The 72,089-nt window shown below is 32.7% G+C and overlaps 1 protein-coding gene across 1 annotated transcript; it reads left to right on the forward strand.

Annotated features, from left to right (window-relative positions):
• Nucleotides 1-10,068: 10,068 nt before the first annotated feature.
• LOC129233636 (solute carrier family 12 member 8-like) lies at nucleotides 10,069-50,315 on the forward strand. Its single transcript, XM_054867609.1, has 15 exons — nucleotides 10,069-10,248; nucleotides 19,935-20,075; nucleotides 22,461-22,652; nucleotides 25,332-25,449; nucleotides 26,855-26,968; nucleotides 31,761-31,962; nucleotides 32,714-32,801; nucleotides 35,086-35,232; nucleotides 41,727-41,999; nucleotides 42,754-42,955; nucleotides 43,568-43,650; nucleotides 43,728-43,845; nucleotides 44,611-44,668; nucleotides 46,179-46,382; nucleotides 50,279-50,315. The coding sequence occupies exons 1-14, from the start codon at nucleotides 10,069-10,071 to the stop codon at nucleotides 46,348-46,350; spliced, it is 2,088 nt and encodes a 695-aa protein (XP_054723584.1). The 3' UTR covers nucleotides 46,351-46,382; nucleotides 50,279-50,315.
• Nucleotides 50,316-72,089: the final 21,774 nt, after the last annotated feature.

The following is a 72,089-nucleotide window of genomic DNA, read 5'->3' on the forward strand; positions in this document are numbered from 1 at the left end:
TCGATAGTGTGAATTTTTTTCGATAACTTGAGCAATCCAGTACATAATACAGCTATTTTAAACTTATAGGCCTCTATGTAATTTGCATCAGTTTTATGTTGTTATCAAAAATATTTGTACATAGGTCGATCGAATGAATAATATTTAGTTGGAAATTACTGTTGCTTTTCAATAAGGATATCACCAATTCATTGAATGCACATTAAACTCACTGTTTTGAATCTAGTTATAGTTACTACTGTTAGTTTTAATACTTTGCTAAATATGATGGTTTATAATCATATGTTATGATTGAGTTGAAATTTAATGTGTTTCGCTTATTATCTTAATTTGTTTTCAAGTTTGAATGCAAGTGGTATATTTTGTTTAGTGAATATTTGTTATGCCTTATTCATTTAATTAGAGTTTTTTTCCCAAATTTCATTTAAAGGCGCGAGTGGAAATTCATGACAGCTAACGTTTATTCCAAACCATATGTTTTTGTGAAACGAATCAAATGAATGCTTTTATGTTTTAGGAGACTTTATTGCTTTTATTTTAAAAACAACGTTAAGGGTTATTCCTTCTTCATATAAAATGGAACTGAAAATGTTTCTATTAACTTATGTAACTTACACCTTTAATAGTTGACTGCGGAAAATTGCATAGATTAAACATTACAACATTTTTCTAATTTTATATTTATTCGACCTAGTATGGTTTTGCATTATAAAGTCAATAATTATTTACTTATCTCTATAACTCTGTTTTTTTTTTTTTTTTTTTTTTTTTGAAGTATAAATGTTGATTTAAATGTATTATTAAAATACTGATTTGTGTTTTTCCATCTGCATACTTTACTTTTCAAGTTTTATTTTATAGTTATGGTGTACTTATTTTTAAACACATGTGCTTTAAACTTGTACTTCTAGATTTTTTCTTGTTTAAACAATATAAAACGTTTTTACCAGAAACTTCAAAATGTCTTCCAGTTTCCTGGATTCGAGTATTGGCAGCTACTTAGTTTGTACAAAATCTTTTAATCTTCACTTATATGCATTGATCTGCTTCGTAATTGTTTTGACTGTGAATTTCAAACTTACTTCTGTAAACTCTTGGTTTAATTGCACATTCATTCTCGTTTTATGCTTTGTAAAATAAAAAGAAAAAAATTCTTACGATGAAGTAAATAAGTACGATTTGGTACTAAATTTTTTAATAAGATTTTTTTTTCAAATACTCAAAATCTAAGTGTATGCTCAGATCATTACGAAATTTATTATTAAGACTTGCTTTTACTGGTATGAAAATGATAATAAAAGTATTTCTATAATGCAACTTGTTTTTGGTTTCCATTTAAAAATTATGTTTTGTAGCACAGAAAAAAGTTATGATACACCTTACCATTTTAAGTTCCTTGTACAAAATTACTTTCTTTTTTTTTTTTAAACAACTGATGAAAATGAAGTAGCTCTACAGGTAATGTAGATTTTTCAGGGATATTGATACACAAAGTAAACAAAGAATGTTTTTATGCACGCGAATGAATTTTCATCTCAAAGTGGAGGTAAATGAAGGGCATAAAATCTACAAGGGTTATAAATCTTTTAGACATTTAATTTTTTTTTTAAGTTGCGCAAAAAAAAAAAAAAAAAGCTTCACCGCGATAATATTAGGACAATTATTTTTCATTTGTTCTGAATGAACTCTCTTTAGCGTAAAACAGTAGTGCTTAGCCTACGGCCGGCAAAGTTGATTCGTGTGGCCCGTCGATTTGTTCCATGTGCTACAAATCGAAAAGAGCGAATAGTGATAATACAAGGCTGAGTCAAATATTCAGAAATTGGTTTTTGAAAACCATGCATTTACTTTTAAAAGTATCAAGTAATTATAACAACAATTATTTGTTTGTAAGTCTCTTTCCTTTTCCATATTTTTCCATGTTATTCAGAAAAGAATAAACTATTTTGAAAGTTTATATATGTTCAGGCTCGCGAGAATTATTTCAAAATGAGTTGCGGCCCTCAGGCAGGAAAAGGGAAGGCGGCACTGACGCAAAAATATTTCGCTCTAAGAAAATTGTTTAAAAGGTAAAAAATAATTGTTTGGCATGCTGCCTAAATCCACAGAGATTTAGCTGACGTCCGAAAGAAAAATCGAAATTGGTAAACGGGAAAGTAGGCTCGTTTAGTTCTGGACGGAACTACTTGTTTTTTAATATTTAAGATACTTCTACTTTTTTCTACTAATGTTTTTCGAGTTCATATCCGAGGAAAAAAAATTGTTCATTTACAATAAACGCCAAAGCAAACAGATTCCCCGACGAAATACAAAATTTTCCCCGACGGGGGGGCAAGACGTTTCCGACAGGGGGGCAATTGCCCCCTCTGCCCCTCCCTTGGAGCCACGTCTGCAGTTTACACGACAGAACAAGTTGGGGTTTTCTGTGCTTTTCATCCCTCTGTATCTCAACCCCATGAAGACCCCCGGAGTTGATTTTTGGTATACTCAATCTGTAGTGGCTCCTGACCACGTAAACTGAAATCCGATCCCCTGCACCATCAGGGGGAGGAGGAATTTAAGTTACAAAATCGCTGTTCAAAAAAGTTTTCGCTTTCTTTGACAGGGCTACAGCATAGAGGAAAAAAGGAATCAAGCTGAAATTTCGCACACACATTCCTTGTGCTCTGCTGATGTGCCTTTTGTGCCATTTGAACCCCTCCCCTCCCCCTCGTTTTTACCCCCATATTGTACTTCCCGGGGTTCTGTCACAGTCCCCCGGGGGGCTATGGTAATAATTTTTAGTATACATATTCTTGAGGGACCATTGAGTACATATACGAAAATTCAACCTCCAGGGACATAATGGACCGGAGTAATAAAAGTTTGAAAACAAAGAAAGTTCCCCTCCATGCACTACTTGTTGTATTATAGAGGACATCGAACATCTAATGTGGACTTGCCCAGAAAACTCCTTAAACAGACAACATATCATCTCTTTCTTGAACGCCAAAAATTTCTCTCATGACGATGTTTTCCATCCAGACGTTCTAGGTATCCCTTCTTACGGGAGGGCCGTGTTGAAGATGTTCCGTAGATGGAGGAGGGCCGTTTGGTCCTCCTCTCTTTTCTCTCGCCAAAGCGGATTATTCGTAGTTTGTGCGAACTGTGTGAATTGGGGTGGAAGGAATCTGTTTCCATATCGCCTATCTATTTGCGTGGAAACGCCGGAAAGAAGAAGAAGAAGAAGAAGAAATAAAACGCTCAGATCGGTGTTTTTTTTTTTTTTTTTTTTGATGTTACTATTTTGCCATGTGTCCATGCCAAGTCTCCACATTCATTATAGAAATAAAGATGTCTAATGTGCTCTCCTTGTCCTATTATAACTCACTTTAGTTGGTATGGGCGTTTTCTTTCTTCTCGGAGCTTAATGCTCGTTTTTTTTTTTTTTTATTTATTTTTCAAATCTATACAGAAGCTAAGCAGTTTCACGTACATAGAGGACTGCATACAAAGCGCCTTGCCTCCAAACACATATAGGAAAGATTTACAGCACAAGATGGAATAACACCCATTGCACCGGCGGGAATCGAGCCCACGACCTCCAGCGTAGAAGACGAAGCCATTGAGCCACGGATTGAGGAAATTTTTATTTAGACCTGAGTGTTGAACCTGTTTCATGCAAAGCCTTTATATATACGAGTCGGAGCATTAAGATCAGCCATTTTGGATCGGAGCGAGTGTTTGAGTGGTTGTCTTTTCTTGAAAATTATCGCGTTTGGTGATTTTTCACTGCGAGCGATTCGCAACTCCAACGAACTATAGGGGGCACTGAAGTCACTGTCTAATGGCGGACTTAAAAACTAAAACAAACGCACATGGTAACGAAGAAAATGCTAAAAGTGTTGTGATTTTTGTTCGTACGTATGATTTTTTCGCTTTATTCTTTTTAAATTAATTTTCAAAGTCTTGTGGATATTCTGGCCCACGTAGAAAGAAATGAGAATTCAAGAAGCATTACTAAACGTCAAAGATTAATGCAAACTACGTAGTTCGTAGTTCTAGGCAGCTAATTCCACGATGCTGAATTCGATATTTATCAATTCTTGACAAAACTAAATAATAATTGTGGCCTGACAAGAATAACAAAATTAATGCTGGAAAATTCAATATGACATTACAAATTGTTATCGAAGGAAGATGATACTTTTTTGCCTTGCTTGGCTAGCGCTTATTGTTTTCCATTTGTAGCTGAGTTATTTCTCTCGAATTCCCGAATCGGTTAATTTAAAAATTTTCTGTTTCGATTTTTCTAATTTCTGAGTTACGATTTAATTGTGTCATGTTATGCAAATCATCAACAAAATTCTCACGGATATATGGTGGTAGTTTTCTTTTCAGTTGATTGACCATTATTTCTTTTTACTTATCGAATTCTGTAATCTTACTACCATTTTATTCCACTCATGATAAAAATTAAAAATGGTTTAACTAAAAACGCGAAATCTCGCCAAGGCTACTTTGCTCGCACTATACTAAAACTATAACCTCAAACAAGTTTGGCGAAACCTTTCAGCTGAGAATAAAAGGAATAATGTAAATTCTTTCTCGGTTATTCCTTTTGTTCTACGATAATATATTCAAGAAAATATTTTGCATATTGTCCATTCCAACTAAATGCTGCTGTAAAATATGGTAAGTTTAATTAATTTAAGATTTAAAAAAAAAACCATATTCTTACAAATCATACAAAACAATAAAATTTTTTTACCTTGTATAACGTTATCCAAGTTTGTTAATCCAGAATTTTCGCTTTCACCAATTATTAAGGAAATAATGAAAACTAACATTATTTTGAGAAGCTCGAGAATACTACTAAGGGACGAATTAATTTCTGTAGCTGAAAGCAAACTAAGACACATCGATTGCGTTAATAAATACTCAGAACAAACTGCCTGTGTTTACGTCAACAGACACACGTGGAACGCAATGTGGCAATGTTTTAGTTTCATTTGCAGTTTTGTAAATCACCGCAAGGTAGCGTATTCGAGCGCTGGAGTTCCGAATTATTAGCGGAACGTGAATTGTTTATTCAATAAAATATTATTTTTGGCCAATTTAGCAAAACCCAGAACTTTGCTGTGGTAACTCTAGCTGCGCAACAATGAAAAATCCGATTCAAAATGGCAAAACTTAAGCTGATGCGTCGGCCTGTTTATATAGCCTGTTTTTATAGCTCAAACTCAGTCGTTCAGTGACACTCCTCCCATTCCGACACTCCCCCTCCTTTCACATCAGTTGAAAATTGGCAGCACTTCAACATTTGTTGTTTTGAACTTTGCCCACTGGAGTTCAATGGCACACCTGTAAGCATGAATGACAGCTGATTGCTTCCATATGGTTCATTACTCTACATGAAACAGCAGGTGGTTTAATTAATACAAAACAAGGAAATGCTTTTTGTTTCTCTTTAGTTCAATACTTAATTTGAATCTTTCTTTACTCATCGTCATTAATATTGCCATTCTTTTAAAAAATGGTAATTTCGCATTTTAATTTTAATGAAAAATAAATACTTATCGTATTATCAGAAACTTAAGTAGCGCGATGAATGTGTGTTTTTAATACTCCTATTTTTTTCAATGATAACTGAACTCTGATCAAGATTCGAATAAATTATCTCTCTTTTTTTTCTGTCTCATTTTTTTTCTGTTTTCTCTGTACGAAATGTTATTTTCTTTTCATGTTACATCCTTTTGTTCTTTTTTTTTCATCATATCTTTTTATGGCTTTCTTTCAGTTTTCATATACTTCACATATTTTTAATTCAATGGGATTGTAAATTACTTGAAACATATGGTAGGCAGCTGACTAACATCACATTTATTTCTCGCCTTTTTGAGAGGTTCCTTTTTAGTTTTTTTTTCCCAGAGAATAACTTGGGATAAAAAATGCTGTTTTTAGTAAAGCAATATTATACATTATTCTGTAATTGCTACTGTAATAAAAACTTTTGACTCCTGCCCAAAGTTTAAGCAGCTGCATTATTGTTTTTTAGTGCAATCTTCCCAAAATCTATTTGAACCTATTACAGAAAAAAACAAAAGAAATATGTTAGTTGTTAAAGTAGTTAAAAGGTTTACAAATTCCTATTCCTGATTTTTTTTCATACATTTTTTTAAAAATTATAGGAATACATTTTCAATGGCTGACTCAAAAAAATTATTTTTTTCCCTTCTGAATCTTTTTCTTCAAATAAATTATAATATTTTTACTCTTTGCTTATTTATGCACAGTTTGTTCTAGTTAGTTCCATTGCCAATGTTAAATTAAAAGGAGTGAAATGCCAAAATTTAATAATCCATTTTTGTTTGAATTTTAGTGATTTTAATTTCTTGATTATTTCAAAGGGAGGGATTTTAATATTTCTACATCCTCACCTGGATGGGGGAGGGGAAAAGGTAGTCCAAGCCCTCACAAACTTTAGTTTTATGTCAAATTATCAATCCCAGTAAGGCATTTATGTACCTGTAAGGACTGATATTCCTCCCCCCCCCCCCAGAAGTATGATTCTGGTTGCACAAATGACCACTAAATTCTTTCATTTTACAGCTTCTTTTTAATCAAACCTTGTTAGTTTTTTGAAGATACCTTGTTTGTTTAGTCATAATTAAATCTGAACTATGCGGTATATTGCAATAAGTATTAAAAACTGTACACATTTTTACTTCCTTTACAAAAAAGAAGTATTGTATTCGCGAAAAATTTTTCTCTCAAAAATCGACCTTAATTTCCATTTTGCTCACCCCTGAATGAATGTTGAGTTTTTTTTCAACTCGACTGCACGTGCATATATACCTAAGATTGTATAGACGCCCGAAGTATCCATTTTGAAGATTCCCGAGTTAATTACAACGAGTTTTCTAGTGACATCTGTATGTACGTATGTATGTGCAGATGTGCGAATGTATGTCGCATAACTCAAGACCGGTATCTCCTAGAAAGTTGAAATTTGGTGCATAGACTACTAATGGGGTCTAGTTGTGCATCTCCCTTTTTGGTTGTGTTCAGGTGTTTCTAAAGGGGTCTTTCACACGTTTTTCGGGGGAAATCTGTTAATTTCGATGCAAATTCAAGTGGTGTTATAATTTGGTGGACACTTGGCGATATATCCCCAGTCTTTTGGTCTCCAAGTTTTGTCGTCAACTTGACGACAAATTTGGTGATTTTTTTTAACTTTTAAATCTGATTTTAATTTGGCCACTGTTGGTGATATTTAGAGAGTTAACTATTGAATCACATTAAAATTGCAATAATGGGGAAATAACATTAAATTGGTGTAAAAGGAAGTCATGTGATGCACAGATAAGCTCAATTTTATGATATAGCATGTATATCAGGTTTCATAGTCTTAAATAATGCATAATAATCTGAACAGGAAAGAGCTTAGGGGCCATTCATTAATTATGTATGGGTCCCGAGGGGAAGAGGAGGGGGGATTAGAAAAATCTCTACATACCCCTACTTTGGGGGGGGGGGGCAAACCCATTTTTATGTAAAATTTTCCAGATCCATATTTTACATTAGAAATTGTGCGCTCAAGTGGTTTGGCAGGGATCTATTTCATTTGCGTCTGGAAGATAAAAAACAGGTCAGGATGAGCTGCTTTTTTTTGTTGTACAAAGAATGAATATTGTAAAATATAATAAAAGAATCCTACTATGCATGGCATATTTTATTTTTAATTAGTATTGTATCATTGTACAAAAAGGTGTCAAAAAAACAATCAGTCTAGACTCCAAAATTTTAGTAAATATTTCTTTTCACAAAAAGGTTTACTTTAATAATAGTGAATTTAATAACGATTCCAGTGATGTAAGATTAGTTATTTTATTATTTTGAAAAACAAAATGGAATCTTATGTAAAAAAAGGGGGGAAGGGATTGAAAAATCTTAAGCACCCTTAATGGGGGTAGAATTGCCAAAATCATTCTTACATAATTAATGAATAGCCCTTTATTACAGATGCAAATTACATTACCGAATCCAATCACTAATGCATCTTCATGACTGCAACATATGCCAAATTCATCATAAGTTCCATACAATAAAAAAAATTTGTGCTGTCAATGCTTTGTATTGATAGATCATTCATTGGTTTTTCTGCCATAGTTTTTCCAAAATATTATTCTAGTTCGTAAGGCTTTCCGAATGTTTTAAATTGCAGCAAAACTTCAGAGAGAGAGAGAGAGAAAAACACTGCACACAAACTTTCACATTAAAGTTATTTTAAGTAAATTATATATTTTCTTTATTTTGCTTATCCCCCCTCCCAAAAAAGGGGCTTAATCCCTAAAACCCTCCACTTGGACATAGCTCTGCTTTAACCTAATTTCTAAAGTGCTAACTATTTTGTTTGAATTTCCTTTAAAAATATCTTAAGACATGCTAGGGTCTTATTTAAAAATTTTTGTACAATAGGCCAGATGCATCGGCACGGGCATCCTTGAATAATACTATCGATTGACAAAAATAGTGTTGAGTTGCAACCACACTCCATTTGTTATTGCATATGTTACAGGCTAGGGACTCTGAGAGTGTAAACTACCAAACTAAGCAGAGTTCTAGATAGCAAAAGATGGTTGTTTTGATGTTCAAATTCTCTTGTATATGCACAATTAAATGCAATAACAAACAAATTAAAGCCATATTCAGGCATAAATTTCTATATGGTTTTTTACTTTCTTCTATATCTAATACATAGAAAAAAGTATTGGATTCATGCAATTTTTCGAATTTTGAATTTTGACGGATTCAAACGTTTTGAGGTGTGTTGAGTCCATTTCGACAATTTTTGGAAAATGTCTGTCTGTCTGTGTGTCCGTCCGTGTGTGTGTGTGTGTGTTACGTATGTGTGTGACCAACTTTTTTGTGGCCTCTCTACAGTAAAAACTACCGCATGAAATCAAACGAAATTCGGTATACATATGTGCACCTATGTGAACTTGCGCCCATTGGTTTTTGGCGCGAATTCCTCGAAGGGGGGTGGAGCAATGAGACATTTTTTTGAGTTATGTGTGTCTGCTATTACCCAAGAAGTAACTGGTGGAACCAAAGAAAATTTGGCCCATATGTTGCTCTTAACAGGAGTAGGTGCTGATTCAATTTTGGTGTCAATAGCTCAAACGGTCTATTGTGAGTGCCATATCTCAAGAAGTAACGCAACCTTCTGGATGAAATTTGGAATAAATGTGAATCCACATGTAAACAGGCGTTGGTTCAAGTTTGGTGCCAATCGCTCCAAGAGGTGCTGTTTTTTTGTTTTGTTTTGTGAATAAAAATAGCTTTATTAATACAAAAATAAGAAAGATAAATTGTAATGAACTGTCGTCTGCGTATTTCTCGTGATTTTAATTGTATGGAAATAAACGGAAATATTATCTCAAAATGATTTAAAATTTTTAACTGTTGCCATCTTATGTGTGTTAACAAATAAAATATTTGTAATTAATTCAAGTAAATTTTCAAAAAACACTTTCAATTTTCGCTCTTTGCTTTGATTTTGAGATAGTTCAGACATTAGGATGGTTGTCAAGTTTTTGCATGTGTAATTTTGTTTTTGTTGGGAATATTGCTTCTTCGTCAAGCATGGGAAGGGATCAGAATTATGAGAAAGATATAGAAGAAAGTTTTGTGATGGCCATAACATAATAGTTAATTTTTGAGAGAGTGGACCTCATGAGCGTAGTCATAGATCAAGTCCTGATTTATCATTAAACTAGGTTTGATGCCTAAACAAAGTTAGAATACGTAAGTAGGTTACTAATTCATAATTTAAATCAGTACCTACTAATTAATCATTTACAAGGAAAGATTCTATGCAATTTTGTTAAATTTTGTAATAAAAGATGAGTCTGTTTATTTAAGAATGTGTTTTGCTCATTATCTGGATTGCCTTAGGTCTCAGTTAGTCAAAGCAAATAAGGTTGTATTGTATTTGTAAACAATTGCAATTTTTTAAAAATTTATTATGTTTTTTTGTCTTCTGAAACAATTTCTATTCAGTTTTAAGGACTTCTGCCTTGTACGATGACAACTGATAAAGATGCTTCTTCATATGGCAGTAAACCAATTGACTGGGAACGATATGGACTTAGCAGTGAACCTTCAGCTGTGGAAAAGGGTCCATTATTGGGTGGATGGTCAGAAGGAGAAGGAAGCTCTCAATTTCATAATAAAGAAGAACAAGAATTATTTCATGAAGATCAGGTACATTAATATCAATAGTTTTATATTAAAGTCTTCTGAATTGTTTTCTTTACCTTCTCTGCTTGGTTTCTAGATGGTTTCAAAAAATAATCTAATTTCTCTTTCAAGATTGTTGCACTAATGCTTTTTTTTTTAATATGTGATTTGACCTTTCCATTTGGGAAATTATTATACTAAAGTTATGTGATAAAGATTCTTACATAAGTGTGATTTTATTGTGTTAATTTTTCATTTTAAAATAGCAGGTATTAAATTACTTGACATCAATTCCATCTTTATGCATGGGCCCAGGGCTTTCACAAATAGTTCTGGCATCCGAGGCAGTACTTGCGAGTGCTGCTCCTCCACTTAAAAAAGTAACAATACGTCATTTAGCCTGAGCTATACATGGTCATTGAATAAATAAATAAATAAATAAACATTTTATCAAATTCCCAAAATTCAAGATCTTGATAGACAACAAGTTGCTATCTACAGAATTGGCAAATTTAAAAACTAGTATTGATTTCATTTAAAACTAAATATTTATTTTTAAGTAGATTTTACTACTCAAAATATAATATTCATAAAGTTCAGTTATTTGAGAATATCAATTGGCTTCTTTAGCAGCTTTGTATGCATACCAGGGAGCATAAGCTTACCAGGGAGAATTCGACTGTATTTGGAAAAAATCTTTGAGAAAAAAATATTCAACTTATGCCACAAAATTTAATTTTTTCCAATTTTTTGCTTGAGAAGTCAAGGTTGACTGATGCAGGACTAATTGACTGCACAAGTATATACAGTATTTTTGGAAAAATAAATTTTTAAATATACTTGATTCACAAGAAGGATAAACTAGATGTAATTGCAGAAATAACATCCCCGGATGGAACGTCCCGTGGGAAAAATTGTCCCATAGGAAAAACGTCCCTAATGAGAAAGCATCCCGTGTAAACAAAATTGAGATGCAAAGTGTTTTACCATTTCCACTGACGAATAGAATCTTGTACTGTATTTGTTTGAACGCTTTGCTTTTAGGCATTTAAATAGCATCACTGTTCCTGAAATACTGTCATGTAATCATTCACAGCATTGCATCAAAAAAATGAAATCGAAATATTCGTTTATTGTTCTGTAGGTAGAAGAAAATGCCGCATGCTTTCAAGCAAATAGCATAAATATAGAAAAGTCGCTTTCAGGAAACTGGTAGTAACTAATGTTTAGGACTGAAATTTTTAATATACTTTTAATATCTGGTTAAAATGAATGTTATTGGTGGCTACTTGACATTATATTAAAATTGGTATTTTTTTTATGAAAACTAAATAAAACCGCTAAAACATTCGTGGAATTAATTCTATCTCGGCCATGTGATAAAAAGTAAGAAACCACGTAACTCGGAGTTCGTTTGATTTGGGGTAATGTTTGTCGGTGTATTTCTTTATTACACAGTTAGAAAAATTTTACAGAAGAAAAAAAGCATCAATTTCATTTTTCTCTGTAGTGATGCTGTTTGCAGTTATTTTTATTTATTAAAATGTATTATTTCAATTTGTTTCTTAATGGTTGTATTTAAGTTTCTGTTTCATCAATAGCTAATTGTACTATGTTACTTTTTTGTAACTCAATAAGTTTGGTAATTGTATGACTTGTGTTTCACACAAATGCTTAGTAAATTGAAAAATTAATTAGTGGGTAAAATAATTTTGAAACCGTTGAAACATATGTTAAAAATAACCTTAGCTATCTTTCTCTGATTTCTACAAATTATTTGTTAAACATTATTATGTATAGATAGGTTTGCCACATGTTATGGTTTGACCTGGACGGTGCCGGCTGGTTTACTTTACGTCCCGATAAAATATGTCTGATTACAGATGGTAAAAGAAGTCTAAATATGATTAATCATTTCTGTACCTCACATCCAGACTGACGTAAATTGAAACATTGCAATATTCTGTTTATTATTGCACTGTATGTGGAACCCCAGTCAGGGGTCTGGCCAGAGGATATTTGGGTTCGTTAACGGACCCTTCACAAAAATCCGATCAACCAAAACGGAGCTTTCACAAAATCCCGATCAAACAAAACGGACCTTTCACAAAATCCGGATCAACCAAAACGGACCCTTCACAAAATTCTGATAAACAAGAACTGATCTTTCACAAATTGTTTATTGAAAGAGCAAATCTGAAAACAAAAAAAGGCATATTAAACCGATAATTTTTGAAACCTTTTTGAAGTCAAATTAGAGGGATCAGCTATACAAAATCTGCTAATTTTGCAAAAAAAAAAAAAAAAAAAAAAATCTGCACTCTTGCAAGCGATAAATTGCCAAATAAATATAATGCTTGTTGTTTGTTTCTTGGAAAGAAATTAACAGCTGAAAATAAGTTTGGTTTTAAATAATTTTGTTTGTTTTATCACAGCTAATTAGCAGCAGTGTTGTTGTAAACTTTTCTGAGGTGTTGTTGTAAACTTTTCTGAAAAGGGGTTGGTAAGCACTTTTCTCCCTGCTGATGATTTAATAAACTATAATGATATATATCAGCGAAATGAACTTAGAACTGCAAAGGGATAGTAAGGGTGGGGAAAAAATATCGTCGCTTCAGATAGGGTTACCAACTTCAAAATTAATCGCCATTTAGCATCTGGCGTTAATCCTTTGTAATGACTTGATTAGAAAATATTCTCATCATTTTACCAGCCAGTCAATATTTGCGTTTTTATGGTGCTGTACAACGTTTAACTGTTATTTTGGGAGAAAATTATATGAGTTTGATTTTTCAAAGCTAACAAGGATGATTAACTTTATAAACTTTTACTTGCCGTTTTTTTTCTTTAGATGTCTACATTTTGAAAAATACAATCTTTTAACATCTGATATAAGAATCAGATTTTGTTCTTTTTTCAAGCTAACTTCGCTTTATTAGGATGCAAATAAATGAAAAGTCTCTATTTTTGTTACAACATGCATTTTTAGTTTTTAAAGCAAAATTCCATTTTCTTTATGAGTCAAAAATTAAAATGCTGAATCGATGGTTTAATTTTATTTTTGCTTCAACTGTGTCCGCGGATATTAATGATATGTTTATCATAGGACTCTAAAATGCAATTTAAAAATAATTTAATCAAAAATATTTCTTTTGCAAGCCGTTTTTATACCTTTGATGCCTTCACTTTGAGAATTGCGATCTCTTTGCATCCGCTATGGGAATTCGATTTTTTGAATTTTTGATGCTTAATACACATTGTTAAGAAGTAAACAAATAAAATCTCTTTTTATTTTTGTTAAAATCACGGAATTTATAAGTTTTAAAGGAAATTCTGTGCTTTTTAAGAGTGTCTTGGGTCAAAAAGTCAAATGCTGAACCCTCGTCTGAATTTTATTTATTTATTTATTATTTTTTTGTTACAATTATTTTAAATGCTATACAGAAATATTTCTAGTATAATTTAACATAATGTAGAATGGAGATAAATATTGCTACTTGAGGGAGCGATGCCCCCCCCCCCGCCCCCCCCCCCCCCCGCCAAATACTAGAAAAACGCACCAGAATGATATTCTCAACATGGAAGAGGAAAACACTCTACTTTAAGTTTAAATGATGCAGTTTGTGCCCGCTCTAAATTCTAAAATTTCGATTTAACAAATTTTTTTTTGCGAAATTATTTGATTTTTCACAAAATTAATTCACTTTTCACAAAATTATTTTATTTTTCACAAAAAACGGACCCTGCGAAAAATCCTGGACAGACCCCTGCCCAGTCTACATGCAAACGTAATTCTAAAAAAAGGAATTACTTACCAGCGCTAAGCGTGCTTCCGATTCTTTGCATGCGTCAGAGAAGTGATTTTCCGATCTCCTGTAAAGTAGCAATTCTGTAACCTAATGTTAGTCTGGCTTTGAGGTACAGAATTTTAACATTGCCATGTAAAAATTAATATCGGATTAGCTTGTGATGATTTTAACAACTAGATCAAAAACAAAAAAAAACTCTTTCTAAAAAGTGTCCAAGCCGATGCAAGGAACTGCTCAAATTTTCATTCCTCGTTCAAAGTGTTTCTTCTTACTAAAGTTTCGTAAAAATATTGACATGTAGGAAATAAAATGTTTAAATTTATTTGCTTGCGTCCTGTGTTATTTATCACTCCTGCTTTAGGCTCATAATTAGTAATCATTCATTCATAGCATTCAAAATGAACTAACCTGTAAACACTCTAAAAACCAAACAGGGGTGTATACTTGTGGCGCCCATATGCAAAATTGTAAGGGGGCTCAGATATTTTCCCCATGGTTTAGTAGGATATTTTCCCCATGGAAACCAATTTCAGTACAGAAGAGTTATTGAAATTTGATATTTTTAATTTATTCATTAATGGCTGGAGAAGAAATGTTTTTACAGTTTTGTAAAGAAAAAAGAACTTAAAGCAAGGAAGTTGGAATTTCTGGGGGGGGGGAGGGCTTGAGCCCCATTCCCCCCCCCCCATATAGGTGCTGATGGGTGTGTACCTATATACTGCAGGGTGCAGGCCGAGGAGTCAGTCACCTTTCTCACCTTTAGTCACCTTTTGAAAATTTGGTTACTTTTAGTCACCTTTTGCAACTTTTGTCACCTTTCTCACCTTTTTTGAAATGCTTCTTAGGAATCTTTTTTTTAAATAATTAAATCTTTGAAAAGTATCTGAATGGTAGCTTTAACAGTGAAATTAATTTAAAAAATAGCCTTAAATATGCCTTCCCCCCCCACCTTGTTGTTGTTTAAGAAAAATAGCTACGCTATCGGTAAATCGGGGAATTTTTTTATCCCTTGCAGTTGCATCCTATGAGCAGAACCAGTATTTCTATCCCTTCTACAGATGGACTTGCTCCTTATTTTCGGGAATGTATGTTAAAAGAAGCATGTTTATCCTATTATACTTCGAGCTTTGATGAAACTACCAATGTCAAAGATAAAAAAGAACTGCAACGAACAACAAAATATTGATCTGAAAGCCAATGTTGCATCACAACAAGGCATCTCAAAACTTTCTTCTTGTGCAAGGCAGTTGGTGAAATTTCGATTGAGAAGCTATGTGAAGCACTTACCGAGATGAAGTATCCATGAATAAATGTCTCAGGTTTTCCTTTGGATGGTCCTTATGTTAATAAAAAGGTTTTTAGATTGTTTGACACTATTATCCTTGAGACACGAGAAAAAAACCTAATAAATATTGGTACTTGCAGTATTCATACAATGCATAATGCGTATGTCAAAGCATTGCAGTATTTAGGTGAAGAAGCATCTGAACTTCTTCTTAGTAATTATAGCTATTTTGATGGTTAGCCTTCCCGTTATGAGGACTTCAAAGAAGTGCAAGCTCAACTATATACACCTCATCACAAGTTCCTGAAACACACAACTACCCATTGGCTTACTCTTGGACCTGCAGCAAACAGACTACTGGAACAGTGGGATGCTCTTCAGTATTATTTTTTTAAACATGTGCCTTTGAAAAAGAATTCAGCTATGCAATGCAGGTCATATAAAGCTGTTGCAAATGTTTTAAAAAGACCTTCTATAAAAGCTGAGCTGCATTTTATCTTTTCATCTGCTGATTTGTTTATGCAGTTCACGAAGCGCTTTCAATGCCAAGCGCCTATGATACACAAATTATACCAAGAAATAGAGACCATTGTTCAAACTTTTATGGCTCGAGTTATAAAAGCCTCTGTCATAAAGAAAGTTGATTTTTCAAACGTAGTCTAGGATAAACTGTTTGCAGTTGGTAACAGATTACCTCTTGAAGATCTCGTTGTTAGTGGATAGGTGACAGATGAACTGTCAAAACTGAAAGAAAATGAAAAGGTTATGTTTTTAAGAGGTGTTAAAAAGCATTGTGTGACTGCATGCAAGTATATAACAGAAAAAAGTTGCATATCAAACGGGTTACTGAAAAGTTTCAAATTTTTGGATCCAAAAGAGAGAAGTAAATTTAGAAGCTGTAAGGATTTGATAAAGATTACCAAAATCATGCCTTTTAATGTTCCACTCGATAGGTTGCAAGATGAATGGAAACTTTTGCAGCTGGAAAAAGATGATGAAGCATCCAAAAACAAAACCATTGATATCTACTGGCAGCATCACATTTCAAAAAAGGACTCAACTTCCAATGTTCTAAAGTTCCCCAATGTTTCTAAGGTGATAAAAGCTTCACTTGCATTATCACATGGTAATGCTGACATTGAAAGACTATTTTCCATTTCAAAGCATCTTTTTGGTGAAAATAAGACAGCAAGGACTGAAAGATTTTTAAACAGCATACTTATAGTTAAAAACGCTGTAAAAAGAATATCCTCATTTGCTTTTGTTACCAATTGGTTCAGAAATGATTAAATGTGCACAACAAGCTCACGCAAATTACACAACATACATGGAGGATTGTAAAAGGAAAAAGGATTTGGAATTGAAACAGAAGCAAAAAGAAGAGCAAAAAAGAAAGGATTGTGAAGAAGAAACTAAGAAAATGGAAAAAAATTAAAACATCTATTGAAAGTGAAACTGTAGAAATCTTTACAAAAAGCATATAGGTTATTTTGGTAAAAGTCAGTAAAAAGAGATAATCCTTTTCTGTTTTTTGAGTTCTTAACAAATTGCTTTTGGTCACCTTTCAGTTACTTTTTTTGTCACCTTTTAGTCACCTTTGTTTTCAAATTTGTCACCTTTCTCACTTTTTTCAAAGATCATCAGCAGTCCTCGGCCTGTACTTGCTACATCATCATCACATCAAACCCGAGGGTCCCCTGTTCCTGTCACTGTAGTGACTTGCCCAGATTAGGGACCCTAAGGGAAGTTGCAACCTTTTTTATTTAATTCCAAAGTAACAGAATAGAGAATTTAGAAAACAGTAACAAAATACAGAATACAAATAACATAATACAGAATACAGAATTTTGAACATTTTAAAATTTTAACATAAAATATAAATACAATAAATACAACATAAATAACAAGTTGCATATACACTATGAAATGAATACTAGGAAAAAGATCCTCCGTGATACTTTGGAATAGAAATCCTTCTGAAAACAATAGTCTGAAAACTTCATTCATTCTCCGCGTGCTGTGTAGGTGAGTGATTGCTTGTCTAATTCTTTGCTGTCTTGAGATATTTGTGGGACATCGTAAATGCAGGCGATCTGTCAGTGTACAATCGAATAAAAAATGATATGCATCACCCATCCCACCACGCACGCAGAGTGGTGATTCTATGAGACCAAAACAATAGAGATATTGAGGGAATACTTGCTACACTGGCAGGAGCATTCCGGTGTCCCGGTTGAACATTTCAAAAATCTGGCAAGCCTACGTATAAATAAAATGCATTGAGTAAGGGAGAGTGGAGCAAATTGCGATGCAGGGCACAGTCAGACAAAGCTGTTTTTTTATTTTTTAAATACAATATGTAAATGACGCTAGGAACATATGAATCTACATCTACTTGACCTTGTGGATTCTGAGATATGAAGTTGTTGCTTGTGTTTGCAATCGTTATTTTTCTGAATTCAGTCAAAGTTTTTTTCTTGACTCTTGCATGCATCAATTTATGACATTTTCTTTTAGGGATAAAAATTAGCTGTTTGATCACTCTCATTGTTATACCTATGTAGCTAATTATCATTCAAAACATTTAGTATAGGCTTTGAACGAATTACTTAAAATGTAGAATTAAAAGAAAAAGGCAGAGTGGGGTAGACAGTTGTAGATGGCGCAGGGTGAAAGTTTTTTAAAATTTATTGTATGATTAAAGAGATTTCAACTTGCTGTTTAAGTACTTTACAGGTATTTTTACTTCACAAAAATATGAAAAAACCACGTAAAGGCAAAAACACGGACATTTTCTGACGATTCCATGAGAAATTCATTTGTAACTAACCTTCTGATACCAAGTGGCAATTCAAATAAAGTAGATCATAATAATCTGTAAATTATAGGTAAAACTGATGCAAAAGAGCCCTCTTTTGCTGTAGTGTAGCAGTGAGTATTTTCTTAGGTTTTCGTAATTAGTAATTATAGCATTGCTCGTACTATGATTTGTTCTTATTAGAATTAATTTAGTTAATTGTTAATACTTTTTGCTTGTTATAAAGAGTTTGGAGATTATATTTCAAGTGGAGCATTTAACCTGATGTAGTGGGGCGAGTTGTCTGACTGTCAAGGTAATATGCCTTAAAGCTTCAGTTCTGCTTAGATGGGACGTGAATGCCTGACTTACTCTATATTGATATTTTTGGGGGATGGATTGGTTCCATTGTTTATCACTTCTTGATATAGTGAAAAACAATGGGAGTGTTGCGTCTCCCGAAATATAAATATACATTATTGCTATATTGTAAACATTCTTAAGTTCATTTTAATCTGTTGTTGTTGTTTCCTACCCCCTGGTGTAGGAAAGCCTACACCAGGTTCAAAAGGTCCTGACGCACTAGATCCTCGTAAATAAGCTCCTGTTCATCGCACAGCTACCTCCATGAAGCGCTAATACAAAATCATTTTAATCTGAATTACATGTGTGAATGTACGTTGATAAATACGGGAAGGTTATTCATTAAAGATCTGCAACAGGACTCTGACTTTGCAAAACAAGGGGATGCTTCCAATATCTTTTTATTGCAATTCATATTTCTTCAGACATGGGGTTTATAGACGTGAGTCCTATACACTTTTTGAGCCAAAAATTAAGTGAAAAAACATTCCCCTAGTGAGCAAAAAGATTGATTTTGATGATTTAAAACAATATTTCGAGGGGGAATACCCCCATGAGTCTACAAACTTGCTCCAAATACTCATGTTTCAAACTTTGCACCTCTCTATACCTCATAAGAGCGTATATGGATGATGTAATGCTCTCTTCCTTTCCAAATAAAAATAACTATGAAACAGTCGAAAAATGGAAAAAAAAAGAAAAAATGGGAGCAGCCATTGCCAAAAGTTGGCATGAGATTGGATAAATTGGTGACTTGGTGGGGGGGGAGGGAGCGTTTTTTCGAGGGAACGTTTTTTCCTAGGGGATGTTTCTTCTGGGGACGTTTTTTCCTAGAACCATCAATCACATGTTTCACTTTGGCAAGAACAAATTGGTGCCAAACCAACAGCGGATATGAATATTATTGGTCAATTTTTTTTTGTTGCAGAGAAAATCCCCAAAAGTGGCCATAGTGGCAAACCCTCTGGTAAATTGTTTCCATAGTAAAATAAAAATATAAAGTATCTGCGCACGTAGCTCAAAACTATCTGCAGGAATGAAAATCAAAATGCGGTGGGTAGGTAAAACATTTAGTAAGAAAATGCCTTTTGCTTTCAATCATGCATTTGTGAAAGCAATAATGAACATTTTTCTTTAATTTATTTTCAAATTTGGAAGGTAATCAGTGTTTAACCACCTTGTAGTTGATGACGAGATATCTCGTCCATTTAACATGTAGTTCTGGGACTGTCCAACTGCAAGGGGGTTAATAAGGATGCTAGTAACAATTTTCAGCCAATGCACATATCTACAGCAAATGGGGTACAGCATCAAATGTATCCGCACATGACAAGCACGCGTACGTCTATTACCTAGCTATGCTTGTGTCTTTACTTTCAATCTATCTTTTCTGTGAAACAGAGTAGAGAATCGTATTAGTGTGCTTGTTTTTCTTACATAAATTTGTCTTTTTCAGTTAGCAAACAGTAAACCTTGGTGGAAAACCAACTTCTTTTTATCAGAGCCTGTTTTGTTTGGTGTTTGGGATGGAGTGTTTACATCATGTATGATCAATCTGTTCAGTGTCATAATATTTTTAAGAGTTGGTTGGATTGTTGTAAGTAAAATATTTTACTTCGTTGTATATGTTGTAATTTTTTAATTTACGAGTCAAGTTTGTATACCTTCAAATCAACTAACCTAAAATCCACACAAAATTTGAGATGTAAACTATAAAATCCATAGTTAAATTTTTGAGTAGGAATTTGGTTTGAAAGTTAACGTTATGAATCTAGTGATAAAAAGAAGGAATTACTGTCAACTCTCGATAACTCCAAGCTTTATAACTCAAATATTTTTTTATCTTGAAGTTCTCATTAGGTCCTAAGTGCCTAAGAAGGTTGTGGGAACTTCCGATGACAAGTGGGTTTTAGCCAGCCCCTTGTTACTTCTAGTTATTGAGAGTTGACTGATTCTAGTTTAGTTTTTTTTAAGGGAGGGTGGTTCATTTGTATGGACATAATTCAAACTGAAAATCTATCATAATTATATTCATGCTATACTTTACTGTAGCTATATGATTGGCTTCAGTCTTTATCCTTACTTTTTCATATGCGTACCATTTGTTGATCCATCATTGCAAAGACTTACTTTACCCTATAAATTTTAAAATATAATTAGTGCATCATGTTCCGAGATCTTTAACATTGTATCATGACGTTTAGAAATAAAAAACAGAAAACATTGGCAGAAACCAAAAGCAAAAAGAACTGCTAAAAAATTGATAATGGAAGCACAAGTATATATTTAAAAAAAAGCCTTATTGACTAATTTTATGAGTTATTACTTTCTCTTTTATGTTTAATTTTTTTTTTTTTTTTTTTTTGGAAGTATTAATGATAATTTTTTCAGTAACTTTGCAGAGATGTGAACAAATCATTGATCTGAAATCCAAAAAAAAAAAATTTAAAATCTCCTAGTTGCTTAGCCGTTAATTTTATGATTCTTACGTAGGCGACTGTACAAATGTATGTACCTGAATAAAACGTTTAAAGGGTGTATTTTATTATGTATTTGTACGTGATAAGCTAAATTTTTGACTAATAATAGGATGACAAATCTGTCCCCACTTTAAATTGTCTACCTTTTTGTATATAAAAACTATATATATATATATATATATATATATATATATATATATATATATATATATATATATATATATATATATATATATATGTAGGGATTAGAAAAAATATTTTCTTGAATGCAGAAGTAACTTCTGATGATAAAAGCAAGATAAGGCTTTTATAGCATAGTTTATTAGCATGAAAAATGTTAATGATCTGAAATGACAGAATGTGTTGTAATTATTGTAGTTATGCTTCAATAACATGATGAATGTCACTCATTAAAAGCAACAAAATTGATTACTTATATCTCGTTAAATAGTAAGACTATTTACAAGTAAATATGCCAAAAAAAAGCTACTCTACCTAAAAAATATTACTGTCAGGGGGAAAGCTGTCCCGAGACGCATCTTACAATATGTTTTTTGCTTGTCCCTTGCTAAGACTTATGGGATATGTCTTTCAGTGTGCTCCTAGTGTCATCTTCATTTGTTGTCTTGGAACAACCTAAACCTTGCATTATTTCCTGCTATTTAAGCCCTAGGCTCCGTCAGACACAACTCTAAAAAAAGCTTGTTATTTAGGGTTGTAAATATTCAGAATATATTCACAGAAGCTTTGGCTGTTTAAAGCAGAGAGAATTCTTTCAAGAGGACATTTCATGCATAACGCTATTGATGCATAAATTTTAGTTAAGGGCTGTTGCTGAATGTCTTTTGCATTTAGTATATTTATAATATATTGTTTTTTTTTTCGTATAATCCACGGATTATCTGTTAAAAAAGGCAAATTTTATTAGGTGCATGTTGTTTATTTTACAAAGCTTGCATGTTCTTTCTCGCTACCTGCCTGTATGTTAGTTATTTTACGTTGCTTGACAGTTCCTCTTACGCGATTCAGGTCATGTAAAATAACCAAGAATGCAGTGAAATAGGAAGCCATTTGCACAAGATAAGACTGTTTGCTCCATTGTTTTGACTCTGTTTTACAAGTAATTAGCGTACTATAGTCAAGATTTCAAGAAGAAATCATTACATTTCAGATTAATTTTTATTATGACTTTAAAGTAATTACCTTTTTATGTTTTTAGTTTAGTTGCTCAAATGGTACGTTAAATTCAACCTTTATTTTTTTACATTGTATTATCCGCGGATCATACGTCGCCGCTGATTGTACGAAGCTTTTTTTTCTTCAGGCGGATTTTAGGACCTGCGGATTATAGGCTGCCCGTGGATAATACTCAGGAAAATACGGTAGTTTTAAAGATTTTACTTTTTTCAGATTCTTTATGTGATTTTTTTTCAGATACTTTTACAATTATATGATTTTAGTATGTAATTTTTATTTTTAATATTAATCAGAATTATTTATAGGGAAATGCTGGAATTGCACAATCAGTTGGCATTGTGTGCATCACGGTTTTAATTGGCACAATGACTGTTTTGTCTGGCATTGGAATATGCGAAAGATGTCACTTGCAAAGTGGTGGAGTTCACTTTCTTTTGTCTCATATTTTTGGCACACGCATGGGTGGTGCAATAAGTTTAATTTACTGCTTTGGCCAGGTTTGTTATTTTGTCTTTACACATTTACTCTTTCCTTACATATTACCTATATTCCCCAAAGCAGAATACTACTAAATTTGTGACGTATGTCGCAGAACAATGCCTGAGCTACAGTACAATTCTGTTCAAATGTGAGAGGGAAAACAAATTTTCTGCAAATATCTCCCAACTCAAGACAGAACTTCAGACAAAAATTCTGCAGATTCCTTTAAATTAGAAGAACATCTAAAATTTTTGGAAATTGCGATAATTTGGTGGAAAGCTCGCAAGAAATGTTGAATTCAAGTAGTCATCTGCAGGAACTTTAGATTTACTTTAAACTTAAAGAAATCTGCGGAATTTTGCGTAAAATTCTTTCTTGAGTTGGAAGATTATTTGTAGAAAATCGGCAGTTTCTGCAGATTTTCTGCAGAAATTTCATATTCTAAATCTGAGAGGATTTGATTTTTCCAGCATTTTTGGTTCCCCTTTTAAAATTTTCACCCAATCGATCTTCATCCACTGCAATTTCCTCTATAAACGTATGTTTTAGAAATATGCCAACATTGAAACACGTCCATCGCCGAAAATTGAGTGTCTTGTTTGGGATTTCAATCTTTTTGAATCCTAAAAGTATTTCAACTAGTTAGAAAGTTTTTAAGTGTTTTATTTTTATTGTATGCTACCCTAAGTCAACTCATTTTATTCATTACTTTATTAACATTATTTTAGTTGCTTCTTCATGCCACGTAAAATTAACCAAAAAAAACATGGTTTGACACCTAGGTTCGGATTTTTGTAAAATTCTTTCTATGCATTTCAGAAAGCAAAAAAATATTTTCAGAGAATCTCAATCGGTATAGGTTCTACAGAAATGCATAGCAACAGTGAAATTTTAAAAACTTAGAAAAGAAAAGGAAAAAAAAAGTATACCTCCTGTATGAAACAATTTTGGTTTAGGGCTCCCGATTTGTGGAAAAGGTAAAGTTGGTTGCTTGTGTATACAATGCTTGAAGTACTTGAAGAACAATTTTGGTTAAATGATTTTACGTTGCAGAACATTGTCAAGTATTCTGCTTTGGGGCCTATAGTAATAGTTAAAAAAAAATGTGCATTTAAATATTAGATTTTTTAAAAAAATGATGTATGTGTATAAACAGGGGTGCTTTGGTGTTGGAAGGCACCAGAACGCTATTCTGTTACAGCGCTTCTGTAAAAATAAATTTCCTTCTTACATCAAATTGATCGCGACTCAGGATTCAATAGGAGTTTGGGTACTAGAAAATTTATGAACTTACCTCTGATATATATATATATATATATATATATATATATATATATATATATATATATATATATATATTCATAAATCTATACAACTTCTGACATGAAAGTTCTGTGAGTCAAGTCGGTGCGGCTGAACTGGCGAAACTAAATGTTGCCACTGCATAGCAACAAGCATTGACCATCTGCCCTCATCATTGTTCAGTTGAACATTGTTTGCATTAGACTTGTTTTTTAGTCTTTATTTAGTATGCTTGTTCTCAACTGAGAACATTAAAATAACGGAACAAAACAGAGTTTTCAAAAAGACCGGGGAAAGTGTTTCTGACAGCTCCCGCAGCGGGAGACCGGCAACTTCCGTCAGTGACAAAAGCATTAAGCAAGTGAGGAAGTTAATCACAAAAGATCATCGAGTAATTGTGTGCATAATAGCTGATGAACTGCAGATTAACCCTGAATCTATGCAATAAATCACTACCAAGAATTTAGGGATGAGAAAAACGTGTTGTCGTTTATCGTCACGTCACTTCACTGACAATCTAGAGCAGACATGTTCCTGGAAAAGAAAGGGGCAATGCAAATTAAACATCCACAATACTGGTCAGATCTCAATCCTCCAGACTTCTTCCTATTCCCATGATTCAAACTTGCTTTGAAAAGAAAGAGATTCTTAACATCCCACAAAATGCGATGAGACTTTTAAACTCCATCCCAAAAGAAAACTTCTTGCTAAGTTTCCAGGACATGTGTAGCACATCTCAGCATTGCATAGTTATGGGAGATGATGAGATGACTATTTCAAAGGACAGTAATCTAACTTTTATTAATATTTCATCTACGTTAATGTTAATGTTATAGGACTATCCACCAAACTTTATTGTCAGAAATTGTATTATACATTTTTAAATATCTTTTTTTGGAACTATTCAGTTTATGTTCAAGCTTTAGGGGAATTTACTCTAAATGGCAGAAGTTTTGTTTCTTTAATGACAGCAGCTTTGGAATGAATCATCTAATAACTTTTATGCGTTAGGCATGAAATTAAGTTAATTATAGCCAACCCCATTCACAAAATGTAATCTTAATGCTTATTGTGATTTACCATAGATATAGTTAATGAAGATTTTAATAAATTTAAGTTCATCTAATTATTAAAAACGTTTAGGATGGCAATACATTTCTGTAGCCAATGGATTTACTTCTGGAAAAAAATCATGTCTATCATTGCAACTATGAACTGGGGTCACTTTAATGGCTGTAAAAAATGTTAAAAACTGTTCAATTCTGTTTACTTAAGTTTAAAGTTATTTAGTCAAATTAGTTTTCAAATTAACAAAAATTTGTTTTCCATGTTTTATATTTATTCATCTAATTTGTTCTTTTTGATTAACTCTTATGTTTGTCTCAATTTTATAGTCAGTGAGTTGTGCTCTTCATGTGATGGGTTTTGCTGAGTCATTCTCCCAAATTGTCATCATAACTAATACATGGGCTATACGTGGAATTGCGGCTGGAGTAATAATCTTGCTTTTAGGTATCAACAATTTTAGAAATACGTAGTCCTTATAAATTGTAACGTAAATGTATCATAAACTACCTGTAATTAATAATCTTTTATTTATTGATTGATTTAGAATGATTATGGAATAATTGAGCTGTTTTTTAATTCTTTATCAAAGGAATTTTTCTCTCTAACACAAGTTTTTACTGTCCTTCAGCTATTGAAATTTTTTCAAAAGTTATTGAATTTTCTGAAAATTTTGTGAATAAAATATACACACATCTAGAGCTTTTACTAAATTAGAAAAACAATAAAAGAATATTTTTTCTTTTAAAATATTTTGTGAAAATTAATTTATTAATTGATAAGCATGAATAATAATTGAGGCAGTTTTTCCACATATATGGTTTTACATACCTAAATAGTCTTTCTGCTTAGTAACATAATTTTCCAGAGGTAGAATAGTAGATGCTTTCCTGCCCCTTCTCTATTCAAATTTCACTTTTTTCGATCCAAAAATGTCCTTTTACCTTTAAGAAATTTAATGTATTGTTATAAATCAAAAATGTTTTTCAAAAGTTATATTTTTTCTGGAATGGATTTTGAAGTCGGAAATGTATTAGTTTCGTCTATAAAACTTTAAGCATAAAGTTTCAGTTTTATTATCTATTTTTTGTTGCCTTGTTTTCAAATTCCCTTTAATTTCACAATGCCCAAATATGAACTGTATGTGTAAGAAGTGGCAAGAAGTACAATTTGGTAATTTTTACTAGTTTATCACTTAGTTGCGACTCACAGAAGTACAGAAATGTTTAACAGAATTGAGAGATCTGTACATTAACTACCCACCTTAATCAGAAAAGCTCCAAAAATTCTTGGCTTATACAGCAAATTATATGATACATGATAATGCTTTAAGAGAATTATTATTTTCTAATATATTCATAGTGCTCATATTATCGAATGGATATAATACATAGTAAATTGCTAATGAATTTTTAAGTTTAACTTTCTACATTCACTACCCCTATAATTTTATGGAGTGAATCTGAAAACTTCAGTGTGCTATTTGTATACAAAGTAATTGCATTTGCTCCAAATTAATTATATTTACTTAAATGAGTTTAAGTTAGTTGTAGTTCATTCAGTGTAAAATGTATGCATTTTTTATGTGATTAATTTTCACTCCTTCATTATTGAATTTTAGGTCCTTAGTGTTTTTTTTTTTTTTTTAGTTCTTTAAAGGCTTAAAAACAAGTTTTTTTCTGATCTGAGGTTTTTCAGTAGTCACAAAATTTGATATTGATTTGTAGTTAAAAGATATAAGTTTTATATTGTTTAAGTTTTTTTACATAATAGAATCGTAAGTTTGATATTTTTAGGAGGTTGAATTGCAATTTTGATAACCTAATTGTTGAATATCTTTTTTATTTTCTAGCTATAAACTTAGCTGGTGTCAAGTGGGTCATAAGACTACAGTTTGGTTTGCTAATAATTTTACTTTTAGCTGCTCTTGACTTAGCAGTGGGAACTTTTATTCAAGTAGACTTGGGTATTTCACTTTTTTTTTAAATTAAAAAAAATCTGTACTTAATTTGACTGTGATTTTAAATTTGCTTTAAAAGTAGTTACATTTATAAAAATTTATACTTATGATATTTTTATAAATAAATGTTTCGAATACTTGAACCTATACTTTTGTGTTGTTATTGTGATGTGCAAAGGCAAATTGGACTTAAAATGATCCGTTGGATTTCAGCAAACAGGCGTAAATCTCCCCCCCCCCTCTCCCCACACACACAATCTGGCAAATTTAAGAGTTTTGAAAAAAGTTAGGAGGAAAGTGAAATAAAACAAATGCAGGACCTTTGCAAGGTTAGAATTTAGGGAAGGATGTAGGGTATGAGTTGGGGGCTCTTTAATTTTTTACACATAAGCAGAGAGAGACAGAGTGAGACGATTGAATGTCTGGTTTAGGCGGGTGTTACTAACCTCGAAGTATTGTAATCTATATAAATAAAACAGAGAATATATGTGTGTATATACACTGTATGGCTAAAAGTATTGGGACACTTTCAAAAATTCACATTTTAAATGATTTCTCAAGAAATAAAAGACCATTTGCTTTGTAACTTTTGTCACATAAAAGGTATGTTCCAGCTGTCATTTTCAATTGAAAGTCATATTACCCATGCATTTAGGGGACCAGCAACAAATTGAGGAAAACAAAAATGCTTTTTGATCATCGTTCATCGTAAATATCTCAGAATAAGCTGTAAATTTCAGAAGTTAGGAATCTTATTATGTACAACTAGCAGTACCCGCACAGCGATGCCCGTGCAAAAAATTTAATGGAAGTCCGTTGAATAAAAAAAATTGACGACCCCTCCCCCTCTAATGTGAAATGATCATTTTTCTTTGTATAAAATGCGTACACACCTTTTCAAAAAAAAAAGTATTTAAGTTTCTTTGGAATTTAAAACTAAATAACTTGGAATTTAAATCATTAAATTAGATTTACAATTGCTTTAAAACTCTATTTAGCGAGTGAAGCGGTTTTTACTGCAATTTAAAATATTTTGCCAAATAAACAAAAAAAAAAAAGGGTCAAATATCTTTCATATGTAAAAATAATTCCACAACTCTGTTGTTTATCACAAAACTTGCCCAGCAACCACGCTATCATAATCGATCGGTCTAACAAAAAAAAAACATCCTGTGGAGCATTCAAAAATCGTCGTCAGAAAAAGAAAAGAAAATGTCGTTCATTTCACTCGGATAAAAACAAATCAAAAGTTTCTTTTCTTTCAAAACAAATCGCCAAAACAATGAATTACATTAACAGTTGCCTTAAAACAATAATCCTGGACTGAACTGCTCGGCGCCTAATGCGCCAAGTGACCATGCTACTGGAAACCAGCCCTTTTGCGAGTGAAGCGGATGTTTTTTCTTTGGCAATAATAAATGTTTCACCAAACAAACAAAAAGGTATAAAATCACATTAACAGTAGCTTTCAAATCTTTATATATTAAGAGCTGTGTTGCCCGGCTTTGCCCGGTCTACCTTGAGAATAAAAATTGTGTCAAGTGACATGTATTCAACAATCAGGCTTAATTTAAAAAAAAAAAAACACTATGCAGAATTACCCTTCCGAACAATGACGACAGATATTAAAACACTTTTAAGAAATTAAAATGTGAAAGATTTTAAAAGCCTAACCATATGGAAACATGAAATAAAATAAGTTTGAGAAATTAAATGCTAAATAAGGAAATAAACAATGGATTCAAAAAGCGTAACCGTGGAAACGCGAAAAGAAAATGGTTGACAACTTGAATCAAAATGACTTATTTCTAAATTGATTTAAAAACGCTTGTAACTTTTTTTCCTTTCAAGAAAAAATCTAATTTTTTCGACCACACGTCGAAAGTGATCTGGGGTAAAAAATGTTGCTTTTTCCAATGGTGTCAAAAGGAAAACTGTTGTACAATTCCTTCAATTTTTATTGATAGATTTAATGAAGAAAGTAGTGCTTAAATTTCAGCTAAGCCTAAAAATGTTTGAGCTAAAATCGCAAATTACTCCCGCCGTAATTAAGTTGAGCATTGAAACAAATTCTTTAGAACACGGAAAATTCTACCCTTTTCAACGATACGTAATATTAATATGTGCAAGTAATTTTTCACTCCTTTAATAGCCAATAATAGGCAATTTACGTGAAATTTGGGCCTAAATTGGAATAAAAAAAGAACCATTTATCGGGTTTTTTTTTTCGAATTATAGCCTATGTTACTCAGTAAGAAAGCACCTTTCATATAGTGAAGGAATTTTTCAAATAGGTGCAGTGGTTCCAGAGATTACCTCGAATATATAAACACACACAAATCTGCCCTCTCTCTTTATAATATTAGTACAGATTATTTTATGCACTTTTATGAAAATATCACTAATATTCATGAAGATATAAACGTTTCTCTAACAACCATACAAATTTTATTTAAGGGTTTTTGGCTCGTAACTCATACAATTTTCCTTCAAAGCTTACCAAACTTTCAGAAAACTTGACAGCACACAAGCGAAGTATAATATTAAAATTTGAAATTAAAATATTGTAAATTTGATGAAATATGAACGTTTAAAGCAATTTTTGAAAATGGTATTAAATGGCTCTTTCTACCTGAAACAGTGGCGTATATATACTTTTATTTTGGAGGGGGCGCAAACAACTAAGATTAGCTCCCCCCCCCGCACTTATTTTTTGGAATATAAATTTTTTTGAGGGGAGGGGGAGTAACAGTGCCCTGATCTCATTTTTTCGATGCGGGAAAAGGACTTCATACTGTCAGTCCTCTTCATACTGTCATACAATGGCACAAACAAAAAATAGTTTTAGGAGGGCACTCTTAAAACAGTTTTAGCTTCTGGTGGGGGAATAGGTCGGAGGCCTTCCCCCGGAATTTTTTTGGAATTGTAGTCCTAAAAATGCAGTTTTAGACGGTCTCCGGTAATGCTACGGAGCTTTTTGGGGAAATTTTTAGACATTGAAATCTTAAAAACGCCATTATAGGCTATATTTGTTGATATTAGTGGAATGAGAGGAAGGGACTTTTTGAAGTTGCCCCCGATTGATTTTTTTAAAAAATAGAGCGAAATTCATCAGACCTTCGCCCAAATTTTTGAAATTGAAGTTCTAGACAAGCAGTTTCAGACTAACAACTTTGATGATTTTACGGGCAGGGCGTATGGGGCTCTCCCCAAAAACTATTTTGAAATTAAAGTCCTGAAAAACGAAGTCTTGAAGAGATATTCAATGATACTAGGTGAAGGGATTTAAATGCTCTCCACCTTAAATTTTTCGAAATTGTAAATTTTACATTTTCAAATTTCATACGGGAGCAGTCGGACCCGTATGATTTTTTCGTAATTGAAGTCTTAAAAGCATGACTGTGGACCATATTTGGTAATGTTAGGGTTTGGCCATTTTTAAAAATTGAAGTTCCATAAAAGCAATTTCAGGTCATCTTTGGACACGTTTAGGGGTAAAAAGCGGTTTTAGGGATCGTCCTCCGAAACTTTTTAAAATTGAAATCAAGGCACAATTTCAGACTACTTGTGGTAGTAACCTTAGTGAATAGGGGTTGGATCGGGGATCCTCCTCTAGAAATTTCCAAAAAAAAAAAAAAGCGCTTAAATAAATGCGTTTTTAGAACATCAATTTCCATTATTACTCCATACAAACATCTAAAACTTACTTTAAACTTCTTGCAGTGGACGAGAGTTAAGGAGAGAAACATTTTCAAGACCCTTCTTTTTATACAGACTAGGAAGAAAAAAAATGGGGGGGGGGGGAGACTTACTTTGGTAAGCAATAAATTGCATCTGTAAAAAAATATTTTAATTTAAAGATTTCTTTTTGAAAAAATTGAGATTTTTTCCCCCAACATTATTTGTTTTTCTTTTTGTTAAAATAACTTCGCTTGCCCAAGACACCTTCTTTTCTTGAGTAAGGGGTACAGATCTCCTGACACCTTCTGAACACCATTGCTTGGTGCCATCTAATGCAGGGTTCCCAAACTTAAACGATTTGCGGCACCCTCTGAAGAATTTGAATTTTCTCACAGCAGAATTTTCTCACGGCATCCTTATCTAATTTTATATACATATTGTTACCATGGACACTTCGCGGCACCCCTCACTTCTTCCTGCGGCATCCAGTTTAGAAATCTCTGATCTAACGTATTATAATTATTATCACTATCATATTTATTTATTCTTTTTTTTTTTTTTGTAGCTAAAGGTTTGGCAATTGTTTGTGAACACAACTAAAACCAAAAATAACTACCTTTACTTAAATTTTTTTACAGATTTTGGAGGGCCCCTCAGCCCCTCCCTTATATACGCCCTTGACCTGAAACAATGATCCAATTTTTGTTAGTCTCATTCAAAAGCTCCTGTAAAATTACCCTTAAGCAAAATTACTTCTTTGATTTTCAAACAAACCAAGGTTGTAAAATCACCAGGAGAAAAGATACAAGTTTTGTTAAATATAATGGAAAATCAATAGTAATTCAGAACACTTAATACCTCCCCCTACCCCTTAAAGTTATGAGTTAAATTAATTAATTTGCAAACTTATTCCATACCCCTTCCAGACACCAGCTCCAGAACCGCCCTTGATTCTCTCTTAATGTATTTAATATTTCAATAATTGCTTTAAGAATCCTTATCCCATATTTTAAACAAGCATATTGAATGTTGATTTTAAAAAGTTGAAATCTAGGATTTTATTTTACAGAGGTGATGTTTTTGTTTCCATTTAAATGAATAACTCAAATCTTTACAGCTCATGGGGTGGTTGGATATGATTTAACAAACTTCAAGAATAACACTGGTCCTGCTTATCAAGATGGTGAAAATTGGTTCACTGTTTTTGGTGTTTTTTTCCCTGCTATGACCGGGGTATTGGCCGGAATAAACATGAGTGGAGATCTTCATAATCCATCCAAAGATATACCAGTTGGAACGTTAGCTTCCGTTGGTACTAGGTAATTTCTAGAGATTATCATATAAAACATCTTTTTACAGAAACTAATTATTTTAATTGTTCTCAATAAAATTTCAAAGCCCTTTGCAATTAGGATGGGATTGAACTGAAGAAACAACATAAATAAAGTATGAATTATCAAGAAAATGCAGATTTATGGCTATTTTATATGCAGTTATTTTAAGGCTACAAAGGAGTAATCAGTGCAAAAGTTACTTAACAATAATATATTCATGAATCATGTGAGGGTGTTCTCTCAATTTACATTTGTTTTCATTATGTTTTTGTGTTTAAGAATTAATTTAAAACAAAAAAGGAGACTTTTAAATTTACAGAAAGCTATCATATTTATTCCAATTGAAAATTATAATTTATGATTTGATTAATTAAAAAATTGAAATTTTCTCAGGAAGAACTTGCCTCTATTTTGCATGCATTCAGAACCCGATTAAGATATCAAGAGACCCTTGACCAAATACTTTTTGGGGGCTGTAGTCAAACCTTACAGTTTTAGCCCTCGGCTAAAATAAATTTTACCGTTTGGAGCACCTAAAAAGCAGGGATCCTTGAATTCAAAGCTTGCAATCCCTTGGCATTGCATGCTTTTTTTCTTTTTGGAGCTTGCTGTTATAGAACGTATAATATCTTGCCGGCATAATTTTTCTTGTGTGCAACATTTTGTTCTTGCATTTAAATTTTTCGAATTTTATCATTCAGTGTTGATACTCATATGCATGTCATTTCTTTTACAGCTTTTTTATCTATATGATTTTCGTTGTCGGATTGGGTGCGACATGCCAACGATGGGCATTGCAAACAGATTACATGATTGCTGAAAAAGTAAGATATATATTCTATTGATTGGATAATGAACTATTCAGAAATCTTTTCAGGAAGTGAAGAAAAATATGGAAACACCTTGAAAAGTATTTTCTTCAATTCACATGGTTTGTTTCAACAAGATCAGAAGAAAAAGCAGTTTTTCTCATCACCTCCTATGTTGCTTTTCTGGTTAATAAAATGACATATAACATGATAGTATAAAGTGTGTTTTATATTTTTATGCTGATTTCTTATTTTCCATAAAATGGCCCAATTATAAAAATCTGAATTATGCCATTTATGATATATATATATATATATATATATATATATATATATATATATATATATATATATATATATATATATATATATATATATATATGTGTGTGTGTGTATGGAAGAAATTTTCCAGTTAATTTTAAACTTGTGTGTGATATATTTCCATGTGTGACTAGTGAACATATAGAGGTACGATTTTTACACTGTTAAAACTACAGAATGCATTCGGCACCTTTCAGGGGAGAAACGCTTGTTCATCAGCGGCACCCAATACGGAGCCGAAATGGCACCTCTAAATAGGATGAAAAACAGGCACCTTTTAAAAAATAGACAGCCAGAGTGAAAAAAAGGAACCTTCAGAGAGAGAAATGGCACCCTTACTAAAGATACCTCCCCCCCCCCTTCCCCGTATTGTGTGCGTTTTTGAATGCAGTTGTGTATTTTTTTATTTTTTATTTATTTATTTTTTTTTTTTAAAGTTTCGTTTTGATTTATAATATTCTACGTTTTGGACATTTTTTACATTGAATTCGGTACTAGAAATGATTAAAACATGTAATTACAGCATTTGATCATATTTCAGAGCTTTCAACATAGTTAAGAAGTGCTCATTGCTTTAATTCATCTGATTTTGCTCTAACTCAGTGTTTCTCAACCTCTTTTGACCCACGGGCGCGGTAAAAGCAAATGAAAAACTTTGCGGACCAGTGAAATCTTTATCGTTTTCTTAAAAATTCATAAAATAAATAATATTAATAATAATAACTCTGGGACCGTTAAAAACATGTAATGTTAAAAATTAATAAAACAATAAATATCTACCCCTTTACTTAGTAACAAAGATCTGTCACAAATACGTTATGATTTAAAGATGAGTAATTATTTAAATAATGTGAGAAATTATACATTGATTAAAACATGACGCATTCCGAAAATGAAGCATAGCTGTACTTATGGGTTATTTACAAGAAGAGCCAGAAATATTCAGGGATATTACAGTTACGGGAAAACAAAATCTTTTGATAAACGTTAATCAAGATTAACAAAATAAAATGCACATAAAGTTTTTCGACACTTAAAAAACCAGAAGAAATTTCTAACGCTATCGAGACATTAACCAATAACAGGAAATGATTCTAACATTTGAATGAAAAAGCAAAAAAAAAAAGGAGCTAGACTAAGAGAGATTTTCTTTTTCGCTAGCTTTCTGTTATAATCTACGAAGCTCAAGAATCATTTTTATTAAGGTTCTCACTTGTTGATTATTGATAACCTTATTACCAGTGTTTTTTTTTTTTTTTGGTGAATTATAAAAGCTGCTTATCGAGTACTCAAGAAAATAATGAGAGATATTTTTAGTAGCGTTTTGAATGATGGAAATTTCACAATAGTAATGGTAAACTGAAACTAAAAGACAGTAACGGTAACTGAAAAGCAATAAATGCACTTTTAAAAACTTTTAACTGTGTTTGAAAACCCTAAAAGCTACAAAGTGATCAAAAGCTGTACTTACTTGTAATTTCGGATAATTAATCCTAGAAAAATTGGTTTTTAATCCAATAGTGTACTTCATTCAATGTGAAAGACACATAAACGCAATCATCATTTGTCCGCCATATTGAGGTGGTTGAATGTATGTCTAAGGCAAAAGCGCATGCGCAATAAGTCTTTCTGTGATTGCATGCTGTTTCGGCTCCTCTGCTCTATTTCCTGGCCTGTGTTGCATCTTCAGGCACCATGCTTTCACCTTAGAGGGAATATATTCACTCGTCTGGAACTCCTGGTTATGACATTGTACAAACTCACGAAGAAAAAATTTTCAAGTGAAAATATAATTGATAGTACATTTTTAATGAAAAAAATGTTAATTTTACTACTAGTAAGACGTTAGTGAATAAAAGATATTTTCTATTGTACATAAATGTAAAACTTTAGAAAATATTTTAGTAAAAACATGCATCATTGAAGAAAGAAAGGAGTTCTGTATTGCTGTCATGCAATATTTTTATATTTTTTTTAGGTATCAGCTATTGGAGTTCTATTGCTGGCTGCTCTTTATATATCAGCTATGTCTGCATGCTTAGGATCTCTGTATGCTACACCAAGAATAATTCAGAGCATGGCAAATGAAAATGTCATTCCTTTAATGCGGTTTTTAGGAAAGGGAGTAAGTTTTTTTTCCATCCTGATTATTAACTAATTAATTGTTTTGCTTCTTTATGTGCTCTTAGAAAAGTTTTAAATGGAAAAGAAAAAAACAAAACATGAAAAAAAAGAATACAGTTAAACCTCCTTAAACCACCCCCCAAAAAAACTGCCACCCTCTTAGTTAGTCAAGAAAGGTGGTGAAAAATGTGGCTCTGCTTTAATGCTTTTATTTACAATATGCTCCTTGGCTCCGTCTTTGCATTCTAAGACGGAGAAGGGCACACATAGGGCACCTCTGATTATTACAGTGAACCTTTGTCATTCCCTTAAAGTAAACTCACTGAAGATAGCTTTAAATTTTGGGTTTGAAAGTTTCGTGGGAGAGCACCGTAACCCTTTCTCCTGCACTATAGCCTAAAATTGATTTCATTTTCAGGAAAACAAACGCCCAGAGGCATCTTGTGTTTCCTCCAAAACAAAAAGGGGCAGTGCGCTTTCAGATAAAGGGTACTTATTAAGAGAAGTTTTTGTCAAATAAAAAAGGTGCTTCATTTACTTTTTGGTATACTAGATACAAACAAAATTCAAGTGTTTTCGATAGCAATTATTTTTAAAATATTGAAAAGCTTTTTGATGATTAGCTTTAAAGGTAATACAAAAAACATTGATTTATTCTGATCTGATTCTTGTGGATAAGTGATTGAAATTAGAGAGTGACGTTTCAAGGACAGGCTTGTGTGAATCTTGACCTTTTGAAAAAAATTTCGCTATTGTGAAAAGTTAAGGGTCAAAGGTTAGCTTAAAAGCGTAAGGGCACGTCACTCTCCTAAAAAATGTTGCGGGAAACACTCGGGGAAACCTGTCCCCTTTCCTTTTAATGTTTCCAAACACATTATAAGATTATGTTTTTTTTAAATTTCAATGTCAAAAAAATTCCGAAGGAGAGTCGCCGGATTCCCCATAGTATGATTATTAGTCTAAAAAGGGACATCTTAGGGCTTCTATACTGATAGCACAGGAAGAACACGAAGAAATGGAGGAATCAGGTAAATCCCTCCGGAAATTTTTTGAAATTGATTGATGTACATAGGCCTAAGGAGTAAAGACTCCAGAGAAGGGTGCTATCAGTATAGAAGCCCTAAGATGTCCCTTTTTAGACTAATAATCATTAGTATCCTTCTTTCAAGGGGCATACAAAATGTTTCAGTGTTAGCTTTATTTTACGTTTTACAATTTTCTTTTTTTAGAACTTTAAAACTTGATTTAGAAACTTAAAGGAAAATAAGAACAAGCGGTAGCTTAATGTCTTTGCTCGACTCGGAAGAATCAAGAGCCGGTACTGTTTAATTAAACTTTTTAATTTACAGAGGTGGGCCAAAATATTCTTTTGCCAACTAGGCCAAAGTCAGCCAGTCTGTCCCTGCAAAGAACCATCCGTGACGCACTGCAGGAAATCCAATGGCTGTAATTTTTCAAACTTCATCTAGAAAGAAAACACATGCCTTCAAATTTATTTTCATGAAAACAGGCATTTATACATGTTTGAGAGAAAATTTTTAAACTGCCACCCTCGACTTTTGCCAACTTTTGGCCCATGACTAAGCTTGGCGGTTTAACGAGGTTCGACTGTACATCCTTTTCAATGGTTTTAATAACAACAAATAGCAAGTAATGTAATTTTTATAAATTGAGCATGTCATGGCAAATAAAGAAATGAATAAATAGTAATCCAAATGCCAAAGTTCGAAATAGAATCTCTTTGCATAATGTAATTCACATTGGTTTAGTGTTGCAAAAATATGGTGAAACACAACTCTATTATAACAACATCCAAAAGCTTAGAATATTTATTACGCTATATACCAAGGGTTTGCTAAGTAATTTTAGACAACCTATGGATACTGTTGAACATTTTTATCTGCCTTTGGAAAAGAAACACTTATTCCTTTCTCGTTTTTATTTTAATGTTGACTCACAAAATCATATAAAATGCAATAGCTACCATATTTGTGTTTAAAAATCATTGCGAAAAATTACATCTGCTGTCTTGTTTAATTTACGTTCTCATGCGGAGCAAGTTGAACAAAGTATAGTAGAACCTTAAGTGGGTGTCAACTAACCCCGGTGCTTCATAATTTCAATTCCTAAAGAGATTTCTGTATCACTTTCTTACTAGTGCTTACTATTCCCGCTAAAAAAATTAATTCCACTGACTGATTTTTCTTTTCCGTTTTTCCTTGGAACATATAAAATAAATAGTATTTTAATACCTCATGAAGAAATAAATCCATAAATTTTATAATGAGATAAGAGCTCCTTGTCGGTTAGGTCTATTAAAGATAAAAAGTCCTGCTCACCAAGTATTTGAAAAATATGTGTTGTTGTGCCACAGTTTTCTTGGAGATACCCCTAGATATAATAGTCTGACCCCTTTTTATCCTTAGGATTGCTCTAGAAACGCAGAATGAGGTGGCTTACTCAAAGGATATAAGGGTTAGTTCTCTAAAAGAGCTCTTTTTCCAGAAAAGAATTGAGTGACTGACCAAGAAACCGTAGCTTAAATTCTCGACAATGTTCAATGCAAAAGAATGATGGTTGCAAAAAGTGGACTAGAATGCCAAGTGCATATGACTTATAGAGGTTCCTGCAAATGTGTGTGAGAGAGATTTGCACCCATTGAAGTTAGCATTGAGCCAACCATAAAAAAACTAGATGTCGACTTATCGGGGTAGTCGAGTTATCCTTGGTGTTGGGTTACTAGAGTTTCACTGTATCTTCAATGTGGACCAATAATATGGTTTACACCATAAGGGCTAACATACATAATAGATAAACCATTAATATGGTTTAGCCATTGATTTGATTAATTTAATCATTGATTTGTTTGGATTAGATTTATTAACATCAGAAATAAATTATCTGTACTGTGCCAAACTTTTTCCTTGTTTAAAATTCTTTGATTAATTTAGTGAGTTGTATATGGACTAGTTTTTCAGTTTATTTAAAACAACAAAGCTTTTGCTGTGTTTAGAGAGTTTAGAAGCTTATGTTTATTACTTTTTGAATAAGACATAGATAATAGGACTCGACCGATGCATCGGCGCCGATGGTTCAACAATTTAAGCCATCAGCATCGACATCGGCGGCCGATGCTAACTTGGAGGAAACATCGGCCCATCGGCCTTAAAAACATCGAAAAGCCGATGGAATTGGCCGATGTTTTCGAAAAAAAAAAAGACCTTTGCTGTTTTACTTTTTAATGCAAAGTAAAGAGAGTTATTGTTTTCATATAAAGTTGTTTATTTAAACTTCAGTATGAATTTCTATTTTAGTCACCCCTGAAAGAGTTTTTAATACTGCATTCAGGTACCAAACGAGTTAATTATTGCGTTGTTTCTTGCGGCTGGATGTACGTATATCTCTCTCATAAGTCATAACTCAAAAATGGTAAGATGTAGAAGGTTAAAATTTCGCATGGGGGGTGTGCGTACGTTCCAGTTGTGCACTTCCCTTTTTGTTTTTGATCGGATGATCTAAAAAGACTATTTACTCATTTTTTTGTGGCTATTAATTACTTAATTCAATAAAAAACTAATATAGCATGTCAGACTGACGATCATTTGGTGATATATTGCCGAATTGGAAACTATGGAAACAAACATGAGATGGCGAAACCGGTTTTTGTGTCATTGTGTTAGATTCCCGTTGAACCGAAGGTAATTTTTAGAACACTTGCATGCCATCCTCCCCCTCCCTGTATTTCTGAAATTAAACTCTAGTTTGCACTTCCGAGTTGTTTAAAACTAACACCATTCATAAAATTAGAGATTTTTTTTTTCAAACTTAATCTATTGTTTAGGAAGAATTTAGAGCATTAATGTAAGAAATTGATTAAAGACGTTTTGAATGCTGACATAATTCGGAAATCAAAGGGACTTTTGAATTTTTTTCTTCGGAAGTGCTGAAGTCGACTCAAACTCTTCCGAGGCGTTGGTGGTAGTGGTTCTGTACTAAACAAATGACCCGAAGTTGGGAACGAAGTTGAATGTTGTGAGTTACTCCTAAATCAGCGGGTGACCAACCCCCTCCCGCGTCGTTTCAAGCATTTCTTAAATATTTAGCGATTATTTATTTTGCTCAAGAAATGTCATTTTGCTTATTTCTCATTCTTGTTTTACCTTTATTTTGTAATGCGTCATCTTTTTTGCATCATTTATAGCAATTGATTTTTTTCTATTGTAAGTAACTATTTTCATGTATTTTTATAAAATCAATGAACAAGTTATTTTCGTTTCCATCATATTTTTAATAATATGTTATAGAAAAGTTTCAAGGATTTTCTATTAAGCAATTTTTTTTAAGTTCAGCAAATTATTGTTAAATTGAAAAATTTTATTTGAACTTCTTTGTAGTGCTTCATAAAAGATTTTAAACAATCAAATTGTTCAATATTATATGTGCAGATCAAGTAGTATATGTATTCAGTTATTATTAACTTGGAGTAAATATCGAGTTTGCTTATTGTAGCTGCGTTTTAAGAGTCTCACTCTTTTCATGGCTATTTCTTTTTTCAGAAAAAATTATGTCACTGTTATAACTTTTATGAAAAATGCAAATTTTTCTATTCATAAATTTTAAATAAGTATAAAAATATTCCTATTGTGATTTAATATTGTAATTTATATGTTACCTTTTTTGTTTAATTTCATGACTAAAAAATGTCTATGTGCAATCTTTCCACTTTAATTGCGTAATTTGTTGACGGTTTCATACTTTTGTTCTTAATTAATTTTTTTTTATGAATGGTTAAACAACATAATTTTAAGTTTTTCAACTATGTATAGTGTACATAATCCATACATTATTACAATATTGCTGAAATCTTAGTTATATGTTCAATTAAAAAAAAAAAACAAATCAGTTGATTATTAAACAGTGTCTTTGTTTTTCTTCCTTTTTTATTTCTTTTTTTGGCTGTTGTTCTTTTTCTATCATCATACAACAGCCAAAAAAGAGAAGCATAACTACATCCTATATAGGTTGTACGTAGTGCAATCCAAAATTTCGGGGACAAGCTGTATAAAACTTTACCCGGAATAGTTCACATTACCGAAACACATCCACCTTTAAAGGGTCACCTTGAGGGACTATGTGCTTCTGCCAGTGTTCATATAACTTTTGGAAACACTCCTGGAAGCATTTTTCGCAACCTACTATGATACAGCTTTATCTTCTCCTGATGGAAGAAAGCGGCGTCCATGCAAATGTTTTTTTTTTTGCTGGGAACAGGTAAGAGTCACACGGAGGTAAGTCCGACGAAACGTTATGTTATTTGTTTTTCATATCAGAGCATTGATCAATCAAACCGTGCATCCTCAACATGAAAGTCGTCTTCTTCCCCACGATGATGTTAAAGCAGCAGCGCAAAAGGCCTTACAGGAGGTTGCGAAAAATGGCTGCCAGAAGTGCTTCTAAAATCTATACAAACGTTGGCAAAAGTGCATAGTCGTTCAAGATGATTATCTTGTAGATAGATGTGCTCAGTAATGTGAACTATTCAGGGTAAGGTTTTATATTGCTTGTCCTCGAACTTTTAGATCATACTACGTACGTATATTCAGTAAATTACCGCCCATTAGCTAGGGCTAAAGCAGAAATACATGAAATACACCGCCAGCTCAGTCATTTCCAGCCGAGGATTGCAGTTTCGTGCTTATTAGCACTCATCAGCCCGGCATAGGAAAGTGACTGAGCTGGAGATGGAAAACCTCTTATGTAAGCCAAGAGGGCCAAACAAACTGGTAGCTAATACGTACGTCTGAGTTTTCAACTTACTATTTCATAACGTTTCTGAATGATGCAAGTTTACGCGTATGAAGACATCACGAGAGAACTTGCGATAATTAACTGAGGAAGTGTTCAAAATGGATATTTTGGAAATGTATATGTTCTTAGGTACATATGCGTGTACAGATGTTTTGAAAAACTTGTGAAGTTTAAATTGAGTGATCGTAAAATAAAAATTAGGTCGAAATTTGATTTTTTTTTTGATTACAAGTCCTTATTCGTAGAAAGGAAGTAAAGTGAAATGAATAAATGATCCTTTAAATCTCTGACAATCTTATCAATTTATTTTCGTTAGATTTCTTTTTTGCCATCGGCCAACGACATCGGCAATCGGCCAATTGGAGAAAACAATCGGCCATCGGCTATCTTTGAACAATCGGCCAACAATCGGCATCGGCCCATTCGCCAAAAAAATGCCATCGGTCGAGCACTAATAGATAACCGAATTTAAATTTATTTATTTTCTTCCTTTTTTCTTACATTCATGAGAAAAGTGTTTTAGTTTATAGATTATGTATTAGTTGGTTTTGCTGTAATTGCTCATTTTTATAGCAACTTGCTGCCTCAATTGAAAAATGTGTGTAATGAAATTCAATGAAAGAAAATTGTTTGATTTTTTAAAAAATTATTTTTATTTTATTAAAATGCAAATTTCATCTTTTTCAGAAAGGACCAAACAAAGTGCCAATTTATGCTCTAATTCTTTTTGCTATGGTTACTTTTATATTTGTACTCGTTGGAAGCATCAACACCTTAGCACCTATTGTAACTATTCCTTTTCTACTAACATATGCTTCAGTCGAGTATGCTTATTTTTCTCTTGCCATGACATTTGATATACAAAAGAGATATGAAGAGCGTTATGCAGGTCTTCAAAGTCCCTCATTTGTTACAGACAGAAGTAGAATGGCAATTTATGGCTCTACTACAGAAAATAAGGTATAGATGACTTTTATTTAGATTTTACATATATTAAATGATAATTAAATTACATCTCAAATGATTTGAAGCAAGGGCGTATCCAGAAACTTTTTAAGGGAGGGGCAATTTTATCAGTTCTTTACTTCGTATCCAAGTTTGAAAATGTTTCGGACTTCAATTCTGAAACATTTCTGGGGGAGAGTCTCAAACCTCTCTTCTTGTAACTTTATCATATCAAAGATTGTCTGAAATTGCATTTTTAGAACTTCCATATCGAATTACCAGTGGAGAGTCAAGGGCGCCCATATAGTGGGGCAAGTTGGGCTCAAGCCCCCCCCCCCCTTTGAAATGAGAAATTCCTTGCTTTTAGTGCTTTTTTCTTTGCAAAAATCTATAAAAATTTCTTTTTCAGCTATTAATGAATAAGTTATTAAAAATGTCAAATTTTATTGTCTAATCTGTACTGAAATCGGTTTCTACGGGGAAAATATTTTTCTAAATCATGAGGAAAATTTTTGAGCCCCCCTTAAAATTTTGCATATGGGCACCCTTGTGGAGAGTCCCTCAAGGGAGGGGCGATCTCCCCATCGCCACCCCCTTGTATCCATCCTTGATTTGAAGAGAAAGTTATTGAATCTTATCTGTTTAGAAATATTCTTGCATTCCTCCTTCCTTCTAACCCTAGAAAAAATCTTTTGTATGCTTCCCCTTAGCTTTGCTTTTACGAGTTTAGTTTATATTAATTTGTATGCAATTCATTTTATGGTTGCAGGTTGATGCTGATTTAGATGAATTGTTCCCTGAAAGAGTTCCCCATCATAAAAGAGGACTGGTTCGTGAAGGTAGCAGCATCAGTATATCTGCAACAGAGTCACCAGTGACCTCTCCAGATGAGCACAGCTCTATACGTAGCGTTGAAAGTAAAGATTCTCAAAAGAGTACTCATCAGGCTCCTGCTAATGTTCTTGACAATGGTAATTTGGATAAGCTTCACAGAGCAACTTTTGCTGAATTTGCAGCAACTTTTTCAGTTTGAAAAACCCTTATTGCCTTTTTTTATAGTCCTCAAGAAAAGTTACTTTTATTGCTAACTGAAAGAATAATTTGAAAAGTATGCTAAATGCAGTTAACTCCTGATTATCTGCAACTGATTTAAAAATCAGGAACATGTATTATTTTTAACAAAAAAGAAACACCAACGGTTTTTTTTTTTTTTTTTGAAAAATTGTAAATTTAAACTCAGTTATTTTTGTTTTACTCATTTATTTGATTATTTATTTATTGTGCTTTTTTCATCATACATACATATGTTCTTTATTGGTGTTAAGTTCTGTTGGGTAAAAAATCAAAGCATTTTTACTGTTCTGCATGTATTTTCACCGTTTGTAGAAAGTATTATGCATCAATACAGCCAAGATTTTAAAGAACAACAATTTTTTCCTTATTAGTCTCTCATTTTAGCCTTTTTGCGATTTATCTGCTGTTTTTGCTATCCGCAGCACTTGTGCCACTCAATTCCGCAGATAATTGGGAGTTTACTGTATTTTTTTAAATGTAAATTTGAAATTAAAACCTTTGTTTTACAGGAAAATTGATTCAGCAGGAAATAGGAAGTAAGCAAAAGAGGTGGTATACTGTATTTTGTAATAGGTGGTTGTCTCTTTTAGGGGTAAGTTTAATATGTTACTGATATTTATGATAACTTTCATTATTACAATATATCTGAGTTTGCTGTTGTTATTTCAGGCAATAATAAAAGTTGTAATGATGTTTTTAGTCCATTGGATATATGCACTAGCTTCAATTGTAATTGTTATTGCTTTGTGGTTTTACATTGGCCAGGTGAATCCAGGAAGTTTTCGAGGTAAATCTTTAAAATCCTTTGTCATGGAATGCATAGAAGTTTCAGATTATGATAGCAGGAAGTGTCTCTTGAATAAAAAATGTTATGAACTTAAATAAGTGCATTGCAAATTTATTACTGTAAAGCAAATCCTAAGTATGGAGTGTTCCATACTGTTGGGAAACAAAACTATGAAAGTTTATTTAATTCTAAAAAAAAATTTCTTTTGCTGTTTTTTTTAATCAGTTTTCATATTTACTTCTTTGAAACTGGCACTGGAAGCTTCATTCTATGGTCGAAGGCAGATGTATCAATGATTTGTTATGTATCAACTACTCCAATTTTTCAGCAAAAAAGTTTATCATAACTCCCTTACATTAAAAAAAACTAGTTGTTCTAATTGTAAAGTTTTTAATTTTCTTGACATTAAAATTAATTTTGACTACAACTGTGAAACCACAATTTATGATAAAAGACACAAATTTCAATTCAAAGTTAACTGTCTGCAAAGTTTTTCTTCTTGCCTCAGTAAAAAAGATTTTATTGGCATCATTGTTTTGCAAGCCATCAGAATCAAAAGAATCTGCAACACTATTACTGCATTTAACCAAGAAAATAAACTACTTGAAAATAGATTGCTTGAAAACGCTTTCCCAAATATTCTCGTGAAAAACATTTTTGCTAGCATAGACTTTAATCAGCATTTTGCTTCATTGTAACCGTCTAACTATTCACTTTTATGATTTAACAGTATATGCATATACCTAAATGCTATTTCTTCTTTAGGTATAGCAGAATTTCGGTTTTTCCCTTGGGTAAAAAGTGTGTTTTACAGATGCTTAAGGTGAGTTATAATTTGGAAGATAGCATAGTTTTGCATTAAAATTTTTTTTGTGCATTTTATGATGTTAAACTGAAAAATATGTAATAACTATTTGTATTTTTACTTAAAATTTACAGAGAATGTCAAAAATAAAGGTAGGGGAATTGTGGAGGTTAGTGGTCACTTAATTTGTTCAGATGACTTGAAAACTAAAAGAAAAAAATGAGATAGGAAGATGAAAAGTGTGGTTAAAAAAGTGGATTTTAAATCAACCAACAAGAAAGAATATATTGGTAATTATCTGGAAATATCATCTCTCTGAAAATATATTCATGACAAGAATTGCATGGCATATTAAGTTATAGGAAAAAGAGACAGTACATGAAAAAGGGGCTGTTAAAGCATTGATCTGTAATTTGAGTATACCATGAACTTAAGAAAAATGAAAAAGAGAAAAAAAGTACTGAGTTAGTCTTTGAAAATGTATTCTTGCCAAGAATTGTGTGGTATAAAAAGTTATAGGAAAGAGACATTACATGAATATGGGACTGTTAAAACATTGATCTTTAATTTGAGTACGCCATGAACTTAAATTTTTTTTGTCAAAATGATTAGTCTTTACTTAAACTTCAAAATATCATCAAATCTTTACATCATTTGCCAATTGTAAATAGCGTATATCAAGCACAAATTAATAAATTGATTGCAGAGACGTGTTTTGGAGTTTCAAAGAACTCTTTTTTTTGCAAAGCCAAAAAGTGAACTTTAGGGTGAAAAGTCATCCGAGAAAAATGTGCTACTTTGTGCTTGATATACATAGTTTACAATTATTGCTTGTTGTACCATAATGTTTGCAAAAAAATATGGTGTCCTCATAAAGTGCATAGGGAGAAAAAAATTGCTCACAAGCGCCGCAGATCTCTCCAATCGAGAGCAAGGTGGTACCTACCAGATAGAAGGATCACGCCTAAGACATACACAAAGTTGCTCACTAAAAAATGAAAAAAACGCAACTCACTTTTGAACCCTTTTTTTCAAAAAAAAAAAAAAAAGAAAGAACATGTGTTTCTGAACTGAAAGGGAAAAAAACAGTCTTGAGAAAATCAAATTTTGAAAAAAAAACCTGCAAAAGTATCAGTTTGGAACTTCTATATCGCCATCCATCCCAAAAAGGCATCCTGTAAAAAATCACTTGCTTGGCAGTTTTTTTTTCCAGATCTGAGGATCAGATGTTTGAAACCATTTTTGTTTTTTCATCCTTGAATGTCGGATTGGATTTGCACTTGCTCTAACGATTAAGGAAAGGCAGGGAAGAATAGCCAAGTGATACACAGCAGCATGTTAAAATAAAAAAAAATCATAATCGCTGCATTGGCAGAAACACCGCATTTCAGTAAATTTAACTTTTAAACGTCAAAGCGCTGAGGCTCATTGACCACCTGAAATTAACGGTATTTATTTTATATTCTGTTATTTGTTTAGTCTTATATGTTTTTAACTATTCTTGTTAAAACTCAGTGTATCATTTTAGATGTAAAGTATCTGATTACGACCAAATAATTGTTGCCCCTGAACTGCCAGAAGTTGAAGTAAAAGCTGCTCAATTAACAGAGGACAACACAGATTATTCTTCCAGAAAACGTTATCATCACTCCAAAACAATTGAAAGTGTCCCTCACACTGGACACCTTGAGAGCGATTAAGTGCTCTGACCTTTAGAACTCACGCCAATTTTGTAAGTTGTTTCTTACATTTGTGTATATGTGTGTGCAAGTATTTATAGTGTGAATTAATTCATATATTTTTCAATTTCTAGTATTTATTTGAAAAGGGCTGTATTTTTATTCAACCCTCTTATCTTAAAATTTTTGAGACCCCCTATCCCTATTTGTTAGTATCAAAATCTGCAAAAATAATCAACTACAGTGAAACTTCGATAAGCCAACGAGGAGATTTATTCAGGTCTAACTGAATGGAGAATCAATGTTATTTATTTTCGATAAGCCGAATTTCGTCGAATCAAAATATTCGTTAAGTCGAATTTTATTTCATGACTGTCATCGAAGTTACCTTGCCAAAGTAACTCTATAAGTCGAATTCAATTTTTTTTTTCTTTTTGTTCCTGCACAAAAGATGAACAAAAAGAAAGATACTAGCGCCATTGCATTGTATCAAAAGGCGTCTGGACAAAGTGGATTTAATAAATCTCTAAAACCAATTATTGGCACAAAATTTAGCATGTTTTTTTTTTTCTTTTTGTTTCACATTATTGCTTACTTAATTTCTTTTGTTAGAAAAGAAAAAGCAGCACATGGGGGAAACCAAACTTATAATTTAATGCATTGCCAAAATGGGATGGAAAAAAATTCACGGAATGAAGGGGCTGTGAATTCGGGATTATGAAATAATTCCACTTTTGTCAAAAAAGAGGGGGAGAGAGCTGCTGGACAGTAGATTTATTTCCGGTATTTTGATGCTTTAAAAGTATCCAAAGACTACTGTAAAATAGGGATGTGTCATTCATGAACGAACGGGTGAAAAAGAACGAATCCTTAAAATGAACGAATCCGTTCGTTCACCTAAAAAATGAACGACCGTTCTTTTGAACGGTGAGCAGTTTAGAACACTGAATTGATACACTTGTGACAAAACTCGCTTTTCATTTTTGAATTACATTCATCTTCAATTTTTAAACTCTTAATCAACCTCAAATTTCTTTTTTTCTCAGTGCATTACAATATATTCATGTGGAGTTTTTTTACTTTCTGCTTTATTCATAATTTTTCTTTAACAGTTGCAGTTCATCTGCAATTTTCCAATGTATCCACTAGAAATGTTTTCTTGTTTGAGTTACTAATAAAATGCTTGGAATTACACACCTGCTAAAATCCTTCTCACACTTTCTGTTGCCAAAATTATTTCTAAAGATACCTTTCATCACTTTTCTGGCGATCCGTTTATCTTCTGTAATATCCCTGCTATCAATTACCATCCATATGGTCTAAGATCCCACCCCCGTCTTCATATTTGGCTATTTAACATAATCCTTTGATAATAATTTGCGGAAATATCAATTAAAAACTATTAATTATGACTCTTAGATTTCAAAATAAAATCCCTATTTTTCGAAGGCTTTCCTCCATTCAAATTATTATTCAGTGCTTCATCTCAACTTTCCGTAACAATGCTTTTATTAAAATTTGTAGTTGTAGCGTGAAGAAAATCGTCAAATGTGTGAAAGATCTGTTGCCATTTGTTTTCTCGAATATAAAGAAGTAAAATTTTGGTTTTTGTTTTGAGGCTTTTCCTGCAATTGGGGGATTTAAAATGTTTACTTTTTTGGTTATTTTCCCGCAATCTGCCGCAAAATTTTACTGATTTTTTTCTTCTTCAAGCCTGCTTGTTGAACACAGGTCACTAGACATAACTATTATTTTCAAGGTGCACCATGCAAAGCCGGGCGACGCAGCTAGTGAAACAATATTTTTTTAAAGTTCATGTATATGTAACGTACATAGTATTAATACACATTTCTTTATTCTCGTGTTTTATATTACAGTCTGTTTCTTTTTCTTTTTTTTTCTTTCTTTTTTTTTCTTTTTTGCAGTTATCTTTTGTTTATTTTGTGTTTTATATTTTTAAAAATGTAATCAAAAGTACACATTCAAAATTATTTTTTGTTTTATTTTCACCTGTGACCATACTACACTGAAGATAGTATATTTCTGTTTAGAATCAGTGCACTATTTCACATAAGTTCAATTTTGCAAATTTTATGACATCACAGACAGTTTATATATTTTTTTATATTGTAGTAAAATTTAATAACTTAATTTTGTTACATACTTAAATGGAACTTGCGATTTTTGGAATAGAAAACCTATCTCACCATCCAGCAATTGAGAAATATCTTACGAATGAACTATAATTGCTTTATACATCTAAACCTGAATAAAGTTTTTTTGATTCATTTTTCATAGGCATATTTTCTTACTTTTAGATGATTTTAGTAATTTTTCCTTCAAAGTATATTAATGATCTAATGAAACATTTCGAATGTACGTGAGTATGTCATGCAGAGAGATCTCCTGCAACAACTTTTTTAAATGAACGAAGTCGTTTGAATGAACGAGTTAAATGAGCGGATCAAAAGAATTGAAAGAACCTCTGATGAACGGATCATTCAAAAGAACGACATTGCCCACCTTTACTGTAAAAGCATGTATTTCCGCTAAACTTTAATTTTCGCTATTTTTGCGAGCCTGTCGTAATTGTAAAAATATAAGCCTTGCAAACTTTTAGGGGTTCAGGGAGTCTTTTAACTTTTGTTTCTTTTCTTAAAAAAATCGCGAAATTTTCAGCTCATGAATTAACAAAAATTAAGGCTCGGGAAAATAAGTTCTTTTACAACATTTAATGAAAGAACAAATTTCTACTCAAAGCAATTTTTAAAAGCAGATTTTTTTTTTCGTTTAATATCTTTGTTTAATAAAAATTGTTATATCCTACACAAAAATACAAATTTGTTTCCCTGCCTATTCAAACTCTTAAATTTATAGAATTATTTTGTGCATTCATTATGTCAAGCGATTGTGTTTGCATTATTCTATCACTATTTTAGTAATATTTTAAATTTAATGAGTTTCTGTGGGGGGTATTTTATTTAATTACACAGTTTTGGTTTTGTATTCAATAAACCAAATTTTTGATAGCTCGAATTTTATTCGCTTTCTCTTCAACTTCAACTTATTGAAGTTTCACTGTAATTTAATTGATAAATGATTAACAGCTGTTTAAAGTTCATGTTTGGGATCCATGATACTAGGTCTGTAGGGGTTGAAATAATATAACCTAATAATACCTTTACTAATAATAAAGCTGAAAATCTGTGTCCCCGGATGTCTGGATTTCTGTATATCTGTTACGCGCATAGCGTCTAGATCATTCGGCCGATTTTCATGAAAGCACAAAACTAGTTTATAGCATCAAGATGGGCACCTCAAAGCGATTTTTTGAAAAGCTATGCCCATGTTCTTTTTCTATCCCAATTTTAAGGAAATTTTATCAAGCAAATTATCAAAACATAGTGAGTAAATTATCATAACGTGTACGAGCAAGTTACCATAACATGGGCGAGCAAATGAACGTAGCAACTTGGCGAGAAATTCATCATCCATTATTTGTAAATATACAGGCGAACATAATGACCTTTTCTACTACGGCAAAGCCTTGTGGGTACTACTAGTAGCTCTGTATTCACACGCTAAGATTTGAAGGTGATGAAAACTTGAAGTTTATTTGGTCTTCTACTTTCAATCTTGCTAATTGGCCAATTGTGCTTCAATAATGACAAAACTTAATTTATCAACTCCTTATGGTATTACCTTAATAAAAAAAAAAATAATGATGAAAAGTACCCAATTGTATATTTATAGGAAATTTCTTTTTTGATTCAAAAGTTTCGTTTCGATTCTCCCCATTTTACAATACTGAGGAATCGTTTGATATGATAATAAGGCTTAATGGAATAAGATATTTGAGCATCATTCAGGTTGAAAAATGCAAATTTTCTTAGTTTTAATTCATGCTTTGCTTTGAACCGTGGCAGTTATTATTCTTTTACTATTCCAGATTCATATTATTTTGGCCTTTGCTGGCAAAGACCTCTTGAATGACAATTTTATGTGTTACTGCTGTTTTATTGAATTCAAAATATTCATTGTCAAGCTTTCATTTGCAGTAGGACATTATTAGTTTACATATGTGTGAGTATTTTTATGTTTAGACACCATTATATGCATTTATTTTGGTTTCATTATGGAATGAAATACAACAGCGTAAGTACCTGTTGTAGGTGCCAGAAGTTTTTAATCCAATTGAAATAACACTATCTAGTTGTAATTATTAAAATATTGAGTAAGAAAAATTAATAATCTGTGTATTATATTTTTAAAACATACAAACTAGTGCATTAATCAATAGTTTTCTACATTTTAAACTTAACAATTTTTGGCTCAAAGGATGTTGATGACTCACCCAAATGTTCAGTGCTAAAAACTGCTTTTTTGATTGAAAAATCTATTATTTTAATTGAAAAAACATTGCAAAAGGTTATTCTGAATACTTTTTTCTTTTGAAGATTAATTTTTACTTCACTCTTAATTTTTGCTATTTATTTACTTGAAAATATCTTCAGTTTTTGTTGCATTTGAAGCCAAAAATAAGAAAACGTTCAATGCGTAAAGTTCTATTTTAATGATTTTTTAAAACAAATATTTGATTCAAGTAATGTTCAAGTTGTTTGGACAGTGTAGTTTCTACTATTTCACTTGGATGTTTTGTTCTTGAAATTGATTGTTTAGTACATGTGTCATGACAACATTTGTTAGAATTCCGTAAATGAACATGATGTAGTTCCAAAAATTTGTGTTATATGTTTTTAAATATAACGTAAAAGCCTAATGCTAAAAAAAAAGTTAAGAAATTTGTTACAGGGTTCCCCAATGTATATCAATTGATATATATATATATATATATATATATATATATATATATATATATATATATATATATATATATATATATATATATCCTGATAAATATTATGGTATATTATGGTATATATACTATATTTATTTTAAAAATATGATGATATTTTGATATTCTCAATATTTCTTGTTTGAACTATGATTTTAGCAATATATCTAAATTATTAGTATTAATCAAATTAATATTATTCATTTAGTATTAAAAAAAACAAACAAAAAGTAATATCCTATATTTATATGATATATTGATATATAAATATCATTAATATAATGTAATAATGTAATGTACCTTTTTAATTTTATATTCAGTGTTGTTAGTAATGTAACAATTTTAATATAGATCAAAAATGTCCATTTAATCAAAAGTTAGTCTGGAAAAGGGAAAATATCATTTATAGGCTGTGCACTGACAAATGTATATTCTGTATTTCTGAAATATATAATTTTGTTAAAATAGCTAACTAAAGAAAAATGAGTAAAGCAGCTAATGCATAAGTAACTCAATCATATATAATAAAAAAAATTGAACGAGTATTTTAATGAATACTATTAAATGAATATTTCATGTTTTAATTTTGCATGATATTTTATATTCATACATATGATATAGTGTTTTTCTTTTCTGTGATTTTTACAGAGCACATACTATGTATATAAACCCAGTTTTACATGAACATAATAGTTAATATCCAATCTAGTAGCCTGTATCAGTATTTGTTATGTTGTATTCTATTTTCAAAACATTAAACTATTTATTTCTGCATAACTTTTTGCATAAAATGTATATTTATAGAAAAATATTGAAAGAAACATTTATTTTAAATCTCTATATCATAACAATATATTTTTAGAAAATATAAACCAATGATTTGGGGATGCAGTTGCTATTTAAAGATTTGCGCTGATTGAAAATATCAATTTTTGAATTCTGGTTTAAGGTCTTAGTTATCCTAGCTTCAAAATGGAGATATGTAATTTAGAGGGATTAAATAAAAATTTACTTCCTTCAGTTCATTCAGTTAGAATACAACTATTTGCAAATTGGACAATTACTAAGCTCCTATAGATAAAGATCAAAGTGTTTCAAAAATTACTTTGAAAAAACATCATAGTTGATGCAATTGTACATAATAAAAATACACTTAAACATTCATCTTTTATTAAAAAACCGTCTTTCATGTGTACAGTTATTTATGAGAGAAAAACGTGTACATAAAATGTATAAAAAGCATTTGAAAAGTTGTATTTTTATGTTTTCTAACTTTTTACAAAACCATGAATTAAGAAATACTGCTGTTTTATTCACATAATTTGTGTCATATGATCTTACATCTCAAAACTCCTGCTGTAGTATGAATGTAGTACAAATTGTGTAATTGATTTATTTAGCCAAAATGTATTAATTCTGAAAATACCATTATGCACGTTTTTTCTGGCGTCATTGAAGGGTTTTTAGTGTTACAAAATGGCCATTGTAGGCGTTGTTAGTCAAAATGGCTGCATCCCTGGTTATGAACCACTGCATCATCGTAGCATTGAATGGTTGTTTAATAGTTTTTGGACATGGGCCAATGCTCAGACTTTATCTGGTAATGTACCTTGCAATGCCAGACAAAGCTTGTGTTAGAAAACAAGCCCAGGAGAAACTACACACAAGACAGAAGGGATTCAAAAAATTTGTGAAACGATTTTATCAAGTCCCACAAACTCATTTGTCCTGCTAGTTCTGAACTTAATTTTACACTAACAAAATTTTGAGGTGGGTATGGAAACACTTGCAATTCTGGAAACACATCTTTCAGATGGTGCAGGTGTTAAAACCTTTTGACAGTGTCTAGCAGGAATTTCCTAACTGGAAAGTTTTATGCTAAGGCTATGTAAAACTTGCATGATTTTTGTTTCGGAATACACTTGTTATAGCTTAACAAACCAATTACAAAATTTGTACCATACTTTTTTTCCCATTTTTTTATGAAACACTCTATACTTAAATAGATTATTAAATTTCAAAAGCTGTGCAATGAATTGTAACACTATGCAGTGGTTACATCAGATTTGATTTTTATCTGGTTCATGCTTCAAAATAAAATCTGATTGAAAATACTGCTCAAACTATATTTAATAAGATTGCTCAATTATTTATTTTCACATTCCTTTGTTGCTAATTTTTTTACCATATTCCATTTGAAATTACATACAAGTTTTATAAAAATGAAAATACTGTGGACTTCTATTTAACGAACCATTATTTTACCAATGTCTTCATTTTATAAATTTCCCCTAGGAAGTGAGAATATTTTAAGAATTTCCTGACAGAAGTGCTTTCTGTGTATAATGAAAATTTTTCATGTAACGTTTTTTTTTTTTGCTTTCTCTTTCATATACAGTAGATGCCGGCTAGTTGTTGAATCAGTAGTTAATTAAATCAACCGCTTTAATGAAGCAAATTGTCAAGAACAGAACAAAATCCATTTGTATTATTTAGCCTCTATATTGAATCAGCCACTTTATGGAATAAAAACTATTAAGAACGAACGTGGTTCATATAAGTGGCAGCCATTGTATTTTTTTTTTAATGTCTTTTAGGACAGGACATGAAATAAAATAAGATTTTCTGAGAAAGTACCCGAGAAGCTGTGAACTGTAGTGCTATTTTTTGAATTTCATCATTAGATTTTTTTTAAACTGAAGAACTTCAATTAATAGATATACAGTGAAAAACGTTAATTTGAAACTGAGGGGAGCAAAAAAATTTTTTGTGTTTAAAGAATTGTGTTAAAGTGCATGGTATACTGCCCAGTTTGTTGTGTCATTTTGTATTAACCTTTTATTTTTTTATGTTAAAGGAATTCCCCAGTTTATAAATGCAGAAATTTCAAATAATACAAATCAATATAAAATGTAAATGTATTTTTCAAATTTTCATTTTAAGAAACATTTTTCGTTAAATAGAGGTCCAAAGTGTGTGCATATGTATAAATGCTTTATGCTGTTGTAATGGGTACATAAAATCTTTCAATTACTGAACTCAAAGATTAAATCTTAATAAATAAAAACTGTGACGGCTTTTTACTAATAATGCATTAAGTTTTACGAGAGGTTTTAATGTATCCTTACACTGTTTCATCATAAAATATAATTTTAGATGCTTAAATCTATGTGATATTGAGTAATTTGTTTAGTTTCTTTTTAATGCGTTAGTGTAATTTCGATGACGTTTTCAATGTACTGCATAAATGATAATATTTTCCCTTTGCAATTATTTAAATGTTGTGGAAAATCTTGACCACGTTTTCTGCATTTATTGTATGTGTTCAGTTTTCTGTTGTTTTCTCTTCTTTTAATTTTTTTCCCCTTTCTTTTAATATCTTTTCTAAATTTTTGAATAGTGTTTGTTAGTTATTCACTATTGGTAAAAGATTTCACTGTCTTCATTTTTTAAAACTTACATGACATATTATGTTTAGTTTGCAAGCTTTAACTTTTTCTGTGTTTAGAAATAAAAAACGAAGGCAGTGTTCATGGTATTATAGTGAAAATGAGCTTACTCCTGTGACTTTTATACCTTTTTGAGTCTGTGATATCCTTTTAATTTTTTCACAAAAGCTTTATTTTAATGCTGTTCTGTATTTGGTTCTTTATCTACTTAATATTTTGTTGCTTTTTATCAAAACTTTTATTTGTTGTTGAATCCTTATATGCATATGTTTTAAAGTCACATTTTGATTTCATTTCACAAACAAATTCTTGATAACAAATAAATGATCAAACTTACGAATTAGAGAATTTTAGCATTTGTTTTTTCATTAACATAAACTGATTTAGTCAAAGTAAAGAATAATTCTTTAGTTCTAATTCATGCGTTCCTTCTCAAAATTAGAATAATACGCTCACATGCTGTTAAATATAGGCTCATGATTCTGTAAAGTTTAAAACATGGAATATTACCAACTTTCCAGAAGACTTCTGTTTAAATTATCCTTTCAAAAACTATTTTTTGTTTCATTCATGTATATATATATTTTAATGTGACATTTAACTTGATTATTTTTAATTGATGAATTTTAAAAGCGCCTATGCCAAGAAAAAATTGAAAATAAGCATTTCTCTTAATTGTCTGCAGCCACAAAAAGTAAATTATGCACTTGCATTATTATTTTGACATTTTATAATAACAATGACGAAAATTTAAGTGATTAACTATATTTTTAGAATGAATCAAGTCCTAAATTATGTATGCAATCGAATAAATAAGTTTAAAATGTTTTACTTAATTTTTGTATTCGTTTTTTACTTGTGACTGTAATATCCGTCTATTTAATCAAATAAAAAGTGCATATTCAATGATAAATGTTCTTACTGTACTTTTTTTTTTTTTTTTTTTGTATCAATTTTCACAGAAACATCCTTAGTTCCTCTTTATATTTCAGTACGGAAAACTGAAAATTAAAACTTTTTTTTCCACACAATACCTGAGTAATAAAGTATCTTTTTCCTTATTTAGACACTACCTAACTCTGATTTGAAATACATCTGTCAAAAAATATTCCTTTTAGTTTAAGAATGCTCAAAGTAAATACAATTAATTTTGTGTATTCTTTTATTTAAGTTCAACTGGATTTTTTATGATTTTTTTTTCCCTCACATGCAAAAATAGTTAGGTATTATACATATAGTTTTCAATTGGCATGTAAATGAATAATCCTGGACATTTTTAAAAGAGCACACATAATAAAACATTTTCCTGACAAATGAAAATGTTGTTCAAAAAGTATATTCATGTGGTTTATTTTTGTATATTATTAAACATATCACAAGATCATTCACTGTATTATTCTGTATACTATTCCATTATGGAAAATTTTACTTTGTAACCTATTTCACCGTATAACTTATTTTTACTCATATTCATAGTAATATTTGAAAGAAGTGTCATTTTATGAAGACTAAAAATGTAAGTGAAGATTGTTAAGCATGTTGACTTTTATGTTTATATTTTCGTATGTTGGACTAATGTATTTCTCATTATATTAAGCTTATGTACTTAATTTTTCTTTTCTTTCTTTTTTTTTCTTTTGTGATGTAGTATTTGTTAGTATTATTTTTATTAAAATTTTCAATTATTTCAACACTTAAGTTTCTAAATTTGAGCACTACAACAGCCAATAATTTTTTAATAATTAATGATTATCTATTCTTATTAGCTATGTCTATTTGAAAAGTTGTCAACATATGTGTACTTTTGAATGAATGTTAGGAACAAGTGCACTCTATGACAAAACTAGTATGTTGTGGCCATCACGAAACTTTCTTCTATATTTTTTTTTCTGATCCCCCCCCCCCCATGCTTGACAAGGAAGCAATATTCCCAACAAAAACAAAATTACACATGCAAAAACTTGACGACCATCCGAATGTCTGAATTATTGCAAAAGCAAAGCAAAGAGAGAAAATTGAAAGTTATTTTAAAAGCCTTGCTTGAATTAATTACAAATATTTTATTTGTTAAAAAACGCAAGAAGGCAACAGTTAAAAATTTTAAATCATCGTGATTTTCTGGTTATTTTCCAACAGTTAAAATCACACGAAATACGCAGACGACAGTCTATTACAATTTATCTTTCTTATTGTTGCATTTATAAAGCTGTTTTTATTCACATAAAAAAAAGCCCTCCATGGAGTAATTGGCGCCAAAATTGAACCAACGCCTGTTTACATATGGATTAACATTTATTCCAAATTTCATCCAGAAGGTAGCATTACTTCTTGAGATACGGAACTCACAATCAAAAAAAAAAGAACGTTCGATTGCACCACCCCGTTTTTAGCTATTGACACCAAAATACAGTCAGCACTTATACCCTCTAGGGACTACTTGTCGATAAATTTTTCTTTGATTCCGTTCATTATTTCTTGAGATACAGAAGTCACAATTAATGACAAAAAACGTTCTATAGCTCAACCCCCATTTGAGTTATTGACACCAAAATTGAATCAGCACATGTTCCTGTTAATGGCAACATATGGACCAAATTTTGTTTGATTCTGCCATTTACTTCCTGAGGAATAGCAAGCACGCATAACTCAAAAAACGTCCCATTGCTCCACCCCCCTTGGAGGAATTTGCGCCAAAAACCAATGAGTTCACATAGGGGCACATATGTGTACCAAATTTCGTTCGATTTCATGCGGTAGTTTTTGCTGTAGAGCGGCCACAAAAAAACTGGTCACACACAGACGTGACACACACACAGACAGACAGACATTTTCCAAAAATTAGTCGAAATGGCCTCAGCACACCTCAAAACATTCGAATCCGTCAAAATTCGAAATTCGAAAATTTGCACGAATCCAATACTTTCTTCTATATATTAAATATAGAAGAAAGTAAAAATTGGCGCACCAAAAAGGAGTTGTCAAAATGAAACAAAATGTTGTATAAAAAAAAGTAAAATTGATATAAAAAGGGATTACGAAATGAAAGCAAAATGATCATTTAAGAAAACATTTCAAATGAATGGAGGTTTAAGTACCCTGTTGTGTCACCTCTAGCATGAATGCATGAAGCGATACTGATGACGATTGAGACATAACTGTCTTAAATGATGTCCTACATCATCTCTTTCCACATTTATTGTAAAATGCACCCCTAATTCAATCTAATTCGTAGGTCGTCCAACCTACCATCAAAAGTGACCCCAGATATGCTCGATCTGTGAAAAATCACAAGAACAGGCAAGCCAAAGAAGTGATAATGTGGAAGAAAAAGTCCTCTAATATCCGTGCTGTGTATGACCAAGCATTGTCTTGTTAAAAAATGGCTTCTGGGATCAATTCATGCACACACAGATAAAACCATTTGCATGTGTATATATGCATATGCGAGAGTGTATGCATTCAGTATTTATTAATTTAACCTTCTTGAAAATGAATTCACGTTTTTTTTTTGTATTGTTTGGTGTCACAATAATGAGATTCGACTGAATGTATATCGGGATGAATTTGTGCCAGAATGCACCAAAAAATCATTCCAGTATCGTTTTTCTAGCAAAACAAATTCTCCATTCATATAAAATTGCTCACAACAGGATTCAACTACAGTCAACTCTCACTAACTTAAAATTGAAGGGAAGACATGAAGACATAAAAAATTCAAGTTATCGAAAATCTTACAAAAAATCTTTTCATTTAATATAAGTACTATATAAATTATATACCTCATTAACAAAAGCAAACACAAAATAAGAACTAAGCATACTTTATTTAAAATATCTGTCAAGAAGAGTTTGATGGGTACTCTTTTTTCTTTCTGCCTCAATTATATTTTCCAGATGGGAAATAGCATTGAATGTCTTTGAGTCCATATCAGGTCTCGATTCAATGAACGCCTGCATCACATGCTTGACTCTTTTTGCTTCATTAAAGGTGATCTTTTTGGATGGATAAGTTCTTCACTCTCATCATCTTCCTCTCCTGAGAGTGGTCTAAACTCATGAACTATATCTTTATCCGATACATTTCCACACACTTGAACATCATCATCTATGTTGACAAAGTCTCAAAATGTTGTTACATGATCTAGTTGCAGAGCTTTCGACACGGAACTCCATTCTTCATCAACTGTTTCCTCAATTTCCTTTTCTTTTTCTTCCTATTCTAGGTGGATTTCATCAACAGATGCTTTATGGAAACCTGCCTTTCTAAAGCATTTTGTTATTGTTCTTTTTTGAACAAAATTTTAGGCTTTATCAACCACTCTCATTGCCTGCAACACATTTACAGAAGGGTTGTTTCCTTCGTCAATCTCAGCAACGCATTTTTTTACAACTTGATGACGATATTTCCGTTTGAAATTTTTGATTATTCCTTGATCTTACGGCTGTAGTTTTGAAATGGTATTGGGCGAAAGGAACTCTAGTTTTACAGATTTTAATTTCGTCGTAATTGAGCTTGGATGGGCTGTAACGTTGTCAACAAATACCACAATCTTGCGCTTTTGACTAGACATTTTGCGGTCTAAATTTTTCAGCCATTTTTCAAACAATTTGTCTGTCATCCATGATTTTGTGTTAGCTTCATAATCTCTAGGAAGTGATTTAACTCCATCGAAACATTTTGTCTTTTCTGATTTTCCTCTCATTACTGGCTTTATTTTTTCTGATCCATCCATGTTGGTGCACAGTAATAAAGTTATATTCTTTCCGCCATGGCAAGCTTCACCTTTTACAGCCATTGTTTTTTCATTAAGACTTTTAAAAAATAGATCCATTTCATCGGCATTGGATATATCTTTGTCGTCATACCCTTTTAGAACTGAAGACAGTGATCCCTTCCATTCTTCCCAGACTTCTTGACTTACACTGCCACTTTCTCCACAGATTTTGTAAAAAGTGATGTTGTTCCTTTTCTTGAAATTTTCAAATTAACCACTGCTTGCTTTGAAATCTGTAAAGCCGACTTGCTTCCCAAAGTCCTCCGCTTTTTCTCGCAATATGTTTCCACCGAGTGGAATGTTCTGGCTCCGGCACTGGGTAATCCATTTTATGCAGAATTTTTCTACTTCCTGATATTCCGCAATCTTCATTTTTTCCCGATCCTCTTGAGTATTATCAAAGTTTTTAAGAATAGTCTCTTTATTTTTTGATAATGATTGTCAGTGTGCTGTTTGGAGTGACAAATTCCTTCGCAATATCAATCTTTTTCTTTCTCTCTTTTTCAACCTCATCAATCACCTTGTTTTTTCTCTGCAGTATAAAGTGTAGTGCATTTTTTTTTTTTTTTTTTGTATCCATAATTCGATGAAAAATAAACCTGAGCTTCTTTGCAGCACTAATAAGTAAAGTAGGAAGATGAAAACACAAACAAGAAAGGGTTTGTGTTCAGGGAACTGATTACTCCGGTTGAGAGAATGTTTATGCTAGAAACTCAACCATTGTTGACTGCTGACAGAAAACAGCAGCTGAAACACGTCTCTTCTCCCACATACCTGTGGTGAACACAACTGTGAAGATCACAAACAAAAGAGAGAGCCCAAGGACACGTTTTTCTTCTCAAGAGCACTTAAATGGGGGAACTAATAAAGTAAAAGACATAGAAGTAAAAAAATTTGAGGGATTGAAATTTTTTTGAGTAAATGGGAAAAAATTCGAGTTATCGAGAAGAAGGGGGAAATAATTTGAGTTAAAGGAATAAAATTTCATTTAAAATGCAATAAAGATGCAGGGAAATACTTTTTTTTTTTGAGATATCGAAAAAATCGAGTTGTTGAAGTTCCAGTTCTCCCGAGTTGACTGTATTTCTCATTGGTGTCCAAAATTTAAATTCACCTCTGATAAATTTAAATATGTATATGCAAGGTGTTCAGTTTTAACCTGCAAGTCCTTTATTTTCGCAACCGTTAGTCCTAGATGTATACAGTAGACCCTCGTTTTAGGCGGGGGGCTATGTTTCGCAGAAATGACGCGTAAATTGAGTCCTAATAGTAATGTTAAAATAGGGGTTCGGTTTCATAGATTAAAAAAAAAGCTTATTCTTATGATGACTGATTGTACAGTCGACGCTCGATATAACGACCATATCCGTCCCAGAGAAAAAGGTCTTTATAACGAGTGGTCGTTATAAGAGGTATAAATTTAAAAAATGTACATCGTCATCATGCATGCCCAAATGTTTTTTATCATAGGAATTTTTAGAAAAGTAGTGTGCAAAATATTATGACAGAATATTAAACAAGTTTTAAAGTAGAAAATATAGGGAGGAAAATGTTACACACTTTCAGATCTGCTACTACTACTACTACCACAACAATTTCTGAAGATAAAACCAGAAACAGAGGTCTGCCTTTTTAGCAGACGTGATTTTTGCAAAACATTATTTTCTGTTTCAGATATAGGTGATAAATTGTGTTTCTCTTGCTTTCCAAAGAACATTTAAAAGTCCCTCGAGAACCCCAAATCTTTAAAAAATATTAGATTTAAACACCAAACTACCAATACATCTGTCAACTCCCTTTTCTTAGGAATCTGGAATTTTCTCGATTTTTCTTCCCATTATTTTTTCTGTGCTAGCTGTGGTGAATGGTAATCTCCCCTCCCACCCCCTCTTATAGTTGGATTTGACATTGAAAACTTCAGGCAGATATCCGTAAACAATAATCAATGTCATTTTATGCTACAAATTTGTTTTATTGGAAAGAACACAAGAAATAGCGTCCGCTGATTCGGTCGCTGTATTGGATCAGACGATACAGAACGGTCGTTATAACGAAAGCAAATTAACATAGAGTTTATAGGAACAAAGTTGGGACTTCTACCACTGGTCGTTATAATGGGACGGTCTTTATAATGTGTGGTCGTTATAATGAGCGTCGACTGTATAACAAGTTTAATGTGTACTTATATCAATTTTTATGCATAACATGCATAAAGAAAACATAAACTAATTTTGTGTTCTGTTTATAAAGAGGAGCTGGCAATGATAGTTTTTTGGCAGTCATTAAGAATTTTTCTCTGTAATTCTTTGCAGAGCATTAACATATCCATGACCTCTTGCATCATTTCCATGATAGAATCTTCTTTCACTAGCAAATCAGAAAGATCATTTCCATTGTCTAGGAATGGCTCAAAATTTTCAATGTGATTGTTTTTGGTTGTGTGTCACTGATGTCGGTATTCTCATTGGTTTTGGCCTCCTTTGTCACTCCTAAAAACTCTTCTTCCAGTGCGTTCTGAACTCTGTGAGTTTAGTAACTTTACTTCTGGAAAGAGCTTTGGAACTAATCGCATAAAATGCCTCCAGTGGCCCAAGTTCAATTATTAGCACGCCAAATAAATGCAGTTTATTATGTGTAATCTGCAATCTTTAGGAGTTTAGATTTTGAAAGAGGTGAAAATTTTATCTGTTTGTAGGGCCGCATCCGCGTAAAATCGAAACTCATCCTTTGCAAAATAAAATACAGGTGTCAAATCTTAAACCACGTATAATCGAAACTGCGTAAAATAAATCCGCTTAAAACGGGGGTCTACTGTATTTTCAATTGCAAAAATGTTCAAAAGCTGATGCAGAGTTAAGATATTGAAAGTTTGAAGTAAAAATAAAAATAAGTCAAAAAATACAAAATTTAACTTTTCATATGGGTCCCATGTCCCCTAACTTATATTTAGGGAAATAATCTTCATTAAAAATAATTTCAACACAAACACTTTGAAATTAGTACGACCGATATTCAGTAAGATTTGAAACGCAGCGTTGTGTGACTTACACCACTTTACCCTCTCCGTCAACAACACCTTTTGGGGGGAAATATTGCAGTTATCAAGTGTTTAAAATTATATGTGTGCAGAGTGTGGTTTTTGAAATTGTTCGAGGCTTTGTAGTGTGTTTTTGCGTATCATGGCATAATATTTGATTTAATTTTTGAATGGCAATGAAAAATATAAATACATTGTTTTTCTTACTTTGACGACCTGTCATTCTTCTGAAAGGGTGATACGTTCCAATCTCATCTTCTGTATGGTCCCTTAAAACTTTGAACTGTAATATCTCCTTGAGTTTTGGTCGCACAAACGCCAAGTTTTTTTTGTGTCTGTAATAGTTTTCAATGGAGATTATTTCTCTAAATATTAGTTAGAGGATCTGGGGCCCGTATAAAAAGTTAAATTTTGTATTTTTTGACTCATTTTTATTTTCACTTCAAACTTTCACTATCTTAAGTCTGTATCTGATTTTGAGCATTTTTACAATTGAAGGTACTCATCTAGGACTAACGGCTGCAAAAAAAAAGGTCTTGAAGGTTAAAAAGGAACACACTTTATAATTAAGGTAGTTGATTTCTTTAAGTCAGAAAGAACTCAATATTTTATATTGAAAATATTATGGCACAAGGCACAAGCATTGAAATTTTGTGTGTCATAAAACAAAAAAAAAAAAAAAAGTTTCAGATATGTATGATTTAAAGAAATGAATTTTCAGTTATGTGCAGAAAAAATTAACTGTAAAATCAGCATTATTTAAAAACCAAATATGTTGTATGACATTGATTTTATCATTAATACCATTAATATATGATTTTATTGGTTGTTGTAGTGTTTGGTAAATGAATTGTAAGATTTTTTTTATGTAGAATGGCTATGAATGTTATGTCATTCAAAGATGACTGAACATTGTGCTCAACTATTAAAAGCTTTTAAGTTTTATATGGGATGTATTTTTAAAAATGGATTCTATGCAAATATAAAATAAATTCTGAAAGTTTAAAGTTTGAAAAATAGCGTTCATACTATCAGGGGCGGCAAATAGGGGGATCAAGAGGGGGCGGTCGCACCCCCAAATGTTTTGAGCTGAATGATAGAAAATGGGTGAATTCAATTTATGTAAGTCGGAATTCAATGTTCATTTAAAAAAATCTCGCTGGTTCCAGGTAACAATTTGATGAAACTCGACACATTCCCAGACTATAAAAAGTGGTTTTCGTTATTTGGATGATGACTTAGAAATTCTTGAAGTATTTTTCGGCCTTTTCAGAACATAGAAAACTGATAGAGAACCATGGGTAATTTTAACTAAAGAAGACATTTCTTCATATAGGCTAAATATTTCATTCTTGTGTGCCCAGTGCAACGATGGTATGTCCAATATGAGAGGCTCGTGCAAAGTGGTGTGGCTGCATGGTTTTCACAAGAAAATTCCTTGATATTTTACATTCACTTTTACGCTCATTTTTAAAGTGTATATTTATTTAATGAGCGTTCATCGCTTTCTTCTGCTAGAAACACGTTTCAACTGCTCAATTCATTATAATGCTTTCATAGAAACTTCTTAAAAATATATGTGATTATTGAATTTAAAAAAAAAACCTATCAGCAAATACCTTTTATAGGGATCTATAATTATGCAATCTCTGAGTGGCACAAGATGTTCTTCAAGAGTTAAAACCATAAAAACATTTCTCTATAACTTCAAAACAGTGATTTGACGACTGGAAGAATTATTGCAAAAGGATTCTTTCAATGGTAAGAAAGCTCATGCCCTTTAGCATGTATGACTTCGTTTGAATTTTTATTCAATTTGTTTGAATTGAGGAAAGTTTTTGAAAAATGGTTCACTCTATTAAAACATCTTCAATCCGCTACCCTTAGTTTTCGGACTATTCAAGCCATATTTCAATCTACAATTGATTTATGCACCAAACTACCATAGTTCAATCTACAATTGAAACTGAAAATAGATTTTATGTTGATGTATACTTCAATCAAATGTGTAACTTTTCAAAAAAAAATCTTCCTCCGAGCCGATTTTGAAAAGGCGAAAAAGAAAAAAAATAAAAGTGACAAAAATCTACCTGATGATGTGAAGTCAAACATTGATTTTTTTAATATTTTGTATGAAGTAATAGATTCAGTTTCGAGTGAAATTAACACAAGATTTGATGATAATTATTTTTCTGTATGGTTGGCTCTATATTATTTAGATTAGATTTTGAAAACGAAAATCAAAAAGTTTCAGTTATGAATAGAGTTTATAGCATGAGGCAAGAAGGATTACAATCAATATGCCAACAGATCGGTTATCATACCCAGAGACTGCAGTTTTGTCCTTGCTATGGACTCATCAGTCTGGAATAGTGAATAACAGAGCTGGAAAGCAGATGACATCTCTTTGAAGCTGAGAGCGATAACGAGACTAGATTATTCAATGATGAAAAATGAAGCCCATCACAATTTTTGAAGTTGCCTGGGTGATTTTGAAGAGCAAGATATAAAAAGTGTTTTCATACATAACTTTTGTTACTTCAATTATTTTTTAACTATTCCAGTCAGGTCAACTAGTAGAGAAAGATTTTTTTATGTCTCAGGAGGTTAGAGAATTATTTTTGAAGCACAATGGGCAAAAAATTCAAACGAAGTCATACATGCTAAAAAGCATGAGCTTTTTCACAATCTTTTCTATTTAGTTGTGCTGGCAAAGCAGCACGACACTGGGCATTGATAGATTAGTAACACGATTCCCTGCTCTTCTGAATTCCAAAAATCATGCATTAAAACTTTTCCGAAAGGTATAAAAACTTTAGTATCGAGATGTTTTGTGTGATAACTTATTAGAAAGTGAATCAATATTTTAATTGTTTCTAAACACTAATTTTTATTCATATTAAACCGATTTTATGACCACTTCCTGTTAGCTTATGTGTGTTTGGTACCGCACTGTGGTAATAAGCATTTAAGAAACTCGACCCCCCAAATGAAAAGCTGAAATGCCGCCCCTGCATACTATAGTAAATATCAGAGAATATTTATATAATAGATTTCAATAGCTTTGAAAAGTGTCAAGTGTTTTTTTATGTTTTCTCTTATGTAGATTGCATGACAACATAATCTTAATGCATGCTGAAATCTGTTAAAGAGTATATGTTATGTAATTGGATAGAAATGAATATAGCTTAAACTATGTATGACAAATAAAACAAATGCAATGCAAATTGTTTGTTGCTTTTTTCTTTTGAAGGTTTGAAATAGACCTCTCAATTTTTTCTAGGTACTTATATCAGGAGAGAAAGAGAGTCCTCCCCCCCCCCCAGCTTTTATTTGAATCGGGAAGGGAGGGGAGTCAATATTAGCATATGAGCATACAAATCAGGAGGATTGCATATTGCATTTAAAACGTCGAAAGAGAATTAACAATATGAACCAATAGCCATAAGCAGTGCTAGATCCAGCCAGTGTGCACATACTCCTTTCCCGTCATAACTTTATGCAGTCATAATCATACTCGAGCAAAAAATCCCAAACATTGTTGGTGTCCAATAAATCTGTTTTTTTTTTTTTTGACATTTAAAACTAATTACACTGTTTAGGAATAGGATATGAGAATGCAACTTCCTGGTATTAATACTCATTGTGGCTAACCATAGGTAGAACTTAGAAGAGTACAGTGCTCCTCCTAAATACAAAAATGGGAGACATTTTACTGGTATAAAAATAATATACAAAGCATAAGAAAATATGGAAAGCTTTTATTTATTCCATGAGAAGTGATAGCCAGTGCTGGGTTAAAGCTTCCAGTTCCATGGGCGGATCCAGGGAAGGGGCCATGCCCCCCCCCCCCAAGAAAATCTCCTCGTAGTTAAAATCCCCTTTTTTTGATCAAAAATGCAAAAAATTTCCCTTATAACAGGCGTGCCCAACCCCCCTAAGGGCAAAGGCGCAACCCCCCACCCCCAAAGTAAGAGCCCCCCTTAAAATGAAAAAGATATCCCTTAAAACAACCCCTCTAAAAATTTTAATGGTGCAGTATGCGCCATGACCCCTTGGTGGGCACCCCTGGCTAATAATGCATACCAAGTCTAACAATAAGGAAAACAATGAGAGGGGGGCCTTGGCCACCTTGAAAAAGTTTCAAAAATAGTTAAAAACCTTTTTTTGGCCTAAATATAAAAAATCATTGTTATTCCTCGAAGTCCTAACAAGAATATAAAAACAACGCCAGGAAGCCATGAAACCACACTGAGGAAGTTTTGAGTATACTTTTTTAAGCCTTTTTTCCTAGTTTAAATTGAAAAAAAAAGTATCATTGTAATTCATGTTAAGTCTAACAAGAATGGAAACAATGCCAGGGGAGGGCATGGCCAGGCCACCCCACGAAAATTTCAAACATATCAAGTGTATACCAAATATTTGGGTTCATTTAGCATAATGGGCTCGTCTTGTTAGATGTGTTTACTTCCCCCGTGGGGGAAAGTAATGGGATATGTTTTAGTAAGTGTTCGAAAAATTTATGATCGCCGTGTCTCCCACAAAACGAGCAAGAATAGCTGGATGGTTTCCGTTCCCTTTGGAAGGTACACATATTTTTTACTGTTTAGGCAAATAAAATATAACCATGATTTTGAAATCTAGAGAAAATTTCTGTCTAGTTTCATATATAATTCGAAATAAAAATGTGGTATTTTGAGAAATAGATGTAGCAAACGCGATCTTCCCAAGTCTTTGCCATCCACCGAAATTTTTGTCCTCTGTTTTTCGCACCAGCAGCGCGCTCGTACTCGTACCCCAAGTTTTACGTGACTCCACAAAACGGAGTCTACGGCCTAATATCATTGAAAGATTAAATTCCTGGAGCTTCAATTTCGAAAAATTGCTGGTCCTCTAAAAGTTACTCATGAATCATCGATTGCCTACATTTGCATTTTGAAAAAATTTTGGGAGTGGACCTCATCAGAATCTCATCAACCCCTAACTTTAGCAAAGATAGTCTAGAATGCGTTTTTAAGTCTATAAATTAGTAATAAGATTCCCTGGGATGAGCATTTTAATCTCTCCTCCCCTTAACACCACCAAAAATCGTCTAAAACAGCTTTTTTTTTTTAGAGCTACAATTTTGGGGGGAGTGCTCCAAACTTCTCTTTTACTATTACCAAAGATAAATAGAATGCATCTTTAAGACTGCAAATTAGAAAAAAAATTTGGTGCGGGCTCTCGAATTTCTCCTCCACGTAACATCGCGAAAAGATCGTATTAAACTATGTTTTTGGCTCTACAATTGCAAAAGAAAAAAATCCGCCAGAGAATCCTCGAACCCCCCTCTTCTTAACATTTGGAGATAATGTTTGCGTTTTTAAGGTTTCAATTTCGAAAAATGGGTGGAGGGGGAGGGGGTCGCGGTTTCACCCGAGCTTTTAATATTACGAAAGACAGTTAAAATGCATTTCTAAGATTACAAATCAGAAAATCTCTAACCTCATCAAATATCGTCTAAAACCGCATTCTTATAGCTGCAATTTCGAAAAATAGACGGGAGCGCTACCTATCCTTTTCTCCTCTAATATGACACTTTTTTGGCTTTGGGACTGTGTCCATAAAAGATGTCACTTATTAATATTTTTGACCCTCTTTCCCTTATGTCACACTATTTTACACCCACATACACTGGTGTGTGCAAAAATTAAGGACAAGACGGTTTTTTCAATATAACTTTGTACAAAAGCTTTCCAAATCAACACATTTAATACCGTAAAATCCCCAATACGTAAGGACATGTGTAATGTAAGCAACACTTACTAAAAGAGAAATTAGAGGGATAAAAAGAAGCTTTATTGAAAAAGTAGCATGGAGCGCAATGCGACTGAAGGCCGAAACATCCCTGTGATGGGTGTCCAGCAAGAAACATCCGGTCTTTAGTAGGGGATATTATCTCCCCCGACTGCTAGGCAGGTTTCACAGCGTCTGCCCATTCTGAGAATGAGGGTGTCAGTGAGTTGTTCAGGCATTGCTGCCCATTCGTCTTGCAGCGCCAATCGAAGCTCCCGAATCGTTACTGGTGGTAAGGTATGAGCTGCCAAGCGTCTGCCTAGAAAATCCCATACATGCTCGATGGGATTGAGATCCGGAGATCGTGCCGGCCAATCCATACGTTCAATATTTTCACTCTCTAACAGCTGTTCGGCAGCTACTGTGCGATGACATGGTGCATTGTCGTCCATGAAAAGGAACTGCGGACCCATAGCGCCTCTAAAAAGACGCACATATGGAAGAAGAATCGTTACAATAACGTGTCCCGTTGACTGAACCTGCGTCGAAGATGTGAAGGTCTGTACGACTACCAAGCATGATGCCTCCCCAAACGAGAACACCGCGACCTCTTCTGGCCTGTAAGACAATATACCGGTCATCTGCGGGTGTGGTTCCTCGTGGACGACCACTACTGAACCCCCGGATAGCTGTTCCTGAAGTTTGAAATTGTCTCCAAAGTCGTGAAACGATGCTGTGAGCAATTCCGAACTCTGCAGCCACACTTGTCACACTGCAGCCTTCCTCCAACTTCCCAATGATTCGACCTCGAGTAAAAGCATCCAGATGTCGTCTAACAGATTGATTATTCGCCATTTCTCGCTGAGGCAGCAACTCGGTGTGATTTCAACTGCTATACGGCGTGCAATCTCTTTGCCAGAAATACTAATCTTACACCGACAACATACTTTATACTACTCAGACACTCTCCCATTACGTCTGCCTGCATACCTGCGCATGTGCTACCGTACATCACCTTACTTAATCTCCTGATTGGTCTTTCTGTCCGCTCTGCCTCTTCGTTCAACTGATATGCTAATTTTTCGACTTCGTCCTTAATTTTTGCACACCAGTGTATACACTGCTTGACATTGAAGATACAACACCAAGAAGGAGTGGTCAGAAAGTGATGAAATTTGGAAAAAATACGGAGGCAGCAAGGAATAATAAATGATCTTAATTTCAAAATGATATATAGGCAGAATACAGAGCGAGAACGGCGTCAGCTCAGTAGGATGTAGGACCACCGCGCACAGCGATACACGAAGAAACACGTCTGTAGTCCATTTAGCGAGAGCTGATAGTGGACGTAAACAAAGCAACGTGACAATTGGCGTTACCGCTGTCTGCTTGGCGCTGGGACGATTGAAAACAGCGCCAATCAGATAAGCGAAATGTCCGCGCTTTCAATGCGAACAGCATTGGCAATCGGGCAAGTAAGTCATGAAAGTAGTAACCCTCTTTGTTTACTTCCTCTATCAGCTCTCGCTGAATTGAGTATAGGCATAGAGTCAATAATAAGGGTGCGGATGGTGTTTAGAGGGCTGGCTCTCCATTCACTTTCAACCATTTGCCACAGTTCGTCTTCTGAACGAGGCAGGGACAGAGTCTGCAAACGGCGTCCAATCATGGGCGTCGCGGCCGGGGGGGGGGGGGGGTCCGAGAGGTCCGGACCCCCTCAATAATTGAGAGTCAGACCCCCGTAAAAATTTGTATTTGTTAAGATAAAATCCATTATTTGGAACTTATTACTGTTTTAATTCCAAAAAAGGACGATAATGCACAGTTACATAACACATAATTTATTCTGTGAAATACAGTTGTGAAATGTTAAATTATTAGAAAATTGAGTCGAAATGAACTTTGCTTACACAAAAGGAAAGCAACTGTCTGCAATGAAAGCTTAGAAGCAAAGAATAAGCGTTGCTAATATTAAGGAGCCTAAACTACTTCACAGCAAGTCCGTAATTTGGAATTTTCACGGAGGGGCGGGGGAGGGGAGCAAAGGATAGATACTCAATGCATATTTTTTTCAAAAAAAAACTATGTCGAAGCTAGAAGACAGGTTTAAAAAGGAACAAGTAGATGATAAACGAGCAAATACAATAAAAGTAAAAAAAAGAAAAAGTATTTCTTTTTTTTTTTTCTAAATGCAATCTTAAAATATAATTTAGGAGCATCGAGATTCTGTCTTATTACATTACCTCGCCTGGGCGACCGAAGCATGTTTTAAATAGGAAAAACAAAAGCTGAAATACTGCGAGAAAGATTTAAAATATTGTAATGAAATAATCACAACAAAAATTCTAAGTACTTGAATGTTCGAAAAAAGAAGGTAAAACAAAAAATTTTATTAAGATAATCAGGAGGCATGATATTTATAATAAAGTGAAAAAATTTTGACCTAATGTATAAGTGTTAACAAAGGCGTACCTAGCATGGGTGACAATCGGGGCGGTAATTTGTGGTGCGTACCTCCCCTTCCCCCCACAAACTTAAAAAAAAAACTTTAAATAGTCTATGTAAAAAAAGAAAACATGAAATTCATACGATAGGCCGTCGAAAGGTCAAAAAAGTAAAGGTGTGTATGAAATTGGTGGCCTTTTAATTATGTCAAACATATCTCAAACACAAGTAAAGATAATGGGACTTTTTTTTTTACAGGAACTCACAACTAGGCTTAAGTATTGACAACATGAACCTAATCCTGAGAATAGTGTTCACTCCATGATGAAGTGTAGGAAAAGGAGGAGGGGGCGGTCAGGGGCGTAGCTAGACCCGACTTTCGGGGGGGGGGGGTTCTTCTTTTACATATATCTTAATATATAACTAGTATGTTGTGGCCATTACGAAACTTTCTTCTATATTTTTCTTTTTTTTTCTGATCCCTCCCCATGCTTGACGAGGAAGCAATATTCCCAACAAAAACGAAATTACACATGCAAAAACTTGACGACCATCCCAATGTCTGAATTATTGCAAAAGCAAAGCAAAGAGCGAATATTGAAAGTTATTTTAAAAGCCTTGCTTGAATTAATTACAAATATTTTATTTGTTAACAAACATAAGATGGCAACAGTTAAAAATTTTAAATCATTGAGATAATATTTCCGATGGGCCGTGGTAGCCTGATCGGTAGGGCATTGGACTCGGGGCCGGAGGGGCTCGGGTTCGATCCCCGCTGGTCGAAGACCCACCGTCGTCATTAAAGGGGACTGGGCGACGTTAAATATGCTCGTGGTCTCAATGTCCTCCAAGTGAAACGATACCTCTGGGGGTGCTAGTACCAGGTAGCTATTAGCTCTTGGACTAGTTCTAAATTCTCATTAACTGTTCGATCCGGTGATGGTGCTGCCATCTATCGGTATATAAAATAATGGAGGCAAGGCACTAGTATGCAGACCTCGACATAAATACAGTTGAAGTCAGTTGTGACTCTTGAATAGAAATAGAAATAGAAATAATATTTCCGATCATTTCCATACAATTAAAATCACGAGAAATACGCAGACGACAATCTATTACGATTTATCTTTCTTATTGTTGCATTAATAAAGCTATTTTTATTCGCAAAAAAAAAAAAAAAAATCAACACCTCTTGGAGCGATTGGCGTCAAAATTGAACCAAAGCCTGTTTACGTATGGATTCACATATATTCCAAATTTCAACCAGAACGTAGCATTACTTCTTGAGATAGGGTACTCACAATGGAAAAAAAGAACGCGCGATTGCGCTACCCCCCTTTTTAGCTGTTGACAACAAAATAAAATCAGCTCTTATACCCACTAAGGGCTACTTGCCGATACATTTTTCTTTCATTCCGTTCATTA

The sequence above is a fragment of the Uloborus diversus genome, unplaced genomic scaffold, assembly GCF_026930045.1.
Source record: "Uloborus diversus isolate 005 unplaced genomic scaffold, Udiv.v.3.1 scaffold_568, whole genome shotgun sequence".
Taxonomy (NCBI): Eukaryota; Metazoa; Arthropoda; class Arachnida; order Araneae; family Uloboridae; genus Uloborus; species Uloborus diversus.

Excerpts from the sequence above, each read along its gene's own strand:
- LOC129233636 (XM_054867609.1), top strand. The coding sequence starts at position 10,069 with ATGACAACTGATAAAGATGCTTCTTCATATGGCAGTAAACCAATTGAC. Across the intron at positions 10,249-19,934 it reads AATTATTTCATGAAGATCAG|TTAGCAAACAGTAAACCTTG; the intron begins GTACATTAATAT and ends TGTCTTTTTCAG. Across the intron at positions 26,969-31,760 it reads TTTTATTCAAGTAGACTTGG|CTCATGGGGTGGTTGGATAT; the intron begins GTATTTCACTTT and ends AAATCTTTACAG.